Source organism: Anoplopoma fimbria, chromosome 16 (genome assembly GCF_027596085.1).
Source record: "Anoplopoma fimbria isolate UVic2021 breed Golden Eagle Sablefish chromosome 16, Afim_UVic_2022, whole genome shotgun sequence".
NCBI lineage: Eukaryota > Metazoa > Chordata > Actinopteri > Perciformes > Anoplopomatidae > Anoplopoma > Anoplopoma fimbria.
In genome coordinates this window covers 1683394-1755482 of record NC_072464.1, presented here as the reverse complement: position 1 = coordinate 1755482, position 72089 = coordinate 1683394, and the positions used below count along the sequence as shown (strand labels likewise).

The 72089-nt window shown below is 41.8% G+C and overlaps 2 protein-coding genes across 2 annotated transcripts in view; both read right to left on the bottom strand.

The window, feature by feature from the left end:
- Positions 1-17270: 17270 nt before the first annotated feature.
- On the bottom strand, positions 17271-29867 carry tmtc4 (transmembrane O-mannosyltransferase targeting cadherins 4). Its single transcript, XM_054615155.1, is given in 18 exon segments — positions 17271-17543; positions 17688-17757; positions 17906-18018; positions 19493-19607; positions 19805-19946; positions 20058-20165; positions 20278-20357; positions 20464-20595; positions 21592-21766; positions 22074-22276; positions 22599-22760; positions 22949-23041; positions 23320-23420; positions 23562-23649; positions 27019-27235; positions 28780-28895; positions 29312-29470; positions 29472-29867. Coding segments are annotated over 18 exon segments (2247 nt in total). The 5' UTR covers positions 29496-29867; the 3' UTR covers positions 17271-17394.
- A 25082-nt stretch (positions 29868-54949) lies between these two features.
- The window catches only part of nalcn (sodium leak channel, non-selective), a 69716-nt gene continuing 52576 nt past the window's right edge, over positions 54950-72089 (bottom strand). Inside the window, exons 16-44 of the mRNA XM_054615102.1 lie at positions 71633-71769; positions 70840-70981; positions 70491-70564; positions 68878-68979; positions 68701-68770; positions 68429-68520; positions 68167-68289; positions 67860-67916; positions 67259-67379; positions 67046-67177; positions 66631-66798; positions 65703-65807; positions 65006-65112; positions 64797-64917; positions 64580-64678; positions 64345-64438; positions 62431-62537; positions 62165-62239; positions 61935-62054; positions 61779-61847; positions 61528-61676; positions 61334-61427; positions 60824-60956; positions 59719-59834; positions 58346-58503; positions 57796-57946; positions 57280-57426; positions 57038-57155; positions 54950-55766 (exon numbers count right to left, since the gene is read on the bottom strand). Coding sequence (XP_054471077.1) covers positions 55624-55766; positions 57038-57155; positions 57280-57426; positions 57796-57946; positions 58346-58503; positions 59719-59834; positions 60824-60956; positions 61334-61427; positions 61528-61676; positions 61779-61847; positions 61935-62054; positions 62165-62239; positions 62431-62537; positions 64345-64438; positions 64580-64678; positions 64797-64917; positions 65006-65112; positions 65703-65807; positions 66631-66798; positions 67046-67177; positions 67259-67379; positions 67860-67916; positions 68167-68289; positions 68429-68520; positions 68701-68770; positions 68878-68979; positions 70491-70564; positions 70840-70981; positions 71633-71769 — 3324 coding nt within the window. The 3' untranslated portion in view covers positions 54950-55623. The remainder of the gene's footprint in view (positions 55767-57037; positions 57156-57279; positions 57427-57795; positions 57947-58345; positions 58504-59718; positions 59835-60823; positions 60957-61333; positions 61428-61527; positions 61677-61778; positions 61848-61934; positions 62055-62164; positions 62240-62430; positions 62538-64344; positions 64439-64579; positions 64679-64796; positions 64918-65005; positions 65113-65702; positions 65808-66630; positions 66799-67045; positions 67178-67258; positions 67380-67859; positions 67917-68166; positions 68290-68428; positions 68521-68700; positions 68771-68877; positions 68980-70490; positions 70565-70839; positions 70982-71632; positions 71770-72089) is intronic.

The window sequence follows — 72089 nt, the reverse complement described above, 5'->3', positions numbered from 1 at the left end:
AAGTCATGGTATAGTACATGATAAACACGTTCCTTTGTAGTATGTTGTGATATAGTTTCTTACGTAATACAAAGTAATAGTAGAGTATGTTTTAAAAAAGTAATTGTATAGTATGTCACTAAAGTATTCTACAAATGGGACATTATATAGTTTGTCACAAATATTGCATGATAAATTATGTGATACAAAAGTCAGTTTAGTAAGTCTTAAAACATAAAAGTATAGTATCTCCTATAAAGTCATAGTATAGTATGTCACAATAAGTCATAGAATAGTATGTCCTTAAAAAAGTCACTGTTTACCACATCATAAAAAGGTCCCATTATAGTAGGTTGTAAAAAGTCATTGTGTAATATGTTATAAAAAGTCATGGTATAATATGATACAAAATTGTCATAGTATAGTATACTTTTTCAAAAAAAGTCTTAGTGTATAATGTCATAAAAGTCAGAGTATAGTATTTCATTAAAAGTCATATAATAGTAAGCCTTAAAAATAGTCAGAGTATAGTATGTTATAAAAAAATCATATTGAAATATGTTATAAAATGTCATAGTATAATATGTCATAAAAAGCCAAAGATTATGTCATAAAAAGCCAAGAAATATTATGTCGTAAAAACTTATAGTATAGTACATCATAAAAAAGACATAGTATAGTATGTCATAAGAAACAGTATACTTTGTCATAAAAAGTCATAGTGTAATATGTTTATACAAGGTAATAGTATAGTATGTTATAAAAAGTCCTACTATAGTATGTTTTAAAAAGCCATAGTTCATTATGTCATAAAATCACATGTACACAATATAGTACATCATATCATATAAAAGCCCAGCATAGAAAGTTAAAAATGAGTCATACTCTAGTATGTCACAAAAATGTCATAACATATTTAATCATAAAAAGTGATTGTATACTATGTCATAAAAAGTCATACTATAGTACATAATTAAAAAGTTGCCCTATAGTATGTCATAAAACGACATTGTGTACTGGTCATAAAATGTCATAGTATGGTATGTTATAAAAAGTCATATTTGAATAAGCCGTAAAGAGGTCATAGTATAGTTTGTCCTTAAAGAAGGTCACAATCTAATAGTCATGTAATGTTCAGTGTAAACCATTATTAAACCCATTCAATGCCAAGTACTAACTGTACTTGACTCTCTGTGACGATAATACAACCTCACAACTTCTGTCTGAAGGCAGCAGTACATATTACATCGTTATTCACAGGAGAAAATTCATTCATGTATTAAACTCATCTGTTCAAAAGTGCACATGAGCAAGGCACTTACTGTGTCAATCATTCCAGGGCTCTTGTAATGCAATTGAAACTGAACACAATCTTTATGACTCATACAGACATTTAGTGTATGATCGGGATACATACATGTTTTATTCATTCAGCAAGACAAGATCCATATTTATTGTCTGCTGCTAAATATGCAGACAAACCTACCAACATGCTTTGTTTCATTACGCATAAACCTTACATTAGGGCCCGCTATTGGCACCCTACTCATCATCCCATGTGGCGCTGGTGGGCATATAGCACAGACTTTCAAAGCGGTGCCATCTCCATATGTTCACTGCGATAATCTTTTATCCGCCATCCCTGACTCTGGTTCACTCCCTTTCCTCGCCTGTGGCAACAATTTTTTATTTCTGCATCAATTAGCACAGTGATTAATACAACAAGCAAACAGTTTAGAGGTAATGGCACACAATTAACGTCTTTCCCCATCATAAAGGGTATGCTAAACACTCACACCGCCACTTTCTCTGCCTGGGATGGAGACAGAGACGTGTTTGGTCCCTAATTCGTGTGCTCTGGGATGGGAAGTGGAGTGGGCTTGGCTTTGTGCTATGCCATCACCACATTAATCTAATTATAGATAGCTGAAAATGAGTCTTGCAAATCGGGATTGTGTGTGACACCCCCATCCCCCGAAACACACAAAACACACACACGCTCCCCTAAATAGGAGAATGAATGAGAATGCCTTTGCTTTTCAATGCGCCTCCACCACGCGAGTGCCAACCCACTCTTCAAATGCCAACGTCGCCGGTGAAAAGGCACCATTGACTCGCTTTGTGTCCAAAACTCGAGACCGACTTACTTTTACCACCTCCCTCCCCCCCGTCTCTTTCTCTCCCTTTTCCTGTTTTCTAATTACGCACCCGTTGGCACGGGTTGGGCGTGCATGGGTAAATAGAGCTGTAGGGGCCTGTCATGTGTGTAGTCGTGGAGAGAGGTCCTCGCGGCGCTGAGGGATGAGATGATTTGTTGTGATTGACAGCTACCTTGAGACTGGCCTGATGGAGTTGTCAACGCTGTATGCTAACAGCCTGTTTCCTTACCTCTGCAGATGTACTCTGCTCCGCTGTACTGCACACACACACACACACACACACACACACACACACACACACACACACACACACACACACACACACACACACACACACACACACACACACACACACACACACACACACACTCATACATTAGGCACATCATGGGAACTCAAATATTTATTAGGACAATGGTTTATAGATGCAACATGAGAAGAGACTGTCAGATTTTTGCTTTCGGGGTTATTCTAGTATAAACAAGCATTTTGTACTGACAGCTTCACACTGCCACCTCTTCCATATCACGGTCTTTGTTTTTTCTGCAGAGCCAAGACAGAGCGGTTTTCGAGGGTGCCGTCTTGGGCTAACACCGGGTGTGTGAACACAATGGCAATCCTACATCTGGGAACTCAGTGGGAAAACTATCCCATTTCTCACTTGTGCTGTTAGGAGAGGGTGTTCATTTTTACAAGGTGGATAGTGTTACTACGAAATGAAGTTGTGCAAAATTCCCTGTGAAAATCTGGTTATGAGCGCTAGCTACGATTCTGACTGGTACTATTCATCACATGGGTCCGCTGAGAGTCGGCGGAGCGCGTTTGTTTATGGTGGGCTGAATCGCTTCCCACCCTTTGAACAGGAGAGATAGAAGATTGTCATAAAAAAGAATTAGAATAAAAAAAAAAAAACTAATTTGAGGTTCATACGGAATTTAATTTAATGTAGACTTGTTTTTCTTCTTTGAATGTACAGAATGAACAAGTATGTGTTTTCATCACAAGTAAACCGATTTATTTTCAAGTTATATAGTTTACCATAGAAAGTGAGGCCCTTAGCAGGGCTATAGAGTGACCAGTCTCACTCTGCACTTGGTCACTGGATTTCTCCTCTGGCCCCCAAAGTCTGGGGGCCAGACCTTCTTTCTCTCTAGTTTCCCCCCCACGCCTCATTCGCCTTGCAGTTATTCATTTCAGAGGGAACAAAAGCTAAGTGTTTAGCTGTGAGCCAGATCAAGGGCCTGCTTCTTCCTCCCAGGAAAAGGTGGAATAACAAACATGGCCGACGTTGAAATCAGCCATACCTTCTGTTGGCTCCAGACTCCCCACATCTGTGCCGCACCTCTCTCTGTCTCCCACACAGCTGCTGCCGAGGCTGGGGAGGCTTCAGCCCAGTGCCTCCCGGCTCCCGTCGGCTGCAAGTCTCCTGGGAAGCAGCTGACTGGCACCCAGACTGCCAACCAGATGATGGATCCTACCAGGAGAATCAGACATGACAGGGGGAGGTGAGGCTGCAGGACTGGCCACCACTGAACCTGAGGACGAGGGGCAACTGCGGTCAGCTGCCTCAGCTCTATGTGTGTATGTGTGTGTGTGTGTGTGTGTGTGTATAAGCGTGTGTTTGTGTGTGTATGTTCGCAGATATAGTACCGAATGCGTGAATGCATGCATTTGAATGGACATGTCTGTGGGTGGTTATTTTGGCACTTTTCTTTTTTTCCCCCCACTTTGTCACATCCTCCATCTGGACTGGAGCAGTAGGATTTTACATTTAATTTTGAAAGCTGACAAAATATCAGTAGAGTTAAATTTAAAATGTTTGTCATGTTGCTACTGGACCTGTGATAGATGCCAAATGACACATGTTGTGAACAGAAGTGGTGGAAAATTACATTTGCAGACATAATATATCAGATTTCTGACAATAGATCATTAATCTCTTTTTGCATCACTGCTAAGAGGTCAAACGGGTACCAACAGGTGAGTCCCATCATATCTCTGATTTGTAAGTTTCAATTATTAAAACACTCCCAGATAAAATTAAAAAAAAAACATGTTTAAAACCATTTCCTGGGCTCAGCATATTGTTTTGTCATTTCTGGCATGACCAGCTTGATCTTGTGATACCAGCTGGATGAAAGCTTCATTCTTGCCCCGCGGCATCCCGCTGTGCCATTGCCTCAACCAGACACTGTGATGGTAAGTGACTGCTGTAATTGTTCTGCTCCCAGCTCTTACACTTCAGCCAACCAACTGGCTCTTCCCTCCTGGTCGTGCCACATTGCCCTGGTGGGCCGTCTTGGCTACGGACCCACAGCCACAGGGACCGAGTGCAACTGTACAGTTTGACGTTGATGTGGATTTTCTTTCAGACGAATAACCATCAATGAGTGCAGCGCTCAACTCTCATACTGGTCTTTATAAGATTAAAAAGAATGAGATTTTTTTTGAATAAAGAAAAACATTATTTTTCCAGTCTTCCTGCAGTAGCATCTTAGCATGCAAACTACATTAACACTTCTACTTGTGGAGCCATTCAATGGAGGACCATTTTATTAATGAAGCTCGCAATGAAAAGAAAATATGTCTCCAAAAACAATGTTCCATATTTTTTTTTTATGTTTTTTACATAAGACATTGTTTTAGTGAAAGCTGTGGAAATCTACACAGTGGGTCAAATCTGGGGAAAATAAAACCAAACTATGTCTGTATAGAAGAGGAAAATTGCGTGAGTATACTGACTTAAATCTTTTTTTTTTCGTCATCACTGTAAAATAAAAAATAAAATATTCCTACCATGGAAGCAGCCATCGTGTTCAAATCTCTGCATCACTATCTAAGTGTTTACTTAGCAGCCGGCGTGTTTTCTTCATCGTCATCTCTCAGCAAGATTATGCATGCACTCAAATGCTCTCGTTGCCTCATGTAGCCTCACTGACTACACACACACACACACACACACACACACACACACACACACACACACACACACACACACACACACACACACACACACACACGTAAACTAACATCGGAGAGGGGGGAAGAAGAGGAAGATGAGGAGTAGGTTGCTCACTCTACTGTACATCAAATATTAAATTGTTTACCATGGCATATAGACTGATCTCAGCCCAGTCTGTTTGAAGTGATAGTCGTTGCTGGGTGTAGTGGGTAAAGTGGATCAGCCCTCATCGTGTGGTGGGGAGCTATGCTACTGTAACTATGAGACTCATTTACCATTCACTCTGTTGTGTCACTTCTTCACACACTCTTGTTGGAAACGAAAACCCACTCGGCATTAGTCAGGCCTGACACTGATATCTCTGCCTTTTGGGTGTTAATAACGTCGGAACCCTGTAGTGGTCTCTGTTCATTTGCTTATGTAACAAACGTCATACAGTGAAGAAGAAGAGGAGGAGGAGGATGAGGAGGAGGAGAGGAAGGCTGAGGGAAATTAGCAAGAATGGTAAAGAATAGTAAAGTGTTCTGCAGAGCAAAGACTAAATTCTGCTGTTACCACGCAGTCCATCCATCAGCGGTCCATCTCCCTCTACCTACGGGGTCCGAATACAACCAAAGAAACACAAATGTGACTACACACACACGCACACACACACACCCACGTATGTGCAGTGCACCATACTCTCACATCCAACCGTGGAGATTGGCGCGTCCAGCTTTTATCTTGCCTAAACCACCAGCAGTGGAGTCAGGAGCAGAGTGAATAATTCACTACATTTACCTGCTCCTCTCCTCAACGCCTCTAATGTTTGTATTGCAGCACAAGTAAATGAATAAATAAATAAATATATAAATGGAGCACTAGGTGAACATGAATACATGAATAAGTAAAAAGAGCAGCGGAGGCAGGCCGGCGTCTGAGCCAGAGGTATGTTGCCATCTTCTGGTTTCGGAGTCAAACTTCAGGGAAAGATGACAATTTTTTGTCCCTGAGACCTTCAGTGTTCCACCTTTCATATTTGGGACTTCAATGTAAGTAATAAAAAAAAATTCAGCCCTCTTTATGGGCACCCAAATTACAATTTGAGATATCAGTGGCATATTTTTCAATTTCACATGAAATGGACTTACAAACTGGCCACCACTTGTTTGGTTGAGTCAGGCTTAACTTGTGTTTTTGCTACTTTAATGTAAGTTTTTCTAAATATACTCCATATCAAATAATCACATATAAATCATATTAATGATTATGAAATCATCTTGTTATGCAAGACATTTTTGATAGGTGACTCAAGGTTGTACTCTTATAGGTGTTGCCAGAATTTAGATGCCTTTCTTGTTCATCTAATTTGCATGTATGATTATCCACATATGCCCTCCTGTTCCACCACTGCTCCGAAAAATGATCGGTGCTGTGGCAGGGTGTTAATTGGCTTGGCCCTGCAGTGTGTGTGTGTGCACTGGTGTGTGTCTTGCGACACAGAAAATGTTTGCGTATGTATATGTCAGCATGGTTGACAGCGTGAGCAGTGTCGGAGCCTCTCTCCGTGGCTCTGCACCGGTCTGAGTGGCTCTTTACCTCTGTTCCTAACATGCGCTCTGAGCCTCCCCGTCCCCCCGTCCAGCCCCGCTTGGCTGTGTGAGGCCCTGTCCTGCCACAGACAAGGGCCTCACACCCAGGAGCCAGCCAGCGTGCTGTAGCTGAGGAGAGTGTGGTAGATTATGTTGGGTTTACAAGCACAGATGGCACAGATTATAATTTAATGACTTTCAGTAGAATCACTAGTAGTCAGAATAGAATCATGTCATGGTCTTGTTTTCGCAATATTCTTTTCAAGCAAATTGTTATTATAAACTAACAAAGTGAACTGGATTTTTTTTTTTCACTGAACGTCAATTTATAGGGGATTTTTTCAAGCATTTGCATCATCCTAATTATTATATATCATATATGTATATAAAATCAAATTAATACCTCAATATTAAATAAAATCAATTCCCCTACACTAGTTTTGCCCATAAACATCCCTCCAGCTCTTTATTACTGAAGCATTTGCAGATGCTGACACCAACATTTTAAAAACAATTTTTGGAATCAGAATCAGAAATGGTATATAGATTTGCACATGCAAGGAATTTGACTTATAGTAAAAAGGCTTTAAATTTAAAAATAAAAATATTAAAGGTTACAATAGAATATGATTAACAAACAAACGATATAAGAGTATGTCAAAATAAGTCTGGTATTAAAGTGTTTAAAGTGTCTAGTCTTATCTCAGTGGAAATCAATCCAATAGAAAACGACCATTACCGTTCTTTCCCAGACTCTCTCAGCCAAGTCCTGTGGCATTTGTGTTCATCCCATTGTTCAGCACAGGGATGTCTCCTGGGATATTTGCTCGCCCTTCCTTAATGGTTTCCAGCAACCACACCAGCCATGTTTCATCTTGTTGCCGTGCGGCGTCCCGGCCCGGTGGTACCGGTGTTTGAGTGCCTCTGGTGTAACCTGGCAATGTGTTTGTGTGAGAGTGTGTTTCTGCGGGCCACGAGAGAGAGCTGCTGTTTCCCTTCTGTGTCCAAAGCGTTTTGTGTGACTCTACTTTGTGTGTGTCGCTCCACCGTCCGTGTTGTGTAAACTTTTTTGGTGGGGTCGGCGTTGGGGCTGCCGAATACGCGGGATGCCACGCTGAGTGGGCACATGCCCCAGAAAGTGCCAGAGGACAATCAACGGCGCCACCAAACACACAAACACACACACACACACACACACACACACACACACACACACACACACACACACACACACACACACACACACACATGCACCCTCTCTCTCTCTTTCTCCTTTTTCCTGTCTGTATCTTCTCCCACTAACCCTTTCCTTCCGGATTTTTTTGCCTGGGGCAAGACAGCTGTGTCCATCAGGCCGTGAGGCCCGTGACATCGGTCACACACTAAGAACCCACTAAGATCATGGCAGCTCTTCTGGCTGTTTGTGCAGGGAGGATATGTGCAGAGGCTCCCTTGTGATACTCACACAAGCAAGTTTTTTTTTTTTCAGAGAAAGGAAAAAAATCTTTCATTTGTCAAACACTTCACAACTTTCATAGTTTATTTTGTTGTATATATTGATACAACACTTAATGCTTTCCTAAAATATATTTTTTGGGGAAGTTAGATTGTGTGGATTAAAAAAACAGATCCATGACTGAACCCCCTTATTGTGACTGACACTGTGCATAATGTATTAATTTGAAAGGATAAAGATTGGTTAAGAAACGTTTCAGGGATGAAAACGTAAAGCAGCAGTGAACTATAATTATAATTAGACGGATAATTCAGTCAACACAAAGACTGAGGACAGATTTTCAGTTTGCAGGCCTCACTCCGCTCTATTAAATCCTTTCATGTTGTGCTGCCCAGCAATGGAAGTACCAGTGTTTTTTTTGAATGGTTCCACAATAATGAGTGGACCCATCGTAGTAGCCTCTGAATGAGATCCATTATGATTTCATGGCTGGTTGGGCGCTCTTTAAAAGGTGTTGTCAGCTTCACTTAGAGTTCTACCTGTATCTTTTATTTTTATCACACACACTAAAAGAAGCAATTGCAGAAAAGATAAATCACTCCCTTAATGTCACATGCAATAGTTTTTTAAAGATGGGCCAAGATAAAATTATTTTTGACATCACATTGATGGAAGACAAATTGGCTATAGTAGAATTACTACCAGACAAGTTCTTGTAGGTAAACATTACATTTTTTATCATGGCATGTTAATAAATCCAGGTTTCACAAACATAATTAAATGATAAATTGGAATTATTCCACTTTTTTATCATCTAAAACGTATTTTAAAAACAGAATGTATCGTGCTGCTGATTTGGTATTCTACTCTGAATTATCTTAAACAAATTTTTCATTTCAGTCATATTACACTAAGGCAGTAAATAAGTGATCTGATATGCGTAACAAAAAAAAAAAAAAAAAAAAAAAAAAAGAAACCGGTGTAGTATTAACTGTAGGGCTTAAAAACATACTTTTAAAATGAAGGTTGTCACAGAGTTTCTGTAATCAGTGATTTATTAGTGGGCTCCTGAATCCTTAAACAATGCAATAAAAATGGTAGCAATTCATATAACATCATTGTATCTATTAACAAATAATTTATTGTTAAAGGGTGTTCTTATGTCTCTGTGATTTGACACTCTTTTCTTTCTCGAGTAATGCATCTGGATTTTGTTTCTGTTGTTGTGAGAGTGTTTGTGCTTAAAACCACAGTACTCCTGCTGCTGGTAATCCATTACCCACAGCCGCGCTGAGCTGTATTTATAGTAAAAATATTGTCACAAATTGCCACAGCTGCTCCAGTTAACTTAATGTCGGGCTTTGAGGAGCAGCTAGAAGCTTTGCTCCAACAGCTCCGCGTCTTTGATGTCGGGGAACTGGATATCCCCCCAGATCTGGAACACAGTTCCAGAATAAACACTGTGGTCTGGAGGTTAACTTGCAGAGTACTATATAGCCCGAATGCTGAAATCCATACGGCTTCAATGAAGGTTCCTCTCTCTCTCACTCTTCTCCCCCCGCCTCACCCTCCATCCATGCTTCCCTTTCTCTCCCTCGCTCGGCAGCTTTTGTAACTTTATGTGGCAGCATGTGCTCTCTCTCTCTCTCTCTCCCTCCATACCCCTCTTTCTCTTGTCCTCTTTGCCTTGCTGAGGTCCGTTTGAACGGGGGAGCCGTGCTCCCTGTGACCTGTGCTTGTCAGTGTTAATTGTATGGGTTTAATTACAAAAACACATTTAGCACGTTTGAAAGGAGCTTTAAGTTAAACCCTTCCTCTTCGGACCAAAACCTCCAGGACTTAGACGTGGCAGGGCTGTATCAGCTATCCGAGTCAGATTGGATGTTGCCTCTTATCTTACCACAGCCACTCCTTTGGTTCAGCTGTCTGTCTGAGGCTTTGTCGGGCTGCTTAGATGCTCTTAGCAAGGCAGCTTCATTTGTATGATGGTTACCTATCAAATCAACTTTTATGTTGAGAAAGTGTTTTTATTTTTAGAAAAAAGGGGTATCTGCAATTTATTCAAAGTCATTGTAAGATTTTAATTTGGTGCAAACATACCAGCAAAGTAATTTCACAAAATCTAATGCGTTTAGATTAGTTTAAGATCATAAGCCAACTGTTCTTTGAAATGGTACATTTGGAAGAAAAATTCAAACCATTTAAATATTCCAATATCAAATGCTTTTAACTGATAACAATAATAAAGACATTTTTAAATGCTTGACATGAAGATTTTGAAGTTTGATGTACAGTGTAAAATGCCCCCGCTTTGAGGAAACGTCTGAAGAAATAACATGACGACATAATTCTGCGTCCAGACTAAACTCAGTGGATTCCAGTGTATTGTGAAGCAGCCAGCGAAGCCCTGTTTAATCAGGGGGATTTGTCATGTGATTGACGGACTGTTGACAGCAGTATTGGGGCAGTATTTAGCAAGGTCTCAGGACCCCCGTGGCTAAAGTGAATTTTATGGAGACACTGGTGGGCCGCTGGCATAACAAGAACTCAGGCACTTTTTTAAAGCCGATGCAAATGAAGGTATTTCATGTTGACATCTCACCGTCTGGGGTGTGATAGTTGATCATGGTGGGAAAAAAGAAACTACAAAAGTGCATGCAAAAGCCAGCCCTACTGAATAGTCTGTGCAAGTGTGTGTGTGTGGTTGCACCCACCAGAGTCCCTCTGTGGGCCTTGGAGCAGGGAGTATATTAACAGACCTAATTTACGATGTATGGACTCCACAGACTGGAACATTTGGAGTTAGGAGATAGTTAAGCGGTTGGTTAACAATGCTGGGATTGAAAATGGGGCCAATGGCTGGTGGTCATCTTGTGTGTCTCTAATTATGAGTTATTGCTGTGGATATTTTAGAGTCAACAGCGAGGAACGAAATGCCTACATGGCCTTAAGAATTAAATTGTTAGAAAATGATTTAAGGTAAGTAAGTGATGTGTATCTATTAGCCTGCACACAATTTCACAAATAATTTAAATGAATGATAATTTAAAGTGACATAATGTCACATTAATTAGATGGTAACCTCTTTTGAATTCTATATTTATTCATTTGTTTGTAACATTTTAACGTGTTTTATCACTTGAAATGTTTTGAAATTGTTCCTGACAGCACATGCTCTTTTCAATGATTATCATTTTTGAGATGGACTCATTCACTTTGATGCTGTCTTTTTTTTTTTTTTTTTTTTTTTTAAACAGATTCCAGGAAAATAAAAATATTCATATAAACGAGATTTAGATTCTTCTGCTCGATGCAGAAGCACGTGGGATTTCTATAATTAGTTTTTACCAATTACAAGACGGCAAGTGAAACTTTAATTATAAGGTTCCCCTGGATTATGTGTTTTCAAATATATTTACTCAAATAAGGTGTTTAGGAAATCTTTTCTGAAGGGTGATTACACTCTTACATCTCATTGGTTATTATTTTGAAGAAAAAGAAAATGTAACATGTAATGCTGCCATAAGTCAAATAGTCATCTAAATATTACAATCGTCCATATAAGCACATTTTATGATTTTTATCTTAGCTTTTTCATCCTCAGAAATCTGTGATCATGATGAACACATGTATTACACATTTACACCAGGTCTTAAAACTGAACTGCAGTAGTGGCTCATTCACTCCTACACCATGACAGTCAAAACATAAAAATGTTATTTAAGGATCACAAAATTTGAATTCTATGTTTTGATGTTTTTTCCTCCACCAGCTTTTTGACTGGTACATATGTGTATATATTTGAAGGAAAAATAGAAACAATATTCCATAAAGATTAACTTCTTTTTCCACTGCAGTCCTGAGGTCATGGTTTTGTGGGCAGCACTGCCTCTAGATGTCACATTGAGAACTGCAGTCCTGACCATACTTCTATTACAGTTTTTTTTAAAGGTTTAAAGAATTGAAATAAATTACTTGAATTCACACTGGCACCTTTGAGGTCATTTACTGAAGAAGCTTCATTATCTTATAATATGACTATGTTTCCATTTATCTAAATGTGTGATAGGATCCTTTAATCCTACAGCTGGTCCCTCCCGAATAGAAAAAAAAAAAGAAAATCACAAAAAGAAAAGCATAAGTCTTGACTCACATAAGTGATTTCAAATTTGTCTATTTCAGATGAAAGGATAAAAATGAGAATGAATGAATTGCGGCTCTGAGGTTTAATTGCTTTTTCATGATCCAGCAATCCTGCAGGAAAATGCAGCGTAAAAAAAGCCCAATTAGAGTCTTTTCACTTTGTGCTGGAGACAGCAGGGTTCAGGCTGATTGTCTTTCTCTGCTAGTTGCTCTGCTCCAGAAGGTGATACTGGGTTGGACCCCTGTTACCCTCCGAGCCTTCTGTTAAATTTGGCAGAAAAAACGCCGGGGCTTGAGGAAGAACAAAGGCGCGCCGGTTTTCGCCATAGAACCAGAGAAAAAGAATCCCAGAAGAATGGATTAATTTGGTCTAATCGAGGAGACTCCATTCCATGCTTACTCTAGCAATAAGAGCCATTGGAGCAAGCAGGAAGCAGCTCTCCTCCTTATTAAACAGGCCTTAAAAAATGGCTCGGAAGTTCTTTAAGCATGCTCCCTCCATACAGCAGATGCTCTGCATTAATTGGTCTATGAAGGCCTGACCTGGGGTTCTGTGTGCGAGGGGTTTTAAGGAAGCATATTTATTATTTGCTATAACCTGGCGTACATGACGTGTGCACACGAGGGCCGCGTTTCGCCATATTACACACTCCTTAATGCTGTGCGTGCTTCAGGGAGCCAGTGTTTGGGAGGTAATGTTTTAACAGCAGGTAAGTCCTAAACACCATTCATCAGAGGCCTGTTCTCTCCCCTCGTCCGGCCATAGCCATGACTGATGGGCCTGTCTTTTGTATGGATGTTTAGCGCGGCGGAAAGCCATATGCCACTGGCACTGACTGCTGCCCACCGCCTCCGACTGCAGCAGTGGTGGAGAGGAGGAGGAGAGGAAGAAAGTCGGAGACCCTCTCATCAACGGCTAGATGAGAGGGTTCAAAAGCAAGAGGTCAAGCAGGAGAAAGAGGAAACTCTGAAAACACTTTCCTAAACTCACCAACTGAAAGAGCAGCGTCAAATTCTGCAGCACTGTGCTTCCACTGGCAAAACTTTGAAATACAGTTGGTGCCACTCGCATATGACATGAGTGCATACACTCGGCTTGACACAGTAATAGTGGTGGAGATGTATTTCTAATAAGAGAAGCTGTGGTGGGAGGTGAGAGAGGGGAGGTGGTGCCGGGGCCGGTCCATCTGTCCCAAGCAGCCTCTCTCCCAGTGCTGCTGCCGCCCCCTCGTGAGAGAAGCACAGCTGTTACTGGAAAAGCCCTACTGTCCAGAGAAGGGGCTCGCACTCCTCCCCTCTCTACCTCGCATCCTCCGTCCCCTCCGCCCCCGCCCCTGCAAGAGGATGAAACGAACCGGCGAGCCCAGCCACTGTGCAGTCAGCCTGCGCGTCTGCAATTTCAAACCTCTTTAGATCATTTTTCATGCTCGCCAGAAATGAATAATGCACACATTAACTGGTGCCAGTTAATAAATTTCCGTCTCACTGCACTTTATTTTTCAATAAGGGTCTAGCTGCTTCGTTTTGTTTTGCAAAACAGCCTCAGAAGGCTCCTGCTGCAAATGATCCCAGCCGACCCCCCCACCACCCTTTTTTTATTTTTCATCAACAGCCACAGAGCTTTTCCTCGACTTAAGAAATGATAAAAATGATCATAAATCGGCTTAAAATTCCACTGTTGCATGCAAACATCAGCGAATATATTAGCCTTTTTTTTTGTCATATCCAGGAGCATTTAGTGCTTTTCTCAGCTGAACATAATACACCACAACATTTTTCACAAGAGCGCATCCTCAACATTCAGCCCCCAGGGCACGGCTACATAGAAACTGAATCAATCTTGGGGAACTTCCAGGCTTTGTAAGGGAGCCAAATTGGCAGACTATGTCCATTATATCAGCTCAGCAAAGCCCTGGCTAGCATCTGGCCACACTGGACGTTTTATGGCCCATCTCTAACTATTAATCATTGGCCCCGACATCGCAGACTCTCAAGAGGGTGGCTGGATGCTCTGTCGCAGGGAAACGCTGCTGAAAAATGCCAGGGCATGTAGACACAACGGTCCAGAATGCCCGCCGACAGTAGCCCTCCTTAAAATGACAGAGTGCATCCGAGCCAGACGGACAGAGTGGTTGTCAGGGAAGAGCTGTGACAGGCGAGGGGGGGGAACTCTATCCTGGAAATGCCACCGTGCCCTAGCGGCCCACGGTGTGTCGTAAGCGCACTGGTAGTATCCGTTCTGAGGGTCGTGTCATGTAATATGATCTAGATGAAGCGGACAGGGTGGGTCCCTCTCCGGGACGTGGATGGGGTGTCAGACAAGCTGCTCCTCTAATAAGGGCTGCCATTCTAATGATCACTCAGTCAGCCTAACCTCTGACCCCTACTGTTAGTAAGAAACAGAGGGAGGGGCCGGCCGGGGATGGTGGGAAGGACTGCGGGTTCAAATGCGCAGTTATTTACATCAATTAGACAGGCAAGATGGAGGTGCCCATCAGAGCCCATTAGGATTGTTGTGGTTGGGGGTGGGGGGCAGAGGCCCGGCGGACACATCACAGGACTGCCCTTGATCACATCCTGTCACATTGATGAGAGCTCTGTCAGAGCCGCTCTCACAGACGTACAGTGCGGTTGTGCTTCGAGCTGCCATGTCCGCTTCAAGTCCGTTCACCAAAAAAAACCACAAAATAGAATAAAGTGACTAATGTTTGCCGCAACAATACGGCAAAAATGGCAAATCACAGTCACTCAATCTCAGGTCGACCGCCACTCATATCTCCCTTCACCTGCTTTATTTCATGGACGGTTCATTGTATCAGTTTGGTTAAGCCCTGTGTTTCTTTATTTATTTTTGATGTAAGCCCTGTGTTTCTTTATTTATTTTTGATGTGGGGGGGGGTTGGCTGTTGGTGCTCATCAGATGCAAAATAGCACACCTGCTGTTCCAAAACACCCTTGCTGGGTTCAAATTAGTGCTCCCCTGCTTCTTGTTCTTCCGTCGAATGTGCTGCTGCAACAAAGGGATGACAGCGGTTTTTTTTTTTTTTTTTTCATAACGAGTTTTGTTGATTCTAGTATTACAGATTCGGGCTGTGAACAATCAGAATCCATTGATTACTGTGATCAAAAACGCATCAGTGTGATTAATAGAACACAATAAAGGGACCCCTCCACCCCCCTCCTCCTCCTCCTGGGAGTCGATTCCATTGTATCATTGTGACGGAGCATCCAAGCAGGTAAAAGGTGTACAGTGGAAAAAAGGCCCCAAGAACAAGGAGAGGACTTCACAAGGCTGTGCCATCCCATCTTTTATTAATGTCACTCCCTAGGACAGCAGGTTTTTGTCAGTCAGAATGGATAATGAAGATGTTGGTGGGGCCGGGGAATCCATCCCTTTAATACTCACATATTTTATGATAATGAAAGGTATTCAAAGAATGATTATGATAAAAGTGCAGCTCCCCCACTGATGCGCCCGGCACAGCTGTGCAGCTAGACAGCCGGCTGGAAGGGATCACACAGAAAGTAAAGAAGGGGATCCATAAGTACATAAAGCAAATAGCTGGTGGTTTTGCAGCCGGGGCCGTACATCGGCAGCGCCGCGTGTCACGCCGCATGATGAGAAATAATATGAGAAAAAAAAAAAAAAAAAAAAAAAAGCTTTACAGTCTTGAATGTCACTATCCGAAGCTTTTTTTTGATCTTGTTCTGTCCGGATTGGCTCCATAGCATGAAGCCCTTTCACCACACTGACCTTTACACGAGTCTGGTGGAAACGGGGTTTCAAACAATACTTTGAGTGTGCTGTGCATGTAGGCTATTTGTTGTGGTTTCAGACTCTTTACATCAAAGCAGCAGCAGCAGCAAAAAAGAAGAAGAAGAAAAACGAGAGTTGAGAGTTGAGCAGCAAGGAAATCTCATCACGTGATTTTAGTTGCATATTTTGGGAGGTCACACACACAAACACACACACACACGCAGGACAGCGACGGCGTGCATATCGGTAACATCTTCCCCAGCATCAAAGCGTCGACCGCCGTATTGTACTGTATGTGTAAACAAACTTAGCAGGCCCCCCGAAGCAAAGCCATACCAGCCCCGCCGCAGCTTCAAAAGTTCCCCGCGAGCTGCAGGAAGCAGGTGAAAAAATAGAAGTGCGTTGAACTTTGACCTCAGGGTGCACACTTGTTGACTGATGTTTCGCGCCGGGGTCGCCTTTTCCCTTCTGCGGCATTCTTCAAGACGAGCAGGCGTGTGCATGTGTGTGTGTGTGTGTGTGTGTGTGTGCGTGCACGAGTAATCCCCGGGGAGATCATCCCCTTCTTCCCTTTGAAGGCTCTGTGCTATAGAGCTGTTTTCATACAGCACCGGGCCGTGGGTTTCCTGTCACAGCTGACCCCCCCCCTCTCCTCCTGGACACTTCAGAAAAACTTCCCAGCACAAACACCTTTCTCCCATTAACTACAGAGGCCTCAGGAGCGGGGAGGGGTTTCTTTTAACCTCGGAGTGCCATCCCACTCAGGAACAAAGAGACAGGGCGTTCAGAAAACAAAAACGATAACCACATTAGTGTGCCAATGGTCAGAACTAACCAGCCTCAGTGCGGCCGACTGCACTCTCTGTCCAAGCTGTAGCAGATTTCAAGCACAGGGGACATTTGGAACTCCTGAAAGGGGGCCAAATCAAATAAATTCGACAACAGAATTCTCTGGATCCACACATGCACGGCGATCAGCCCAGCTGACACAACACGGGCCGAGAGATGAAAAGAGGACGGGGGTTCATCTGTGGATCAGTTCCACATGGCCTTCGCGTGGAGCAACAGAACGGCACAGCGCAGACGACCACGTAACCGGCACAGGCATCCAGCACACCTGCCACACACACACACACACACACACACACACATTTCACACCCGTAAAATCAAATTAGATACATGATATGTGAGCAGTCTCATACTTGATAAAAGTTGCTAATAAGAGTACAAAAGGAAAACTAACACAGACCATGGTCTTTATTTCCAAATTGTACAAAGCCGGAATTAGTGAGATAAAATAAAATCAAGTGGAACTATGGGAAAAGAAATTGTTTTCATGGCACGCAGAGGTCCCAGTAGGTTCCCTTCAGGGTGTGGGGTGTTTAAGCTGGTCCAGTTTGCGTCGCAGCATGTTGTAGTTGTCTCTGGTCCCGGGAGCCTCGGGGTCCAGCTTTAGAGACAACTCGTAGTGTTTCTTTGCCAGCTCCAGCTTTCCCCAGCGATGATACAGCACAGCTGAGGGGAAATATAGAAATGACTGATCCGGCTGAGAAGCAGCGCCGTCCTAATTCTATGTCTTCTGCTAGCATGCACAATTGTTCTTTTAGCTTTTGATTGTCTAGAGTATCTCGTGCAAACCAAAGTTGCAGTTTAGCTTACCTAAATTGCCATGGCAACTAGCAGAATTTGGGTTGATCCGGAGAGCTTGAAGGAAGAAGCCCTCGGACTCCTGAGGACAAAAAATAACATATCGTATTATCTTCCCCTTTACCATCACTCATCACTTTATAGCAGACACTGTGAGGAATAAAATCATCAATTTGCACCAAAAAAAAAATCGTATTCTGAGTTGATATGTAGATTTGACACTGACTGACCTTATATTTCTGTAATTTCCCTAGGACGTTAGCCAATGAAAACATGATGGTGTGGTCTTTGGGGAGGAGCTTCAGCGCCTCTCGGCCGATCAACTCTGCTTGACCCAAGTTACCTTGAAAAGCAGAACAGAAGAGTACAAAAAATGTCCAGACATTTGTTTTGAGCTATACACACGCAGTTGGATAAACATGCTCATATGTTTTTTAACACGGTAGCAAACATATATGCTACTTAAACACAGTTACCGAAACACATACAGAGATACAATCGTAATAACAGCATGGAGAGAATCTCACTGCTTGCTTTATTTGTCAGCAGAGTCTAGAGCAGAGTTTTTCCCTCTCCACACAGGAGCGGTTTAGTCTCCTAATTAAGGTTGAACACAAGGCCCACTGGTTTATTGATCTCGGTCACAGGACCTGTCTGATGTCTGGCCAGTAATGGAGAGAGAGAGAGAGAGTAATGGAGAGAGAGAGAGAGAGAGAGAGAGAGAGAGAGAGAGAGAGACAAGACAGTCAGAGAGACAGACAGTGAGACAATGACAGTCACGTCCTGAGTCATGGCCTGTGCCCTTCAGACACAGCTTGCCAACATGTGACTACATGTGCGCCTGTGTCTGAGCACCTCTGCCTGAATCTACAACGATTCTGCCTTTTGTTTGTGTAACGATCAAAAACAAAAGAGCGGGGAGTGAATAGGAAAGAGAAAAATATCCCCAATTCTTGGTATTTGAAAATGACACCTATTGTTCCTTCTTTTCTCTCTATCTTCTTTTTGTTTGGTGGGGAGCTGGGGGGAGAGGTAGAATTATTTCTGTCAGATTTTGGGGAACAAATGCGTTGTGCGGAGGGGGGGACGGACTCTGAGGGGGCGCTGTTTCTGGCTGCGCTTTGCCCACGTTTGATCAGGAACATACCGGGGCCCTGATTGGACGGTTCCAGTGCTCTCCCGGGAGACTCCGCCCCCCGCGGGAACGCTTCTGACAAAACGGCTCGAGCGTTTGGAAATCAGAGCATTCTCCACACGGCAGGGAAGAGTGCCTTCAAAACTCACAACACAAAGCTTTAATACATAAATTTCAAGCTTTGCTGATTCCTGCTCTTCCGGTCTAATCTTGTTGGCCATTTAGATTTCCTGCTTTTCCAAAACAACAACGCCGCGATTCTCGGCTGTTTAATGCTGGAACAAGCTGTTCTCCAGAACAGAGAGTTCTATGAAAGTAAAGTGACTCTTAAATTATCATCAATTCACAAATGTGTAAAGCTTATTATAAATATTATAATTTTTTACATTTATTATTGATAAATGGCATGATTTGGTTATAAGTTATAATATTTCTGATGTAAACAAAAGTTTTAATAGCATGAACAACAAGCTTGTTGTTGTGTAGTGTTACTCTGTGTATTGAAAGACATGTCAATCAATATCGGATTGAAAGCAGGTTCCAATGATGAGGTGGGATTTTATTTTTATTAATTCACTATAACTTGATTTTATATGATGTAAGTACAGTTTCTCTGTGTGTGTGTGTGTGTGTGTGTGTGTGTGTGTGTGTGTGTGCGTGTGCGTGTGCGCTTTGTCAATACCAGTGTTGTCCAGTAGTATGACCATGTTGTTCCAAGCCAGGCTGTGTTCAGGTTTGAGCACAGTAGCGTTCCTCCATGCGTTCAGTGCATCTATATGTCTGTTCAGGTCAGCATACTATCATGACAAAAAAAGAACAGGGTTAAAAAAAAAGATATTTTCTCTCTGTACGGCAAAAACTGACCAATATCTATCTAATTTCTAATTTGATTTACATTATTTAGAGTTAAAGTTGTCGAACATCACCATCCAAACCTGACTAGAACCCTCTTTTCTGTTTGTTAAAGCATACCACCACTCTTATGGAGTCTCACCAAGCGTCCTAGGTTATAGTAGCAGTCTGGGTATTTTTTCCGGAAGCGGATGGCATTCCAATAGCTCTGCTCTGCTTCCTCAAACTTCTGCAGGCTGTTCTGAACGATACCCAGATTCATCCAAGCTGCAGCAAAGTCAGGCCTGCACAGATAAAAAATACGAAGCTATCAGAAGGAAGCTTTTCCAAGATATCTAGAGTGAAATAAAATGCTAAAATCTGTTTTTTAGCGAGGTGTGTGTTGGGTGACATACTGAATAGAAACAGCTTTAGACAGCAGCTGCTCGGCCTCGATCAGCTCGTTCCTCTCCTTCAGGATGTTCCCCAGGTTGTTCATGGCGTGGACGTAGGTAGGATGTAGCCTGAGAGCCACAGAGATAGGCAGTTAGAATGACTCAGCTCTTTCTCGCATACATTCTCACAATCAACTAGCAAGTAGCTGACTGGCTTGCTAATGCTCTTAAGGAGCCATACCTGACCGCCTCTCTGTAATATGCGATGGCAGCGCTGGAGTTCCCTCTGTCAGCCAGGTTCTTACCGACGTTATAGTGGACCTGAGGAATAATCAGTCATCGACACATTAGGCATCGGAGAGCGACTTCGATTGACATTTTACTGACATATTTGGTACAAAAGGGGAAAAAAAACTCAGACATGTACCTTGGCATTGAGCGGACAGACGGACAGGGCATTGGTGAAGAGGCTCTGCTCCGACCGCCACTGGTGACTGCGGAGGGCACAGCGAGCTACGTACACACACAACAGCGTGAGCACCGACACACACAGGGGCTTCTGTAATGGGGGAGAGAAAAAAAAAAAGACGTTTTAACAAGCATGTACTGTAAATCCCTATAACACTTAAGCTTTAAAATCAATTACCTGTGACTCAGAGTTAACAGCCTGCAAATATATCTATGCGACACGTGGACGCCACCTGCTGTTATCATCCCCTCATAGGTGAGTCATTAGCCATTTCTCATGTCTGTCAGCTGCTCTGCATCACTGACTTACTGAGTCGTTAAAGCTGCATTAACAGGTGGTGAATATAAGAGTGTAGGACAGTGTGACCTGGTGGCTTATAGAAAGAAAAGGGGCTCTGGGTTGGAATCCTTGCTGGAAACTGAGGCTACATCCACACTACTACGTTTTAAAACGCATACATTTTGCTGCGTTGAAGCCTACCGCCACCCCAGAGTTTTAGAGCCCCTAAAACAGAGACATTTGAAAACGCTGTTTTATTTGAAAAACTCACAAGGTTGAATTTTAGTTTGGTTGAACAGAAACAGAGTCCATTAAAAGCGGTGACGCAGTCGCCCACGCTTGCTTCTTGATTGGGTCTCATTAGTTGAGACGTCTCCGTCCGTGATTCTTCAAGCCACGTGATCCTTTTGCCGGAAAAAGATATGCGTTTTTTAAACGTTCTTGTGTGGATGCAGCATCAGGTTCCACAGCAAGGATTCAAACCCAGCGACCTTTCTCTTTCTATAAGCTGACCTTGGTGTCTATGCGAGCAGCTGCTGTGCAGTTTGATTGCATTTTATAATGCCACTACTGCAGGAGGCAAGCTGTCCTTCGAGTGCTTTGCCACCAACACACCCATGCCCAGTGTACGTGTTGTTCATGTGATATGCGTATTCAGATGTAGTTGTATGGACGGATGTCATTTCTGAAACAGCGCCAAAAACGCCTGACGGAGATGTAGTGGTGTTGATGTGGCGTTGAGTGTTCAACCAGGTGCGGTATCCTTTGTTTCTGTGTGATTTATTTTGGTATGATTTAAACCCCAACCCGGTATTTGGACCAGCGGCAGCAGCAGTGTCCAATGGAGTAGGCCAGCAGTAGGCAGTAGCCAGCTGACGACAAGTAGAGCACTCTCTCTGCAACGACGAAGCCCACCCTGAAAAAAATGTTACAGGCCGGCAGAAAAGGGACCACCAGCAGCACCAGGCCCAGGGTCAGTATCCTGTTGGGGAGAGAAAGAGGTCATGAAGTGCCAAAAAGAAAAAAAAAATGGCTGTCACTGTATGGTGAAGAATTTTAGGCTAAGAAATGGAACATAAACCATTCCAAAAACCCATTCTAAACAAACTTTCCCTTGAACCACAGTCCGTATCTGAACCAAGAGAATTTTTAAAACTCAATCGAGACATGGCGGTCACACTGCAGTGGATACGGCACAATTTTCATAATCAAGTGCGGGTCCGGAGAGGCCCAACATGTGCATCGTCTCGTCTACAGCTAGTGTGTGAGATTGGGCTGTGCTCGCTTACCTCCTTCTCTGGCTGTCCTGCGAGCATAAGGCTTGGCTTATCAAGCCTATCAGGATGCACCAGAGCAGCAGCAGCCACGCCATCCTCCAATCAGTGGCCGACTTAATGAGAGGCACGCAGCCCATGGACCAATCAAAACACAACCACCAGGGACACAGCAGCAGCCAGGCATTCAGAGAGTAGTAGTAATTATAGTTCACTATCTGCCAATCAAAGGGGAGTGGGAAGGGTTGCGGAGTGAGGGAGAGAGAGCGGGGGGGAGAGATGAGAGGAGAAAAAGCATTTCAAATTCAGAATCAAAGTCGATCACTGCGTCTCATGATAAAAAAAAAATACTTGGGGCGAACCCTAATATAAGATGTTTGATTAGACAATTAGAGTCAATTCATTGTTGCACAGATCCCGACACATTTCTAACATTTTAAAAGACAATTCTAAGGATGCAGTCGTGTTTAGCTTTAGTGTGTGTTGCATCTTACTTCAAACAGCTTCAAAAAATAAAAAAATAAAAATAATCATACTCACTCTAAGAAATATGTTTTCTGCAAAAGAGGCAGGGTTGTCTACATCAGTGAATGCCGGTGGTCCAGTTCCCATGATCCTCCAGCGTGCATAGAGCATTGAGAGTCCCCCAAGACCCATGAGGGCCAAACGCGTAGGCAGTCCGGTTCGAAATATCTCACCCACCTGTCAGAAAAATATTACAACAAACACATGATATCAATGTTTGTTAGTTACTCGCCAGTGCTTTTTCATGACTACAATGAAGCAAAATTCATACTGCTTTCTGTAGATAATGTATGTGATGTGACATTAATCATACGAGGGAGTGCATAATTTATGACAGAAGGGGGGGTATATAAACAGTAACTCACATCGAGCGGATTCTTCCTCAGGAGCAGCCTCTGGCTGAGTTCATACACATTAACATTACAGATCAGGAGGACATCAAAGGCTGCATTCACACCCTGAAGTAAAATACATAGAGGAAGAGGGAGGAATGGCATTTAAAAATGTATATAGGTCAGCAACTAAATGGATCTTTGGCTCCAATCGTACATTAGGAGGAACATGACACTTTGAGGTTTTCTCACGTGAGCAGGGAGAACAAAAAAGAGATCACGTTAATTGGCGTGTCTCCATAAAGTGTTAACATGTGAGCGGTTATGGCATGCGAGGTCATGCTTTTGACATTGTTCTTGCTGGATGTAATGAAAGCTCAGAAAAAAAAAAATAGACTTCGTACCAAGACTGTGATGCCTTGTTCTTTGCAGAGCATCGCTGCGGCACACAGCAAGAGGCTGACCACAACCCACCGGACAGAAAACCTCTCATCTCTGTCACTCCCTGGAAAACACAAAGCCGAGACCAAGCCGGTTAGAAAAAAAAAAACACACACACAAAAGAACAAGCTGCTCCGGAAGGTTTGATGCTGCCACTATATACATCACAGTACTGTATTACGGTGAAGATGAAAAGAGTACCTACCTCTGTTGAAAGCTTTGCAGTAGGTGAGGAAAGAGAGCTGGAAGAACAGAGCACACAATAGATCTGCTCGACCCACTACGCCGGCCACCTGGTTGTGATGGAGGAGGAAGAAGAGAGACAGAACAAGAGAATGAAAGATGTGATACGAAGGGCAGGAAAAAAATATAGTTCAACTATCCAGTATAAGTCAAGAAACGGCATTATCACATGCATCCCTTTAAGAACTCCTGCATTTTGTGTGTCCAATCCTTACATCACATTCACCTGGGGCATTAAGTTATGAATGAATGCTTATTAGATTTTATTTTTACATGTAAAAAAAAAAACCAATATATGAATAGGAAAATAAAACAAGAGCAATAAGCAAACATGAATAGCTATATACAACAAAATTAAGTATTTAATTTCCAAAAAAGGTGCAGGAAGAGGCGGATACTTATCAACTATTAACTTTCAGCCCCAGTGTTCCCCACACACACACCTCGATCAAACCAATCATTGAAACGATGAATGAAACGAAATGAGAACATTTCAATCGGAGTGAAACACACAAAACAACTAAAATTGGCTATGATGCCACTTTTGTCATGCCGATCATCCATCTGGTATCCATTTGATTTTCTTTTTTTTTTTTTTTTTTTTTTACTTCTTTTTAAACCCGTTTAATGTTCTACATAGTTCGTAAAGAAATGCTATCAAAAAGGCCAGAAAGTATGATGAAGTTGTTTACAATTCTTATGAAGATTGGATTTGTGTTATACTTATATGTATTCCCCATTTTCAACCCAGAATGTTATATATGGGACTATACAGGAACAGCATAAGGTGTATAAAAACATTTCATTTAGAATACCTTTGACTTTATATAATATTTCAATTGACTTTAATACTTCTTATTTGCCATTTCCAGCATAATTCATGACCCATTATTAACCACTTCTACTTCATTGATCATGAGGTGCTTGTTTGAGTTACTTAAATTATTCTAGATTTTCTTTTTTTATGAAATGAAGTGTTATTTAATTAGAAAAACAAACAACAACTCTTTAGTATATTCAGTTTTTCTTCCCACTGTATCCAAAAGTTGGTCCAAATTCTAACCAGGACAAAACATCAAAATATCTCATTACGAGCATTACCGCCTGTTGGTGTGTGTGCGCGTGTGTGTGTGTGTTGTATACGGTGTGTGGGTACAGTACGGTTGGCATCCTGGGGTTGAATGCTTTGATACATACAGCGGGCCCAAGCCAACAGTCTGCCTGCCCCCCCCCCCCAGGTCTCACCCAGTCCTTGACCTGCATGATTAAAGAGAATGGACAGGGGGAATTGCTGCCTTCCAGCCGGGTTTTGTAGCAAACACACATACGCTGGCGGGTCAATAAGCATCCCGACAGCTAATCATCAAGGCCGAGCTACCGCACGCACCTCGGCCCCGCGCTCCCAGCTGAGACCGGGCTTTTGTTCTTGGCATGGAACCACTGCATGTTTAGTATTAAAGCCTCTGGACTAGTGTGTCAAGATGGCATGTTGTGCTGCTGTAGGGAATCCATGCTGTAAAGAAAGGTTTATTTGTAGCACACAAATCACAACCAGTACAATGTCTCAAGAGGCTGTAACCTGCCTGTTAATGACTCCGCCCAAGTTCAAAACAAGAACGGGAGCTGGAAATAATTGGGGAACAGATCTGGATCGACATATCGATATCAGCAATGCAAAGTAAAAACACTGATTCATATCTTCATCTTTAAGATACGCCTTTATTTTGAAATTCTTATGGCACCTCTATGAGACACCCCCTTCCTACAGTGCCAGTAATGAAATTGTCAAATCATATTTTAGTTGTGAGTTGATATAAATGTAACAAAATGTGTCAAATGGGTTTTGATATCGTCTCATATTGATTGCAAGCCCATGATTTAAATCAAAGTCTTATCGTACTAGACTCTGTGACATCAGTCAATATTCTTTGTCCAAAGAATCTATATAATATCATATTGGGATGAACCTAGTGATTTACACCCCGATGAAACAGTTCATATTTAAGAAAAATAAGTTGATCCAAATATGTCAATTGCCATAATGTGTCAGAAGTTTTAACTAGTGGCGTAACTGACCATTGTCGATCCGTGATCCGTACTGACCCCCCTCGCAGTTCAGGAGGCATGTGAATTAGTTTCACAGTTTAACGTTAACCATCACAGTGTGAAATAAAGTTTTACTGACAATTGTTATCCACTAATATTCAGTAAAATATGCGATCAGGACATCAACATCTGTACCTTTTCTCGACACAGATCTCTGATAATGCTACATAGTAAACAATGCGTGTTTAGATTGACAGAACGGTGGCAGCACAGCTAAGGGGCCGCTTACAGATGCACACTTTTGTTACGGTGTCATATTGGACAATGTGAGGTTTTGTCATACTGAACTACATAAAGAGAAATCATTTCTACCCAAACTATCCAAGTTCTATCTTCCACCCAGGGTTACTTCAGTTTAAGGCAAATTAGATTAACAATTTACTAGACTTTCTTTAATGCCAGTTTTAGACCAACTTTAAAAGAACCAAACCGTCTGTTGGCGGGTTGACTTGGCAGTTTAGTGTTTCTCACTCTGCATGTGGGATTCAATGGCCTTGATTCCCGTAGTGGCAAAAATGTTCCTGCGCAAAATACCGCACCATTTATACACACACATTGAATTTGAACTTCCTCATGTCGTTGCTAGCTAGCAGACAGTGCATCTGCTCTGAGACTTTAATGCAAGAGGCATTTGGTAAATAATGTAAAAAATAGAAAAAAAGGTGTTCGTGAGATATCAAAGAGCAAGGTCAGATGATAAGATTAATTTAGTCTTACTTCTTATTTTTTGCATTTTTAAGACTTTTAAAATATGGATTTAAGGCATTTTAATAACAATTAAGCTATTTTTTTGGGATTAATGAATTCAATACCTTTTAAGACATTTTAAGGATCCATGGGAACCCCGTCCACCATACACACAGAGCGTTTTGTTAATGATCTGATGTACTGGGTTAAAAAACAAGTTTTTTTTTTTTCTTTTTAGACACCATCATTTCTTGATTTTGTGGATTATCTGAGAAGTGTTCATAACATAACACAGTTTGGAGCATGCATTTTTCTGTTGTGCAAAAGAAAAAGAAAAAAAAAGGTGTTTGTGTCCCCCACTCTAAAGGCTGGCACTGTTCTTTCATACAATGCATCCAGACAACAGAAAACAAACCGTAAATGTGAATCCGTATGCACCGCAAAAATAACTATCAAAGTCTCCAGCTCTATGTATGGTTGCAGCATGTTATTTTCTACTGACAGCATTGCACCTACTGTTCTATGTACAAACAATATAGTGCATCCTGTTGCACTGTGGGAGCTGAGCATGATGTACTTTACAGAAATGAAAAAAACCAAAACTTTTGAACTCGAACTCTACTTACACTTTCTGTGTGCACCGGGTGCGCGGCGAAGAGGAGGGCGGCAAGCAGAGAGGTCTTGGGGGCGTGGTTCAGTATCCTGCCCTCCTCGTCATACGACAGTCCGCCAATCAGTACAGCAAACACGTCAATCATAAGGGCAGATATGACAGCGTGGAGGATGATGTTCAGCACATGGAAGCCAACGGGGTGCAGGCCTCCCGCCAAGAGGTAGTTCAGCCTGCAACAGCAAGAGGGGGATAACACCTGATGGTAAACATAAGGCAGACGTAGGAAAGTGCAAAAGTGTGCGAGAGCTATTGTAAACATGATAGCGTTGTGTGGAGTCATTGTTCTATCTGTAAGCATTGTTACATAGGACTGTAACTATGACCACGGTGATTTGCAGCAGATAGGACAGTACTCTCAAAGCGTGGTTAATACTCAAAGACCGGAAGACTTTATACTTTAAAGGTCAATTTATTTTTTAGATGCTTTAGAAACAGAAACATACATTTATATTTTGCCACCCTAGTCAAATTGCTTAAGCATATACCATCTTTGTTTCTTTATAATGCATTAAACACTTTACTTTTTTTTTTTAATAGGGCTTCTATAAAGGCAGTAAACTAGTCCATGAATATGAGATATGAGTTAACAGTTAATCACAATCCCTCCTCGGCATTGTGGAGGTTGGTTTTTGGCATTTTGCCGGTTACGCTTGTTGTCTTTTTGCTTCTTAGCAGTACGTTTTGTTTTAACACCCTCTGGTGTTTCAGAGAATAATGCAACGAAGAGGTGGTTGAGAATAAACACCTTTTTGCGTGCTCCGAGCTTGCGTGCCAGTTTTGACAAAGCTTCACAGTGCTTAATTAAAGCCTGCACATTGTCAAGATTGCATTGAGCTCCAGCAGTAAGAACCATTCTGCAGCCTGAGTTACATGCTGCCCTAACTGGAGCACAGCTGTGTAAGATACATTAAAAGGAGCCAACTCTTGCCATTGTCCTGCGGTCAGATTCCACCACGGTGTTAACGTGGTAAAAATCATGGTTCACTTAAAAAGTATTTGTGGGCACAAGGAGCTGACGGGTCAGCACACTCAGCATATGCAGACTCTCCTGGGAACAGTGCAGACAACCTAACCTGAGGCAGAAAACTAGCGGAGTTTACCGAGCTGCACCAGCAGAGCAAAGCCCCATTATGTCTCCTCTAGCCAGAGACAGATTGGCCTGTTAGGGCCCAAGACGGTGCCCTGGGTCAGGCAAGGGTTTTATTCTGTGGCATCACAGAATAAGACTAGGCAATGCTGAGGGAACGGACCCTCCCTCATCCATCCAATAGTCCTGGATCAGCAACCAAACTGCATAGTTTCTCACCCGTGGCTCACTCAAGCGTCTGTACCTGCCTGAGTCTACATGCAGATATACTGATGTGCAAGTAGCCATCATGGCCAAACTCAGAAGCTAGGGGTTTTATGGAAAGCTTTGGGAGACTCATGATACACTTTGAAATGCATGATTCCTAGTTTTCCTGAGTCACTACAATGGAGGTGGCGAGTGCAAAGTTAGCATGACCCATAGAGCCCCAACGGATACATTTATGGGAAACCCATTAGTGTTAAATTAACCATAATTTCCCTTTAAAATAATGCACCTTAATGGTTTAAGTGTTGACAGGAACTATGTTGTAGTGTCCTGTTAAACAACATTAACACCTGCCAGCCAATCAGTATTACTTTTTGTAACTATGGTCTAAACATCTTAACAGTAGATATTTGCCCTTACCTAAATGTAAGGACAGTGAGAGGTCTGTAGGATTTGTGGCTAGAGTTGCTACTCAGATTGGTTCCCCAGAAGTCATTGCTCCAGATGTTGTTCAGAGGTGTTGCTGGTTTCAAGTCCTAGAACAGAAACACAAAATTAGACTGATACCTACACCACTAAGGTGCAGGAAGCCCACTGTTGACATCGTCTCTGTTGAAGCTACAGAGACGATGTCATAAAAGGGCTTTTTCTTGCGATACATAGGGGGCACATCAATAGTTTTGCGAATACAGTACCAGTCAAAAGTTTGGACACACCTTCTCATTCAACTACTTTGAAGAATCTAAAATCTAAAACATATTCTGGTTTGTTGAGCATTTGTTTGTTTACCACATAATTCCATATGTGTTCCTGTCTTCAATATTAATCTACAATGTAGAAAAAAATAAAATAAAAATAAAGAAAAACCATTGAATGAGAAGGTGTGTCCAAACTTTTGACTGGTACTGTATATGTATATGTGGATATCAAACTAACAGGAAGACAAACATACCTTGTTGTTGACAATTGCTTCGGAATCATCAAACACAAACTCCCCGTCATAACTGTTGATGAAGCACAGGAGTGCCACCAGGGCGACAGTGGCCTTGGCCTGGACTGGAGTGAGCTTTGGAAGGGGTATTTGGTGATCCCAATACACTTCAGATAATGCCATGATGCACCGGGTCTTTGGTCATTCTGTATCATTATCTAGTCCCTGAGGGGGAAACGACGGGTGCAGGCAGACAGAGAAGACCAGGCTTAACAGGGAAACACGGTGTTCACACACTGGGTGGATTCATACCTCACCTTCTGGGAGATACAGTGTGAGAGGTCACCGTGTCTTGTGTCTCTTCCATGGGAGCTTATTTGCCAGCTGGCTAACTAGCACACAGTCGTGCCCGCACACAGACGTGGGTTATTGTCTTTGCACTTTGTAACATAGAGGTTATATTATCACGCTGACACTGACACACGGACGGGGACGTTACCTTGGACGTTATCAGGCTAATAAAGCGTGACTTTAGCATGTCTTGTTAGAGCTCCCGGATGTAAACAAACACACACGCTCAGGCTGCAACACTTCCGGTCTGACGTAGCGGTCACGTGTTTATTTTCAGCCAATAGTTGGACGGTCTTCTTCTTCTTCTTCTTCTTCTGTTTTTTTCAACTTCTTCTTCTTGTGCAAACTTGTACTGGTTCTACTTAGAAACACATACATTAAGTCCGTCAGAGAGCTTTGTTTCTTTAACATTTAATGAAAGAAGTACAAACTGACAGTTACTTAGCTTCCATGGTGATCTGGAGCTGGTTAAACTCCTTCTACAGACTGTATTTAGCAACAGGTTCCAGGAGCAAATAGCTCAGAAAGTCTGTTTCTATGCTGCTGATTTTGAATCCTCATACTCTGGTGACTCTGTATAGTTTCAGAGAAGTTTTTGCTGATCATGCTTTTTTATTAGTTTCTCAATACTTACAGTATGCAGTCTATCCAAGGGGATAGACTGATAGAATGCAATACATTACACATTACACTGTGCAATAATAGTTAAAAATAGTTGAAATAGTTGTTGTTTTTTTTCTCTGTCTGTAAATATAATATTTCAGTTATTGTTGTTTTTTCTACTGTTTTTTTTATTGCTTATTTATAATACTTGTTTTATTTTATTTTTCATTTTTTATTTTTTAGCTTGTCTTCTTCTACTATGTCTCTTGTGTGCACTTTACTCTACGCTGTTGTAAGCCTGCAAATTTCCCCGCTGCGGGACTAATAAAGGATTATCTTATCTTATCTTATCTTATCTTTGCCTTTCCTCTACTGGGATTGTTTTCCATTTTTGTAAAGGTTCAATCATGTAGTTTTTGAAAAGCAACAGTTGCTTTAAAAATTGATCCCTTTCCTCTCTCCATCTCTGACATAATGTTCTCATTCTATCATTGATTGTCCTTTTGCAGAACTGCTGATGCATCAGATCAGAGATCAGGGAAAAATACTGTCAATATGGCTGGCCCTCTATATGTGAACACAAACACGCGCACACACACACTTTGCGTTAGTGCTGCATTTTAGTTTGACATGAACCAAAGTTGATTTACAATGTGTCATTCAATTTTTTCTCTATCATACCAACTTAGAAAACTACCTTAAATATTAGGTACTAGATTGCAAGGTGACGTGAAGAGCCGGCCCAGTGTTTTTTTGAAAAAGGCGAGGGTTTCGTTTTGTTAATGCTTGTTCCTACATTACATCACATTGAAAGGTGTAAACCTGACATTTAGCATTGGCTGTGCTTTCTGTTTCTAGTGTTAAGAAAAATAGGGTAACTTGGTCATGTAAATGATACAGTGCTTTAATTAACTATAGTTGGAGGAACATTCATTTCTGCATTGAATGTAACTGTTTGGTTAAATTGGTTTCATGTTAAGCTAGATTGTATTGTAATAGTTTACAGATGATATTCAGCCCACATAATGCATGTTATGCATGCATCTGAAGTTACTTTAATCTTTACATTCTATTAGTATATGACATTAAGAAGTTATTTTGAAATAAAAAGGTCCAAACATACAGATTCATGTATATCTGAATATGCTGAAATTAGTCTCAATAAAGGCAACAGACAGCAGCTGTCTGATTGAAGAAAGAATATCTTCATCCCTGTGTTTTTTCTCTTTGAATGTTCAAGCTCTTGGAAGTACCAAGTATCATGGTGTATTTCAAATGGTGGATAGAGCAAATAAATCACTTTTAAACTCATTCTCAGTTTTATGATAATCCCTTAAATAAGGAATCTGTTCATAAAGCTTTCCCTTTACTGTCAGGGCATTCAGAAACCCGTAAGCATTCACAATCCTTTATTTTGATACCGGCATGGCCTTTGTGGTAGGGTGGTGCGCCTGCCTTTGCCATTGCATTGGAAGAACAGCATGGTGTATCCTCAATCTGGTAATCTGTTGTCCGTCACAAGATATGTTAGTAGAAAGAAGTGTTAATAGACAGATGATTGTCTGTAAGAATTAGACGTGTTGAGGTTGTGGGGAGGCCCATGGCAGGCTTTGGGATTTTGTGCTCCACTTCACCTGTCATTGCTTAGAGAAGACAAGGAATCTCCCTAATGGCCAGAGCCGGGGGCCCAGGGCGACGAGAGGGTGGTGGTGGGGGGAAATGTTGTCAAGGGGCACATTCGCAGGCCTTTAAAATGGGTCTCAGGGTTGGTTAGAGAAGCAGACACTTATTCAGCAAGAAAGCACACATAATTAAGGCCGCGCTTCAAAAACATCACCCTCGGTATTGGCAAAGTCAAAATGCAATTGTTATGGGTGCTACCAGTTTGGTGAAGCTTCAAGGTTTTTCGAGATTGGTGCCCGCTGGTTCTCTTCTAAAATTGGGTTGAAACGGGTTCAGAGCGCGCACATCATTTACTCAGTTTCTGCACATGGCCTTGATATTACAAGCTTTCAGCAGAATTGCTCCCATCTCACCAGGAACATGGATACTTCAGCAGAAGCATTTAGTACCCTCCGAAATTGCCTAATTACCAACCCATGCAAAATGCATGAAGTATGGATTTCATCTCCTGGTTCTTCACCCATGTCAGTCGGTCGGTATTCACGTTATTAGCATCACTTCCAGTGGGCCGGCCGGGGCGGGGCGGTGGAGATAATGAGGGAGGATGTCCCGGTACACACCAATGGAAGATCCAGTGGCCCAAATGCAGGGAGACAGGGCTGCCAGCGGAGAGCCGTCAGGGAGGGTCCGCTGTTTCTGTGATCGCGAAGAAGGTGACAGACATTGATTGTGTGCAGTCTGACATAGAATCAAAGCAGAAAGGAAAGGTCAGGGTCAAATGGCGTGAAAGTGAAGAAATGGCTTGGTATCACGCAACGTCCCGGAGACGAATGATGCAGGCTGCATGTGTTTTTCATCATTAGCTGTTAATCACAGTCGGAACAGTTTGCTCTCCTCTGATCTCAGCGGGAGACGAGCGTTGATATTCTCCAAAGCATTGTTTATTAAAGAAAATGTCTACTAATGAAGAGCAAAGTTTATATTTGTTTAACATGCTTTGTGGTGAAATATTTTACATGTTTTAAAGATTACAGATCTGGCAAAAATAGATGTACTAGAACAACTTTTGCACCCGGGACAAAGACAATCTCTTGGGCTAATGTGTGTTTATCCCCTTCAGACCTGGAACATGAAATATTTATGGGTTTCAGCCAATGGAGGTGCATTGTTTGGAAATTTGACTTCTGCCTCGAGTCAAACACAAAGAGTGAGAAACTTTAAGTTATGCACTTCTTGACATGCAAACTTGGCTTTCCAAAATTGTAATATTGACATACTTACGATATCCACAGTTACTTTGAAGATCTTCAACGTAAAAAAACATAGAATGTTTTCTAAATTTGTTGTTTATCTCACTGAACATCTGGTCAAGAGTAACATTCAGAAGTCTGATAACAATATTATTCTAATTGTTTACGAGGTAAAGGCAATCATTTAAATCATACAACATACTTTTTTTTTACATTACATAGTCATTTTAGAGTCAATTCCATCATATTTTGACGGAAGTCAGCTGCAGAGATTCTTGGGCCTGCAATAAACATAGAACTTCCATTGGGCAGGCCTAGTGGTGATAATATACATTTTTTTTTGGCATCATTTATTTTAGCTTGAGTCTCATTTACACACTCGAGGAGGGGCAGGAAGTAAAAAGGTCAAAAAGAAAGTGGTAAAACCAGGTGTGATCATGTTATATATTTCCTTAAATGGGAGCTGTTCCCAACCTGCTATATCCCGTTTCCCAGGTGTAGTTTGTTGGAACGTGGCCGTCGTGAGAGTTAAAGACCGTACTCGGGCACTGCAGCAGTCTCATTCTGGCAATTGGGGCTTTCGCGATCTGCCTTCCGCCCGGACACACTGCTGAGATGGAAAAACTGCTGTGATGGCAAAACCACAAATTCAATCACCATTGTCAGAACATAGCCAGACCCTAATTACAGAGAACAACACTCAGGAGGTGCTGCTTTTTGGCAGCAAAAAAAGGCCTCCTTCCTTTCTTTGAAAGTGGTGATGGTGGTGCATATTTGCAATGTGCATAAGTCTGTAACAGCCAAGTTATGAAGGTAAAAAAACATTCCTTACTCTGGTTACTAAAACCTTAGTTGTCTGTTATTTTTTTCTGGAAGAAAGAACCGTTCCTTTTCTCACTGTCTACAACTTCCCCCCTCATTAAAGGCGCTGGACTCCAAAGCGTTCTTGTAAAACATTCCTATTTTTGTCTGGGTGACAGAGGCGGAACCGACATCTACAACAAAGGTGAGTGAGATATAATTGACTGTAAACCAGGTACTGAGTCATCGCTTGTCACGCGCCCCTTCTGAACCTCCTTTAAAAAGTCGCTTTTCACTCATTATTTTTGTTAAATCTGAAAAGCCTCACCTTTTCTGATCAAAAGTTTCCTAATATCACAATCGCCCCCCCAAACTTATCCTTAAAGACAGTATTGTATCGTTACGCGTGTTTCATCTCTAAAGTTCTTGTAAGCGACTATTGATGCGGTGGAGCTGAACCGTCTCCTTTTGAAATGTTCACCTCGAAGGCATTGGATCCAAATCTCTCCGCGCGATTGAGCTGAGCCACAGGGACTTCAGGTGGAAAATCAAACGCCGTTTCAAGCACTTCCAAGCTCTTCATCGGGAGCCGCCGATGTTCAAGGCTCCTACAAAGCTTCCCCTTGCCAACCCACATGTAAGAACTGCTAATTCGCTCACCTTTTGTCATCTCGCTTACACATGCAACGCACGGAACCTGCGCGTGAACACACGGGAGCATGTGCAGCCTGACGCGAGACATAGACATGGATTCATCCACAGAACTTCAAGATCTTTTCCCTCAAGAAACCTATTAATACCCTGTCCTTCCTCTCTTATATCCCTGAGTGTTCATCTCTCAGCTGATGGTACTCGGTTTCTCTTCAGCTCACTCTCATTTCCTTCTGTTCAGCAGCTTGGAAAAAATACAGCATGTTCTGGCAGACAGCGGAAATTCATTTATATAACAAGCCCACTGTAGGATTCGAGAAAAAACACAACTTCTATAGCCGAATCAAAGCTTGCGGAGTCTGGTTAGGCATACATTGGGATATTGGGAATTGGAGAGAATTCTGTATTCAAAATAAATCGCCTTTGAATTCTGAAAGCAGCACAAAGTTTAATTTTTCAAAGTTTCGACCTTTAGAAAATAGAGCTTTTATTTGACACGTGTGTTATCCCATTAAGTCTGAAGATATCAGGTAATGAACATAATGGAATCGCAACCCCGATTTAAACCTTCATGCACAGTAATAATGTTAATGCTGTAATTCCGGCTCTGTGGAGACACAGTCATTAGGGCTATGTATGCACTCCACAGCTGAATGGAAAACAGCTGGACTCCATCTGACGGATGCAGCTGGAGGACGAACCGAGAAGCATCCTCAAAAAGTGCCGTAACCTAAGCGACCATAAGTGTTGCCACTTTCAGTCAAAGCCTCGTCTTGTAAAAGAGTGACATCAATGCAGTCAACTCCTCCGACGGTGATCCATCCGCGCTTTAATTAGGTGCGAGGCGCTAACGGTAATTTCCACCTCGTTCGAGGCCCTCACGAGGAGAGTCCCTTCACAGAGGACGGTGATGGAGAATACCTTGCATTAATGAGGGGAAACACAGCAGGCAGGAGCAAAGAAACTATCACTTGAAGAGCTAAGATGGCCGCTAATATCCATTGCCTAGAGAAGAAGAAGAAAGGAGAAAAAAGCGATGAGATGACACACCATAATAATGATGCATAAGTGCAAAGTAAGCATTTTTACGGGTAAAACAAAGTCAATTTGTTCTTAAATAATATGTGCGAGATACTGGAAGTGAAGTTTTATATTCTGCTGGAAAGCTTGCAGCTTCATTAGGCTGCCAATGTGTCATGGACAACTTCATTCTTTTCAAAGACTGGAGAAAGAATAAAAAATTGTATCGTTTGCAGTTTCTTTTATTCTAAACTATTTCCTTTCAGAGAAGAAAAGAAGATGAATCTTTGTATATTTCATAAGGTCTTAGTAGTGCTGTGAGTTTTGGTTGGAATTTTTTTTGCACGTCATTCAGCCTTGTTTGTAAGAAATGGGAGTGTAACTCTAGTTTAATTTCATTGTGCCGTATGCTGAGGACAGCATAATACCAGATGTATTATTTGAATTAAAAATGCACAAGTTTAGAAAATTGGGGAAGCATCATTCAAGTCTTATTTAATTACTTGTTTAAACTATGCCACTGATAAGTTTTTGCATGCATGAGCGTTTGTTGGTTTTATGAAGTCAAGGGTTAATCTTGATGCAAAGAGGGAACAAATGCAATTCCGGTGTGGATCCAAAGATGTGTGGTACTTTCGGTCTAAAAGATAAGAGAAGAAATGGCCGCACGTGTGGTAACATTAGTCTTAATCTGAGTGAAAACAGATTCAGCTCTCCACACACTGAATTCAACCATTGTGTTGAGTGTGGTTCTTTGCACTTTGTAGATGGCTGGTGGGGAAAGGACTCCTTTGTTCTCTACATGAGGCCGGAGGACAACCAGGTGGGAATGGTGATCCTCTGTGATAAGGGCTTTTTTTTCCTCCTTCATATCAGGATGAGCACCCAGGAGCCCGGGCGTCCATCACGGAGTCACCGTGGAGAACCCTCCGCAGGCAGGCATCTGTTCTTATCGTATTTACATTTTGCTGTGATGGCATAGCCACACATTTGTGCTGACTGCACTCCTGCACAGATTACTTTATGTGGCGTGTTCTCTATCTCTGTATACATGCCACAAATGTCACATCCGTATTGTTTGGGAACAACACATGCTGTCTCCATCAGGCTCTGCCAAGGTAGATGTGCTGGACTTGAAACAGAATTCATGCAGGAGTATTGAAACCTTTGTAAAAACTACAGCATGCATGGCTGTTCTTTTGTCTTTTGTCTCCCAATCTTTGATGGGAGATATAGGAAATATGAACTGGCCACCTCTACAGTCAGACTTATGTTTGTGGCTTTCAGGTTTGTTAGTCCTGTACGCTACTTTAATGCCATGGGTTTAAGAACCATAGAGATTTATACCAGAACTTTGTGGTATGTCTGAGTTTTGCATGTTGCAAAATGTCTACTTTATGTAAAATTGTGTCCCACGAGATTGTGACTATGAATAAAACATGTGTTAGTCTGGTGACAAATTTAAACACATGAATGAATTTGAATGAAACGTGAATTTGAGAAGTTTGTTAAAGCTGCTTCTGCGAAGAAGGAGACTGACGCATTCAGACACGCAGTAGTTCAGTCAGTGGTTCAGTCATGTTTCTGGCCAACTTGTTTTTGCTCTCAATCAACCCTCAACAAATAAATAAGAAGAAGTGGATAACTTTGTCTGTCAGACATTTTTGTGAGTGTTCGATGGGTTTATAATAGCTTTTTGTAATAAATATAAAACAGCCTGTTCTCACCCCCATATGTGTCAAATACCACAGCTTGGTCAGTGCTCGTCAGCATCTGACATCGAAGCAGGGAGGCTTTCTGTAGAGTGTATATGTGACGAACAGAGCTTGCAACTAACTCCAATGGAAAAAACACCGACATCCTTAACAAACACAGCGCATTCATATGTGTGGCAATGTGTTTGTATCTGGCATTGTATTCTATCCTTTGTTCTTTTTATGTCTGCCTTGTAAAGCACTTTGTAATTGTTCCTCGTTTAGAAAAGGGTCATATAAATAACCTTTACCATCATTATTATCAACCACACAAGATATGTTTTACAGATTCAACCTTCAGAGCACAACATGAGACTAGTAGTCTATAATATAGCGTTAAATGTTACAATTACACAGAAAATTGGGATTTTCTACTAAACGTTGTATTGTCGTAACTATGAGCCAATCATCTCTTTGATCAGGCAACAGTCAGGCATTTCTCATCATGCCCCAGGTCTTGCAGTTGGTTGAGAACAAGTTGCCGGAGCAAGTTGGCGATCAAGTCTGACACAAATCATGCATTGTGCGCCATGCCAGTGATCAGTTCTGTGCAAGCCTGGCTCATTCTTCATGAGCCCATTTGTGGCGTCAGTCGTTGGTCACATGACTCACGTGATTTGCTAGTTAATTCCAACCATGCTCCGGGAAATATGCTGTAAAACAAAACAAAAGGCTAACTATTGAATAGTGTGGAAAATGTGTGGAAAAATGTACATGGCAAAGTAAGGTATGCAATTGGTATCAGTACTGAAGCTCTGGTACAGGACAGAATTAGCACCCGTATTGAAATCTTTCAAAATTACATAGCCCCATGTCGCCAAAATGTTTACATACTAATGATCCAACCAGATCTAATGGAAAGGCGAATAGATAGCAAAACATGTTTGCCATTTCAGTGTGTCATTCCTACGCTTTTTATTGTTTTATGCTGTTTTTCATGCAACCCAAGGTTGTTTTTGTGAAACGGTTGTGCTTATCTTTATGCAACAATACCACTCAGTTAGGCTTCCAAACGTCATGGTTGGTCTTTAATTGATTAAGTTAAATACGTTCAGACAACAAACGTGACTAATGTAACACTACAAAAAACACTTTAGGATGCAAGACTCAAACATTGGTCTCCTGGTTGCAAGTCCTGTGGTTGTTTGAATCATCCACCTCCACATCGTCATACAGGCTGAATGACAAATCCATAAACTATAACTAGCCAATTCATAATAGCTAAACTAAAAACATTCCATAACTGCCACACTTCCTCAACACCTGCAGTCATCGACACGCAGACAGAGATTACGTCCTGTCCAGTCCCATCAGCTTTACCCCGTGCCTCCACAGGTGTTTACCGCCCTGCCTCCCAGAGTGACGGAGCCATCATAACACATCACAGCTCAGAGTGGGAGAATGGCAGCACCCAGCCGGCCTACTGTACGAGTGTGGGCCCCTGGGCATGGAGACGGGGATGGACATTCGGATCATTGGCTGGATGCCCGGGACGATTCTTTTAGGGGATTGCAGAACATTTTGTCAGCATGTGACTCCCCGCAGGGTTCTTTCTTACAGGGGTCAGGATTCGGACCAGAAGAATGGATGGATGAATGGCTGGAGGCGGGGGGACTGCAGTAAAAAAGAAGGGATGTGTGAGACCTGCCTAGCGGTTAGGTTTGATTTGCTGTTGCCCCTCTCCATGATTTTGCTCACAAAAGTGTTCCGCCAAAACCCCTCTTGTCGCCATGGCACCCCAGGCCCCGGCTTGATTGACACCTTGTCACATTATCTTATGACAGCGCTCAGTGGAGAGAGATAGTGTGCTGAGGAGTGATACTGAAGTGGCTGGGGACTCACACACAGTCAGACACACACACATATACGCACACGAGCCGGCACGCATATATACAGTAAACACACCCTGAGGAGCTCCAACACACTAGCTGGGTATTGGAAGTGCACTTCAGCGGATGTGTGTGTGTGTGTGTGTGTGTGTGTGTGTGTGCATACTCATGCTCTAGAGGCATAATTCACTAAACACTGGGGAAGGTTGATAGAGGGACGCAGATGTTTTGCACATTGTGTGCATCGTGCTGCACAGACATGCTATTTTAGGCAGCGGGGTGTATGGTACAGTCCGCCAATTCCTTTATGAGATGAACATCAGCTTCTATTACTGGAGCTCTAGCCCCAGGCTTTTATTTATGTCATTCTATACCCAAGAGATGCTTCATTACAGCAATGTAACATCTCTGGCATACATCTAATGCAGTTGTAAATCTGCAAAGAGTCCTAAAAATAGATGAAAGTCAAGCAAAGACAGTTGATCTCATCTTTGTTCCAAAGCTAATATGATGCTCAGAAAAGGCAGTTAAATCAGTATTATTATGCTTTATTGAACAGATTACTGCTTAAGAAGGCACAGTCCACACAAAGGGTTACATTTTGTGTATTATCATGAATATAGCAGCAAACAACTGTTAGCTGAGCAGAGAATGAAGTCACTTGCCCTTTGTCTGAGTTGTAATCCAAGCTTCTATGTGAGTCGGGCCGGTAGCATGTGCCTTTTAGTGCATGTGAGGCTCTTTTTTTGTGCTCCACTGGCTAGTTTATGGCCGGCCGCTCAGCACTGCTCTCATATGGCGGTTACAGCTGATAACGCCATCCCGATCCAGGGCGTCAACTTGAAGGTGTAGCGCCCGCACTCCGGCTACCCCCACATGTTAACACTGTTAGCTCTGCCAGCACTGTACCGATGTTTGCACTGTTAGCGTCGTTATCGCCGTTAGTTGCTCGCTGGAGGCCCAGTCGTCGCCATGTTGACAGCCGAGTGAAGGCAGTAAATAAGCTCCCAATTCTATATTGAGCTCCTTTAATGCTAATTCTGTTGTATTGTCGCACTAATAATAGGAATGTAATTATTATGCCTTTAACAGTAGAGTAATAAGCCACTTGGACAACATGTGCTCTACATCACTGTTGCCCCTTTCCCACTGCAGAAAGTTTTCCACGTACCTTTTTAAGGACTTCCCCTGTATTTTGACAGCAGAAACCTAGTTTTTGTTTTGGTATCAGTAAACCAAGAAGTCTTTGCTCATGAGGAGCTACTTTCTGATAGGAATTTGCATTGCATGTTAAATGAGACTTTGCTGAAAGCCTTAAGAGAGTGTTCACTATTCATTGAGACAACAAACATAGTTGCTGCTTGTATCAATATCAGGACTAATGATGAGAATTTCTTTTAGCTATCCAACAAGTTTAAAAACAATCAAGACAAGAGAGAGGATAAATAGAGCAAGTCAAGACAAATCTTAAAGGGACAGTTCAACCCGTAATCAAAAATGTGATATAATTAGAAGCTAACACTGTTTTGGCAGTGTGAAAGCCTTAGCCCAGCCAAGACTTCTCCACACACCTTGCCACACAGTAGGATATTAAACCCTCAGGCCCAAACTCTGCTGTCCAGACAATCACATGCCAACATCTTGCTCAGCTGTGCTTCTCTTCACTTTCAACAGACAACTTTTGGAAGTATATCTGAACATCTGCCACACATATTTTTCATAAACTGATTGATTTTAACATTTATTTACCATGAAACCTCACAGTGTGACTCTACACCCAAAATAGACTAAAAATACGATATGTTACAGGCTTCATTCTTCATCGGGAGATGTCGAGGACAGGTCGATGTTCTCAGGTCTCTAAGTGGAACAGACAGTGGTAACCATTGCTGTAAATGGGACTTGCGGGGAGCCGTCTCCAACAGTGGGCCACCAATGTTTGTCCACATGGGTGTGACCCCTTTTCGAGGGCCAGGTCAGGGCAGCCATGCCAGTAACAGCTGGGTGAGGATGACGGGTGTCAGACCACAGCACACGTCAAAGCTTTTGACGAGCATCTGACAGCTGGATGAAACTCAACTGGAAGAATTGTTGAGTTCATGTTTGTTATCGGTAAAACGCTTTTTCATAAACCATAATGATATTTTACAGAAATTTAAATTGTATGTTATTTCATTCGTACCCACCACCTGTAAGCTAAACCAGTCATTGGACATACATCCCCCACCCACATCAATTATTTGGCAGGTGTATTGAGCAGAGTCAGGCCAATATAAAGCACTCATTAGCATCTGAGGCCCACTTTAAGGGTGGATATTCATCCACCTCTGCCTCTCACACTGAGAGGTGGAGGCTAATCTCTCAGGGTAACCCCCCCATAAACCCCCCCTATTGCCTGTCTTTCCATTTCCTACCCCTCCCTCCCTCCCCTTTTTTTCCCCCTCTGGAGGCCTGCATTAAACATAAAGACTCTGCATGGATGAGTGAGTCAACAAATTACCACAGCCAATAAATGGGGGAAAATGATCCGCTTCTCTATATGCCACCAGTCTCTTATTTTCCCTTTCTTTCCCCCTTCTCTTCTCTGTACTGCCCCCCCCTTACCTTACTGACCTCCATTAGGGTTATTGTCCCGGGCTTTTAAATAAACATGATCTTAGCCGGAGCTTCTCCTTATTGCATTTAGTTAGAGCATTCCCATCCCTCATGCTTGACTGGTTGCGTCCATCAGCTCAGGGGAGCCTGACTTGCTGCAAAAATCCCAGCAAATGCACACGAAGCCGCTACAGCTGTTGGTCTAACCTTTGAGTGTCTCCTAAGGAGCACAGTGATATTTGCACTTAATAAAATTATGCCTACCAGGAGAATATGCCGCTGACATTTGCCATTTGTCAAGTTGAGGTGGCAGTGAGGCTTTATGAGTCATTAGTGTTCAGGGTACAGTCGAGAGTTCCTCAGCCTGCGGTCGCCCATTACTGTACACGGAAGAAATCTCTGCAAAGATCATATGTAACTGTCACATTGCATGAAAGGAGTATTTTCACGCATATACCTGCTTAACACTAATTCTGTTTTTTTTCATCTGTCGCACAGCATGAAGCCAATCATTCTTTCATTCTAACGCAGTGTTGCATTTACAGTAGTATTAAGTGGCAAACAGACATTGAGCTGAAAAGTGGTGATTCTGTCTTCGGTGGCAGATCTCTTTCGCTCATGTTTCCAGAGCAAACTGGCATCGAGTTGAAGCGGAGGTTAAAGTTATGGATTTAGATGGAAAGTTAATAGTTCAGATAACGGACCAGCAAAGGCAGTGTACCAGTACAGTACAAGTTAGGGAGTGAGTGGAAACAATGTGGGAACTTAAATGGACAGTTCACCCCAAAATCCAAAATACATATTACACCAGTAGTGCTATTTATCAATCTAGATTGTTTTGGTGTGAGTTGCCTAGTTTTGGAGATAGCTCCCGTAGAGATGTCTGCCTTCTCTCCAATATTATGGGACTAAATGACACTCGGCTTATGGTGCTCAAAGCGCCAAATAAATACAGCGGGTAAAATAAGTATTGAACACGTCACCATTTTCTCAGTAAATATATTTCTAAAGGTGCTATTGACATGACATTTTCAGTAATCCATACATACAAAGAAAACAAAATAAATAAGTTCAGAAATGAAGTTATGTGTAATAAAATGGAATGACACAGGGAAAAAGTATTGAACACGCTTACTGAAATTTATTTAATACTTCGTACAAAAGCCTTTGTTGGTAACGACAGCTTCAAGACGCCTCCTGTATGGAGAAACTAGTGGCATGCAATGCTCAGGTGTGATTTTGGCCCATTCTTCCACACAAACAGTCTTCCAATCTTGAAGGTTCCGTGGGCCTCTTCTATGAACTCTGATCTTTAGTTCTTTCCATAGATTTTCTGTTGGATTCAAGTCAGTTGATTGGCTGGGCCATTCTAGCAGCTTTATTTTCTTTCTCTGAAACCAATTGAGAGTTTCCTTGGCTGTGTGTTTGGGATCATTGTCTTTCTGAAATGTCCACCTTCGTTTCATCTTCATCATCCTGGTAGATGGCAGCAGATTTTTATCAAGAATGTCTCGGTGCATTTTTCCATTCATCCTTCCTTCAATTATATGAAGTTTGCCAGTGCCGTATGCTGAAAAACAGCCCCACACCATGATGTTCCCACCTCCAAACTTCACTGTTGGTATGGTGTTTTTGGGGTGATGTGCAGTGCCATTTGACATCCAAACATGGTGTGTATTATGGCATCCAAAGAGTTCAATTTTGGTCTCATCTGACCAGACTATATTCTCCCAGTATTTCACAGGCTTGTCTAAATGTTGTGCAGCAAACTTTAAACGAGCTTCAACATGCTTTTTCTTCAGCAATGGAGTCTTGCGTGGTGAGCGTGCATACAGGCCACGGCGGTTGAGTGCATTACTTATTGTTTTCTTTGAAACAATTGTACCTGCTAATTCCAGGTCTTTCTGAAGAGTACGTACTGATCCAAACACATACTGTGTTTGTATTAGTACGTACTCCACACACTGTGAATTGTGAAGAATTATAATGTACATTGGGGATCATAATCTAAAGCAGAAAGAAAAATTAGGGATGAATGAGGAGCTTAGAAGCTACATTTGTAGCCCATGCCCTTCTCTGGTAAAGTCAAAAAGAGGTCATGCTGCATAGGCTGGGTTTCTTTTGACAGGAGAAAAAAGAACAGAAGAACAAATCTACCCAGCATCATTTACAAATGATGGGTCCTTTCATAAAACAGCCGCTGTTATGATGAGGACGAATGTGGCCTAGATTAAAGATACGGTATACAAGAATCTTTGCTTGTTGGGTATTCTGAGCTTGTTGTTGGTTTTTCAAAAATGTTGATTCTACTGTAGGTATGTAGGTTGTGTTTAAGAGAGCGTCTTCATTCTAAAATTATATTTGAAGTCGTCATTGATCACAACAACAACGAGATGCAGTGGGAATACATCAGAGATATTACAATGAGCACAAAAGAAGAACATGAACAACAGAAGTAATGTACAGTGCCTATAAAAAGTATCCTCTACGCCGTTCCCCCCAGGCTTTTTCATCTTTTATTCCCAGGGAAAAGAAAAAGTATATTCAAGAAGTTCCTGAAAACTTTTATTGTATTCTAGTACTTAGTGTTTGTCTGCAACATGAAATATTCATGAGTAAATAAGCAACAACCAAAGTTAAATATTAGAAAACGACAACATCCTTAGGTATAATTTATAAAGATTTTAACCCTCAAAAATGATTACTGTCATCACATTTTGATTCATCATAATTTTTGTAAAAAACACCTTCCTGTGCTCTAATTGGAAACCACTAAAGTTATAATATGTGTACTAAAATGTGTCATTATTACTTGGAATCTATTACTTGATTAAAAACTGTATTGTAAACTGTTCTTGGTCATATTGGTTTCAACATTCTGCCGTGGGTTTTATAACTTTAGTTTATTTGTTAGTGTTTTAAGTTTTTAGATCTCTCTTTTTTTATGTTTTTAAGCTTTGTGGTTTAGAGAAGCTTTGGGGATGCTCATAATACATGCTTTGATGTAAAAAAAAAAAAATTAATCATCTTGTTTGTTTTCTGAGCGCCTTCCTTTTAGTTGGTGCTTGCATAGAGTTTAAAGTGTGTTCCGACCAATACAGGAATATCCTCAAACTCATCCTAATGAATCCTTAGCTATGTCAGTACTCACAGTGCTTTCCCCACATTAGTTTAGCCATAATGCTTCATTCACAAAGCACAATTGAAAAATTACAACAAAAAAGTATTAGGCTAAATCAAGTTAATGTGGAAATAAAGACGTCGATGTCGCTCAGAAAATCTAATAGCGGTTATAAGTCAGGATTTATGCGAGGGCATGAGGAGTTGCTTGTTTGATTGAAGCCCCCCAGGTCTTTAATCCCTCACTTAAAATGCGACTGAAGTGGTTTCACACTACACACTCTTTTCATTTACCCATGACAGGTAGTTTTTGTACCACACCTGTGCGGTTTGTTCGGGCTTGTCATTAGATCAACATTATGTTAAGCTGAAGAATAGTGATATTTATGCAGCTGGGCAAACAGGTTTTTATAGTAGTGAAGCTTAGCGTGGGAAAAATCAGACGCCAAGTCGATACCTGCTTGGTGACACAATTTTAGACAAGTCCATTTTTTTTCCAGGCATAGGATGTTTTTGGCACACTTGCAGGATGTGTCAGGATTGATGATGACAATATGATGGATGTAACATTTTAATTGTTCTGCATTCCTTGAAATAAAAAACAACAGATTTACAAAATATTCTAACGGTATATAATAATTAAATATTCTAATTATTGATGCAAACTATATCAGTGTTTCCCTCAGGATTTTGTGAGACTATTGTGGGTAAGGCATGCTCCCCTAGAAGAAAGGTAAAATGCATCAATCTGGTGATTTTTGACAGCCGAATTAAGAGGCTAGACCTATAAAGAACTCTGTGCTCTTGTAAACTGTTATGTTCTCTTGTTCTAGCAATGGCTGAATGTAAATAAGTACATTTAGACTACTAAAGTACAATACTTAAATACAATTTTTAGGTACAACTTTATACTTCTAGTTCACTACATTTATTTAACAATTAGTTACTACTGAAGTTAGGCTACTTTGTAGATTCAGATTCTCACTACAAAACATAAATCAACTTAAAAACTATGATGTACTATTAAGTAGTAAATAGCACACATTTTAAGTTTATAAAATAGTTCAAATTGGCTCCACTTTCACCAGCTACAACATTTAATGCATCAATGATTATAATCCAATGATATTGGCCTACCGTAAGTATATTATTTGAAATGGGCCATTCTGCATAATAAGTATGCTAACTATATTCCACTGTTAATACCTTTGTAACTTTTACTTCAGTAACATTTTGAAATCAGGACTTTTACTGTAACATTTCTGTCGTTTCTGTCGTAAAAAAAGAATCACGTACACGATGGTTTTATAAATATGAATGGTGATAACTCTGCAAATAGTCTCAAAGCACAGTAAAAGGGTCTTTGTTTCAAGAGAAGTCAGGTAGGTTGCACATATTGCCTCAGACCTGGTTAACAGTCGCACCGGGAACAGGAACATGGGGCTCCAACATCCCTGCAGGAAGAGAGGGCTCAGTGAGCACTAAGTTCATAACCCCCGGAAACGGCACAGTCCGGGTGGAGGATGCTGTAAAGCTGACACGTACGGAGATGCGAGCCACTTGCACTTCACGACCCAAACTAGAACTGTTGAGAAGTGTCAAATATTTTTAGTTCACTTTGAAACTGTGGCGCTGCAAAATGGAGTTTGGCGGGCTGCCCATTCGGTAATTAACAGAAAACACTGGATATACTCTAATGACTAATTCGTACAACGCATTCTAACAGTACATTCTTAAATATAACAATAAAAACAATTTTAATGATCTATATACTAAGGATATATTCTAACAATGCATTCTCAAATACATTCTAATATATATAGCGAAATATTCTAACGATAGATTCTAACAATACATTCTTATAATATATTCTAACGATAGATTCTAACAATATATAACGATGAATTCTAACGATATACTCTATGAAACTATGACCAATAACAATACATTCTAACAATAAATTCTGCTGATAGATTATAGTTATAAAGATAGATATAAAGTTGGATTCTTACAATATATTCTAACTATACAATTTAATGATTGATCGGAACGATACATAACGATACATTCTTAGGCTGGACTCTAAGGATATATTCAAACGATTCTCATGTGACATAAGTGTCAACAGTCACCACCACATACTGCATGTTTTGTGTGGGCACAGTGACCTTTGACCACCAAAAACTAAACAGATCATCCTTGAGTCTAAACCGACGTTAGAGCCAGATTTGTGCGATAAGGTGTTCCTGAGATATCACAGTCACAGAATGGAGCGGACAGACGGACGTATGCCTGTCCTCGGTATAGAGACATAGAGACATAGAGACAACAGCTCTCCATCTAAAGAAGTGCCTCCTGCCTTTACTCTTCAAATGCTGGAATATGGAAAGGCTGAACACGTTAACGAGTTATTGTAAAATACTTTTAATTTAACGCCGTTGTTAATTTGTGTATTTCCTGTTTTAACAACTCTAGTATTTGATGTAACATATCAGCCTAACTTAACACTCAACAATTAACAAATTAATAAATATCGCTAGACTTTGTATTTGAGCCAGAAAATCTAATTTTTACTAATCTTGATTAAACATTTTGTAATATTGCTGCTATATGTCAAACCTGCCATGAGTTGTGAAACCCCTCTGACTGATAATCATCTGCTAATTTCTATGTTTTGCCCCACTTCCTCTTTTCATTGGTCATGTGTGTGTCATTGCGTGGTCAGGAAAGGCAGCATAATCCTGTGGGGATACTTCTCTCTGTCCCTCTTGAGTCCACTATTGAGTTTTCCTTTGTCTTTATAATACTTAACGGTAAACTGACTCACCAGCTGCTGGAGAGTCCAGAAGCAGATGTGTTTGACCTAGAATCCCTCATAAAGAATTTTCATTTCACTCAGCTGATCTCCAGAGATTTTTAAAAAGAATTGGCTGATCAAAAACAGTAATGATTTAGGTGCACTATGAAGGGAGTATATACTTTTTGTATAATTTGAATTTATGTTTATTTTTATTTGACATTAAAGAGTTTGTTCCTACTTAATAATTCTTCAGTGATGCAAAGTTGTGAAACCATAAAACATGAAAAAATCCCAGAGGTGGAGCTAATTCTATTGGCTTCACTAACAATTCCTTATTCTCAACTCTGAGTACATAATCAGAGATAATCATATGCAACTGCCTGCTCAGTGTACTGCACTGCTCCTCATTATAAAACCTCTGGAAGATCCAAACTTGGAGGCGAGTGTAAGATGCTGCGCCTGTGTGTATCTGCAAGCACTCAGAGGGGACGGAAACCAAGGCAGCCTGAACTCCAGGATGCTTCCCCTTCTTTCACCCAGAGACCCGGCACAACAAAAGCCTGCGTCTGCGCTCCAGTGAGTCTGGATCCCTTTGGCCTCCATTACCCTCTTTCACCACTGTCTTCTGTACAGTGTGTACTAAGTACAGCAAAACTTACACAAACATTGCGGCGATCCTACAATAGTGGTACAGTCTGCGTATTTGTGAGCCCGTAGAGACGGACTCCCTGTAGAGCCACATCAGTAATAATGAAATGTGTGGAGACTGGAGAGGCCCGTTTCTGGCAGGGTTGAAGACTATACTGCAACTTCATCCTCATGGAGCGGGTAAAAGCTCAACTAACCATTTGATGGTACACTTACAGACTCGCTTGTTTGGTTTCCTCGCTGTCTCTTGAACAAACACGTAGAGTCTGTTAAGCAGGAGTTTAAACTGCTGGATAATTAGAAGACTGCAGCTATCATGTAGATAAAGAGATTAGGTTTCCTTTGGATAAAAATTTTTTGGTTACAAACACACACTATATTATTTATTCCAATAATATAGTGGCCAGACACGTAGGTGATCACTGTCCCCAGTGTAAAATGAATTGCTGTGAAGTTGTCATGCCAAATATCAATATCTTTTCTTTGTTTTTTTTTTGTTTTTTTAATCAGATCTACACTGTCTTAAAAAAGCAGAACAGTGGCAAGCCAAGCAGAAGATAATCAGTAACATCACACAACCCATGAAGGACACTGATTTTCACTTTGATCCTGTTTGATGTTGTTTGATTTTGTTTGCTTTTTGCTTTTGTGCCCACGTGCGAGCACGCCCCGCATACCAGTTAGAATTTTTTTGGAATCCGAAAAATTGAGAGTGCGACTGCAGAGCAGGCAAAGGTTACGTTTGGAAAACAAACAAAATGACAACGGCGGTCTCTTTTCATATCCTGATTGGCAATCTTCAAATACAGCCCAACAAAGAAGAACAAAATGAGAAAACCAAAAAAAACAAAGGCGAGCCAAAATTGAAGTTGTCAGTTTGTACCTGAGTTGTCCCAAACCATCCCATTCTGCAGCCAGTGGGGGTTTTCTGTCAGTCGACAGCAGACTTCTATACTTCTTCCCTCTGTCACCGCCGCTACATATCTCTCTGTCTGGGGCTTTTATACATCTCTGGGTCAGGGGCTTCAAATGACTAGGTTGGACACAGATGACAAATACATATATTAAAATGATTCACAATTTCCAGAGGAAAGGGGAGGGGGGACGGGTGGGCAGGTGTGGACCGAACTGAAAAAAAATTAAAGGCGGTCTTTGATCTCTGTAGAATAAGAAAGTACGTATGGATGCTTATTGAGCTGAGGAGGAAGCACGTTGTTCTTTTGTGCGAGTGCACAATGTTCCGGCGCACACAATGATGGAGTCAGGGAGCCATTCTTCTTCAGCTTGACCTGACTGCAGCACGTGATGCTGGTTTCTATTTGTTTGTTTGCTTTGAGGACTTTCATGGCCGGGTACAAAAAATTCCCCAGAATGCCTTGGAATGATATTGGAGGCGGCCGATGCATTTTGTTCAGAGTTGGGAGATTTACAAAGCCACAGAGGGATTGGTTTGAACTCTAAGTGCAGACGGGCCTCTCTTTCAGGACCACGATGTAAAATCTTTCCCTCACACAATGCTGCTTCTTTTTAACATTGTTAGGGCATTACAGTCGACTTTCCCGATTCACACTGCAGCGCGAATGCTCCGTTTCTTCATAATGTCATATCCATTTTCTGCTCCCTTGCTCGCAAACACCATGTTCATGCACAATTTGACATAATGGCAGAGTTAAAAACATGAAATTATAAGGAAATGTCTCACCGAGGGCTATAATCACATTAAAAAAATGCTTTCCCAGTGATCTGTAAGATTGCTCGCTGCAGTGAAATTTAATAGTTGGAGCATAGCACCCCCTGCAGGCAGGCCTTATTCCTGGCTAATAATACCCTCAATTCTCAGACTGAAGTAGAGGCTCATTGTTACCCTTTCACTGCAATTACAGGCCTTTCTACTTTGATTGGTGGGTAATTGAATTGGTTCGAGCCTGTATGATTTCCTTCCGAATTCGCCACTCATATTCCAATCTTGGCTCCAGATCAGACAAAGCCTGTCTCCCAGTAATTAAAGACGCCAAAGCCAGGTGTAGAGCTGGGGAACTAGGGAACCATAGCCAGATGAATGGGACTGATTAGGTGTTTAGTGAAAATGAGATTTTCTGGCTCAAAGACAAAGTACAGTCTCTCACTTGGTGCGCGGCGGTCGGTGGGGTGGCAATCGACTGCTGCTGATGAGGTACATGAGGTAAAGGCCCTGAAAAATGACTTCCTGCATTCATCGCGTCTACAAAGGAGCCGGCGGCGTCCAAAGTCCAAGTGGAAATCTTCTGAGAGATGCGTTTCGAGCATGAAACTGGTTTTTCTATTGAACGTGTATGGAAAAATAGAAGACGTTTTGTTCTAATTAGACAGAAAAAGAGCCGGTCCCAGATCAGTTTTGGAGATTACGAAACTCAGAGAAACAAGAGAGTTTAGTTAAACATCATTGAACAATTGTTCTTCAAGTTCACATATGTGGGGGAAAAAAAGCCATTTAAAGGGTTCAGCTCACCCTAAAATAAAAATATATATATTTTTCCTCTTACCTGTAGTTATAATTATCAATCTAGATTGTTTTGGTGTGAGTTGCCGAGTTTTGGAGATATCACCTCTAGAGATGTCCCCCTTCTCTAATGGGACACTATCGGAAAAAAAATTCATTCGAAAAAATTAACAGCAATGTTTCTTTCCAGAAATCCTGACCTAGTTAATCAAGATAATCTACAGAGCTTGTTGTAAACAGTTTCATGTAGGAACTATGTTTAAAACTAAATTGTTCTAATGTTAAAGTGCTCACAACAGGTTTTTCAAATGTGATTTTTTGACACTTCCAGCAGAACAACTTTACTTCAATTTATTAATGTAACCAATGCATGAGTAAAGCCATTGGGACTTTTTTTCCCTGCATATTCAGAGGCAAGTGAATGAAGTCAAAGCATGATACATTGGTCCTGAGTGGACGACAGCTGTGGTCAGGTCAAGGTCAGCGTACTTTTGGGCGGTGGGTTTACGCCAACTGACTGAGTGGGAAATTAGACTTTTTTCTCCCTTCATTGAGACTGGAATGGATTTTAATCAACACATTATGCCAGTTGTTAATTGCTTTTGCCGCCCGCTGCTAAAATAATTTGCTACTTTTTTTTTTTATTGTAGTAGTAGCCATCTGTTTCAAAACACAGGGACGGTAGAGGCCTAGACCTGGGGTGGATGTTGACATGAGATACAGGCAGCTAATTTGCACTGTCACCACCTTATTTATGAGGCTACGAATGTGTGGAGAGATTCACAACAAGGGTCTTAAAATGGAACAAGCTACATTGAAATGAGAAATATTGATCATCAGAAAAAACACACAACAAAAGGGGCTGTCATACAAAAATCACACTCCCTTATGTCGTCATGTATCAAAATGACAAATGACTAGTTGCTTCGGTATAAATGTACACGCCAGATAATACTGTGCTTCCTCTGAAAGAGACGTAATTTTGGCCTTGAGGAACAATGGCCTCCTTATGAGGCTCACCCAGCTTTAACCCGTCCGTGTCCCTTAATTGCTCAAGGCTGCAGACGGGCAATCTCAATAGTGTCTAGGAGGGACAATAGCCACAAGACGCTCAGCGAGGGAAAGCTTTTACCCCGCTTCACCTCATATTTACTCTAATCAGTCTTACTGTTGAGGCACACATCACTGGTTGCATGCACTGAGTGCACAACGCCTTCTGCTCTTCTCTTTGGTCTGCTCTCAGGTCTTTGCTCAATGTGTTTGATCGTTTAAAGGGAAGTTTGTGTTCAGGTGAAGGAGTGAGAGTATGATCTTGTGTTTGAGTGGTGCATGGATTACTTATTTTTGTAGTCCAACAGGCAGTTAGTATCACACTGGTTCCCTCGACAAAAAGACTGGGATTTTTCCATTATATTTCGGATAATTGCAGAAAACGAGTATCATACTAAAATGTATGATACTTACATGTTTCGTTCAGCAAGATAATCAGCACAAATGAGCTCCACTTTTATGATTTTTGAAGATCAAATGCAATTGGCACAGGTAAAGTTCATTTCAGGCATCTAACTAAAAATAACATTTTGAGACAATGTATCCTAAAATGCAAAAAATGCTGACTCATTTATTGGTTTTATGACTCATTCCTGCAGCATTTTATATAAAATGTGTTTAATCAAAGGGGACATGCAATGAGAATCCAAGTAAACACGAGATGGACAGCAGCTGCATCCAAGCTTGAAAGTGAACCAAGCATCGAGTTTCCTCTTTTGCTCTGGGGAAAAGGTTTTGAAAATTGACCGGCCAATAACAAATCAGATGAGGGAATCCAACCACTTACATCGCTGCCGTTCGCAACAGCAAGTTTACACATTCAAGGGCAATCACACTTCATTTCTGCTTAATAATCAGATAACATGATACATTGTCTCTGTGTGAAGTCTCAGAGGAACAAATTCAGAACTTCCGGGGAAGGGTGACAAGTGTGCTCTAAATGATATCTACTCTGCAACACTGCAGAACTAGTTTTTAATTAGCTGTGTGGAGAGCCCATTAATGACTACAGGGCACGTACAGTATGTGAAGTATATGTCTTTTATATAAGAACTTCTCTTCTATGGCTCTGTCTGTCCTCCACACAGCATTTGAAGCATCCATGTGTGTGTGTGGAGGTGTTTTACTGCAGAATCGTCGGAGAGGGCATCCTTTAGTCTATACATAGTCTACATCTCAACGGGAGGGGGCCGAGCCATCAAAGCTAACATGTACTTTAATTACAGGTAATCTCGACTCAGAGACACTCTTCCACTCCCCCTGCTCTTAAGAACTTCCTCCTCAATTACCAAAGTGCCTCAATTAGGCCCTAAATAAGCAACGGACGCGCACGAGGGAGAGATGGGCAAATTGCAATAGAGAGGGTAAAAACAACGGGCCCCGTAAGAGCCGGTGTGATGCAGAGGCAATTAAAAGACAAAAAAAGTGTTCCACCACGCGGGGCGAAAATGAAGGAAAAAAAAGAGAGAAAAAGCCCTTTGATGAGCTAAGTGGAGCTTAAGAGGCGATGGTCGAGGAGAAAGAAAGAGGGAGAAAAGAGAAATTAAAGACAGATGATTGGCAAGAGGGCTGATGTCACACTGTTTCCCTACAGGACCATATGTCCAGAGACTGGAATGTGTGAGTAAGTCATGATTTCTATAGCGCAAGTAGGCGTCCCACAGGCAGCTGATTCTCTACACTCTCTCTCTCTCTCTCTCTCTGCTTTTCACCCCCTCAAGTTCATTATCCAGCCCATACACACTCCATCAACTGTGAAACTTACTATGGGCCTTTTTGAGTGGACAAATGAAGACCCTGTCTCTCTAAATGGGCTTATTCTGCGACTAACAAGGGCCCTTGTTAAGAGAAAAAAAGATGCTTTAGCTGCAGCCAGCAGTTGAGTGCATTAGTCAATTAGCTCGAGTCTAACCCCGAGTGATTGTCCGATGAATTAACGAGAGAGAAATACATCATCACGGAACACAAGGAGTAAAACGAGAGGGTAATTGACACACGCACACACACACACACACAAACAAACAAACCTCTGTTTATGTTGTTTGTTTGTGTGAGTCGGTGTGTGTACTCACAGTGCCGTTCTGTGGACGGCAGATTCACGCTGACCCGGGAGGCCGGTTGGAAACGGAGCTCATCTAGGCCCACAGCAAGCATAGCTCATAGCAGACTGGATGGTCATCACCGGTCATCGCTGTGAACTGGAGAAAAGGTGCTGGGCGCCCAGGATGAGCAAAGATATAGAGTGTGTTAAGAAGGAGGGGAAAAAAAGTGGACGATATAATTTAGATGAAAAGAAACAGCCCTGCACCCCAGCTTCAAGATTGAGTGGATTCTCCTTTGGCCACTTTGACATTTCATGTGAAGTTGGGACTGTATGATGAGAAAAAAGAAGAAGCTCAACAGCTTATCAGGGCAGCTCAGCGTGTAACCAGGAGAGGGCAGTGTTATCCAGAGGAGGCGTGGGGAGTGCAGTCAGTGTCTGATCTGAGCAGATGTGTGCGAGGAGAATCATTAAACAGCATCTGTCCACTCAATTACCCCCTTCGTTAGTCTAATCCCATGTTTGCTTTCTTTGTAGAGGGGTAATTAAACTCCCCATAAATTGAATCATGGTGTAAAACAGTTTGCGGTGAAAGGGGGCAACAGGCCTTCTAAAGGAATCATGGGATGTCCAAAAACGAGAAAGAGGAAAACATAAAGGATTAGAGGTTAAGGTAACACAGGCTGCACACCATGCAGTCTGTTATCAGCACGTAAACGCATACAGGGAGCTTAAGATGGGATAATTAGTTTTGTTTTATTTTGGAACCAAAGTTCCAACAGGAAAAGTGTTTGAACAATTGATTTAGTTTATTGGAAAATCAAATTTCAAACAGGACCTGTTGAAATTTAGAATCGACCATCTCTAGAAGGCAGTGTGGATGTAGCCTCTGGTAAAAGTATGTGATGTGATGTGAAGGAAATTAAATCTGACAATAATTTTGCTTATATATGCCCGCGAAGGCCTTTATTATAATAATTGAATATTTGATAAAGTTTGGCATTTATAATAATTTACAAAATATGTCATTATTTCATCCCCACACAAATACATAAGATAGATTTTTTACTTTTAATTACATTCACAGTCATAAATCTAAAAGTTGCTTTAATTAGCTTGTTCTACCGACAAGAACAAGAGGCCTGGTTTAAGTATAAAGTGACTAGAAGAAAATCAATATTCATACGATTAATACTGAAGATCAGCAGAGACATTATCACAAACGTGGACTAACACAGGAGAACAGGGGCGAGGCGTTGACATGAAAGGACGTCACAAGTTATTGTAGCTGCGACAAACATAAATACGAGTTTCAAAAGTTGACGTGAAACAGCAGTGTGAAAAAACAAAGAACAGCAGCGTCTCGGTTTGTTTCATGAATGCAACATTTCTTTTACACCACATGTGCCTGCATAGAAAAAACTCAGCAATCCTAATGAGTGGAGATCACAGAGGAAAAGTAAAACCTGTCCCAGAGGTACGAAATTGCCACTGCAATGTCAAAATGGCTGCTCAAAGAATGTCTCATTGATAACCAGCGCGCACAGACTACGGCACTTTCTGAACAGTTGTGAACCTGGATAAAAAGAGATTTTAAAAAAAGCACTGTTTTCATCGATTTGGGCAGAGCTAGAGGAGAAATAGAACGACTCGAGTCAGCCAGCAAGCTCCCACCGTCTCATCTGTAAAAAAACGCAGGATGCGCTGAGACTCGTTCTCTAGATGTCGATGAGGTCGTCGCCGCTCTCGTCGCTCTCCACGGTCAGCTGACGGGTCCACCACTTCTTCACCTCCGACCCTGAGGAGGCCTCGTCGTTGACGGGGTTTATCTTGCACACTATGGACTTCACACTTGTGCGACCTGACAGGAACAGACACAAAGAACAGAGCATTCACGACCTGGTTTCCTGTTGAGTCAACCTGCACTTCTTTTGTCTTTGCTCCTGCCAAGCCACTATTATTAATAAGAGTTTGTGTTTTACTTATTTCCATGAACAGATTCTGCCATTTCCTGTAGACATATTTGTTTACCAATCACTTTCAAGCAATCTTCGGTTGAATGCAGGGAAACAGTCCGTGTGGACAGCAAACAGAGGCGGAACACATTGGCTGTAATGTAATCTGGTAACCCACCGGAGATCATCTGGTGCTAAGGCAACTGTGGGGCATTACATGCTGCAGCGGGCATAGCTCCAATGAATTTTGCCACTTTTTTTGTCTTTATTTGTTGTTATTTCCTCTTTATTACTGGAGCACTTGAGGCAAATGACAGAATACACTCATCAACATCGGAGAAGGAATCGTGCGGATTGGATTCATTTGTTGGGAGCGGGCCTTGAGACGATCACCGCCCTCTGCCAAACCCCACTGAAAGCAGAGATTTGAAGCTATGCTAACCTAGCTAGGACCTAGGGCTCTTTAACAACCCACTCTGCTCCTGACTTTTGTCCCGTTAAAGAAAAAATCAGGCTAACCAAGCAACGGGAGGTCGGTGACTGTTAAGACCACATCTTTACAGAGACGTGGCTCCAAACGTGGCGTCCCTGATCAAACTGCATTTGATAAGCAGACCACGGGAGAGAGCGCAGGACGAGACGAGGTGGACTCTGTGCTTTAGACAATGTTGGATGGTGCTCAAACATAGTCAAATGTCACGGACAGTGTTTCCCCAATGTTAAGATGTCGGCCATGTTGCTCAGAGAATTGTTGTGTTGCTGGTGTTTGCATTTTTTCCTGATGGAAGTTTTTAAAAAAAATGCAGAGGAAAATACATCCTGTACTTGTTTGTCATGTTTTTTTTGTGTATAGCGAATGGGCTACAACTGCATTTTGTTGTGCAACCCTGTGCTACATAATGACAATACATTTTCCTGCAATCATTGAGTTATCGGTTAAAAATGAGCTTGTTAACTGGCTAACTCAGCGCACAGAAAAGGAAGTCTTGGCCCCAGACGTCCACTGGCTACGCCAAAACCTCCAAAAAAAGATTGTTTTGTAACTGACCTGTTGGTATAAATAAATCACTCTTTCCGTGGCAAAGAGACACACTTCTGTAAAGAAACTCACTTTAACAGAGCCTCCTCTACAGAACCATGACACTTAGCAACACACAGTACACAGATCTGTACGCACCTGCAGGCAGCCTCCACTGTCCCAGCTTCCTCTGCGGTTTCCCCAGGTCTGAAGAGTCCTGCCTGTAGCCTCCTCTGTCTGACAACGTGGGGCTCAGCAGCTGCTGGAGACCGCTCATCTAAACAAAGAGAACACATACTTTTGTTTCCCCACTGCAAGCGCACACCTGCAGATTATGTGATGGGTTTGCTATATATCACGCTGAGAACGTGTGTGTGTGTGTGTGGGATGCGGGGCCTCACCTCAGGCTGCGACGGGTTGTCTGGGTTGTTAGTGTTGTGGTCTTCACTCGGCAAGGTGGTCTCTATGCTGGGGGGGTTGAGGAAGCGGCTCAGCTCCTGCTGCTGGCTCTCTCTCAGGCTGTGGATGAGGCTGTGATGTTGCTGCTTCTGCGAGAGGACACACGGACATAATGGCGTCATTGTGTGATACCTCCGTGTTCACTGTACATACACAGTACCAGTCAAAAATTTGGACACACCTTCTCATTCAATGGTTTTTCTTTATTTTTAAAAAAAAAAAAAAATTCTACATTGTAGATTAATATTGAAGACATCCAAACTATGAAGGAACACATATGGAATTATGTGGTAAACAAACAAATGCTCAACAAACCAGAATATGTTTTATATTTTGGATTCTTCAAAGTAGTTGAATGAGAAGGTGTGTCCAAACTTTTGACTGGTACTGTATGTGTTTGTGTAATTCCCCCTTGGAACGAGTGTTTTCATGAGGCGTGTTTGTGTTGGAAGACTGACCGCTCGGATGCGTTTGAGGCATTTCTTGAGCCACATGCGTATGGTTTGTTTGGCAACCTCTTCTTCAATGGTGTACTCCAACTGTTCCCTGGCCAACAGCTCCTCCAGCTGGAGAGACTTCCTAATGTCCACTGAGCGATATGACAGCATGCTGTATGACACACACACACACACACACACACACACACACACACACACACACACACACACACACACACACACACAAAAAACAAACCCCACACACAGAGACGATCAGCCAAAAGATTGACATACTTAGTGGAATATAATTATGCTTCTGTCAAAGGGAAGATCACTGGGGCTTTAAAGCAAAAAAAATACACTTTAAGTAAAGCTGCACAAGTTAACATTGCACCAAACCATCAAGAACTGAAGTAATAAGACTTTTAAACCTTGAAACTATAATATGATATATAACTCTAAACTTGCAGGACCCCTAATTATTTGTTTTCAATCAGGGGCTGTCAAGTTGTACACTGTACTCAGTGTACTCATACACTGTATGAAGTGTATGTGGTTTTTCCATGGTCACCTGAGCACGTCATGGAAGGTCACATCCCCTCCACTGTGCAGTCGCTCCATCTCGTAGCACATGTGCTTAAACAGCAACTTGTCTTTGTCCAGGTCCACCTCCAGCCTGCCTCTGAGCAGACGAAGCAGGAACTTCACCCTGGACGTGGGGATCACACCCTGGGGAGACAGTCATAGAAGACAAAGGGTTAATCACACTGATTCAAGAGCATGATGCTGAGACTTAGACCTGAAATGTAAATATAGGAGTGTCCAGCGATTAAGCCTGAGAGTGAGAACCCTTAATGACATTTTGTTTTGTTTTGGAAGTAGTTTGGTGAGAGAGCCTAAGGTTTGTCAGACCACAGTTACAGCTTGTGACTGGCAAAGGTGAATAGAGTTGGGTTGGGACCAAATATAAACATTTTGGAAAGGCTTATGCTCAGATATACATGTTGTTCTGTAATGCTATTCTAATGCTACGACCACTCAAAGCGCTTTTAGACTGCATATTATTCGCCCATTCATACACTGATGGCAGGGGCTACAATGCAAGTTGCTCCTGCACATCAGGACTCTAACTAATCCAGATGACCAATAGACTGTATATTAAAAGTAGAAGTAGTCACCTGGACGTCACCAATTTTTTGACTGCCTTTCTGAAGCCTCCAGTTTGGTATTTTGACATCTTGTTTTTTTGGGGGCTTTTTACAACCAGAAGTGACACGAGAGGGTGAAGCTAAATGTTACAATTAACTTTCATCAAGTGAAAACACACTGTGAAATGGTTAACGTTTTAAGACCAAAAACACAAATGACTCCCAAACCGGACAACGGCGTGGTACCGACCTGTCAATAGTAAGGTAGCCCCGCACTAAAGCCTACCCCGCTTTATTGACTATTTTACTCTAAATGGGACCATAAATCTTGTAAATATTCATCATGATGTAAAGAAGAAGACCTGAAAGTAGCAATAGAGACCATAAACTCATGTTTACAATATTTAGTGAGGGAATAAATACAGTGAGAAGTAGGGTCATTTTCTAGACAATCAGACTCCTTTTTACAATCAGAGGAGTCGCCCCCGGATGGCCAGTATAAAGAATAGAAGTTTAGGGTACTTGAGCATCGACTTCACTTTTCAGAAGCCGAGGTTGCTGCCTTGGATGACATCATGGATAAGTGGGAGGCGGGCGTACATTTTTAATCCGGCACACACTGTTCTAATAACTTCAACTTAATTACTCAATGCCGTACTTCATTCCCTTCAGGCCTTCTCATTAGCTCTCACTCTGCTTTTATCTTCTCTATATTCTGCCTCGCTCATAGCCACATGATCATCACCCTCTCCACTCTGCTGTGTCCTCGTCCTCTCTCCTATTGCTAATGTCTCACCTCCCGTTTGTCATCCACCATGTTCCAGATGATCTGGAAGTGCCTCAGGTCATTATAGCTCAGCAGCTGGTCCTCCTCGGTGGAGTAGAACAGAGAGAAGTTCTCCACGATGATGGCTGCAGCGATAGCAAGAGATATTAATAATCAGGGATGATAATATTCTATAAGGGTGAGTTTTCATTTTAAAAGGCATCAATTGCCTGTATTTGTATCACAGTAAATGCAGGTTGTTATGTTTGCCTTTATAGCTCTAAATAGCTATTTATTTTATGATGTAATGAGTCAACTGCACAGGCTTCTAAGAGACAAAATGAATCATAGTACTATCATGAGTTGACTATAACCCATTCTGTTAGAATAATGAATTCCATAACACAGGCTTGAGCAAAAGGACAATCCTTTTGACTTCATGTTTCCACTCTATTCTCTAGTTTACTTGTTGTTCTTCCTTTTTTCGTGCATTGTTTCTTGTGTGTGTGATCTTAAGCTACTTTTCTCATAAAGTGTGTTCTTGTCAAAAGCTCAGTGGTGGCTCTCATATCACAATAAGTATTTATGCCTCACTATCTGTCTTTCCAGACAAGAATACAACCCATGTGAAAGATATACTGTCCACTAAACCATAAAATACACATTGTAAATAACATTCAAAAAGATGGTCTAGTTCTATCTTAAAACTCTTGCTCATTTTGATTCTACTCGTGCCCTGCTGTGCAACCCCTTTCCTTTTTTCCGACATGTCAATCTGCCTCCCTCCCTCTTCTTATACGGCGGTGAACAAGATATAATTTCAGCATGAAGGGGTTTGATCATTCTGCTGATGATAAGCCGCAATAAACTAATCTCTTGTCACTTGAGGAACTCTTTGTCCACTCTTTGGTGAGATGACAAACCCACAGGAAAGTGTGCCTCATGAGCACTGCAGTCTTGCGTTACATAAAGCAGCATGAAATAGAGCCCTTGCTGTTGCTAAATCAAATCAAATAAAGTTTATGATCCTTTTGAACGGCTTCTTATGCACGCACACAGTTGTGTCCCCCAAACTGTGTGAAAAAGACATGGTCCCCACAATGTCATCAATACAAGAAGACCTGCACACACTGACCTACGAGTAGATTGAGCATGATGTAGGCTATGATGACATAGAAAGAGCAGAAGTATATGAGCGCTCCGGCGTAGTTGCCACAGTCAGTCTCCCAGTAGCGATGTTTATCCGGAGTACAGAATGGGGCCTGCACCTGGGGACAGAAAAAAACAACATATGGGGCATTAAAACTGCACAAATGGTCCCTGAAATGTTACGCTAAAGGATCGCTTTGACCAAATTACAAAGTTAAACATATGTGTGATATATAGCCATCGATACTCATTAGGGCCATATTTTTTATTTTGCTAGACAGTGGTCATAGTAAAAACTGCTGACAGTGATGCCTGTGGACTACACAACATTATATGAAATATGAGTGAATCCAGTCGCCTCCATTGTATTGGGATAGCGGCGAAAAATGTAAGTGAAATTGCGACACAAAATATAATGTTTACAATACACTGTGTTTTTCCGTGTTGGGAATAGATGGTGTTCTTTTGTCAGGACTTGCAGCTTATCTTATCTTACCATGCAGTCGTGCATGATTTTATTCCAATCCTCCCCTGTGACAATACGGAACAGAACGGTGATAGCCTTGCCAGCTGTGGAGAAGTTGGCATGCCTGTGACAAGGGGAGACGGACAGCTCTGTAAAGATGACTTCTACTGCACACAGAGTGCAGTGCTCATTCACAGGAGGAAAAAAAAAGGCAGCATCCTCACCGGTTGATGTTCTCTCCGTACTTGACGGTTCCAAAGAGAACAACGCCTGCAAATGCGTAGCAGAGGAGGAGGAGGAACATGCCCACGATGATGAAGAAGCTCTTGTACATGCTGACCACCACGGTCAACAGCAGCATCTTCAAAGTCACCTATTTCATCACACACATTCACAAGCATATTTAGTTAAGATACAAATAAATCTTATTTTTTGGGCAAAAGACATTAAATTGAGCATGTTGTTGTATACTCACGTGCTTCCCACATATTGTGAAGAATCTGAAGACAATCACACATGTGCCCATCATGTAGGTATATGCATTCTAGAGGGGGGGGATATAGATATATGTAACATCGACTCCATAATACTTTCTCAAATGTTCCCTTTGTGTGAGAGGAATTTGTCGAACCAGTAAGGAGAAGTGCAGGACGATCCAGATGACACCCAACGACGTGACCAGCAGGTCGTAGCGATTCCGTCTGCTCTGCCAGTAGCCCGCGGGAGACATGGCTATGAGCTTCATGGTCACCTGGGAAAAACACAACACCAACAAGTAACATCACAAACACACACACACACGTCTATGCCAAGTGCAGGCAATCAAACCTTTAAAGGGACGGAGGAGGGTAACAGACTCACCTCAAGTACAAATATAAAGGTGAAGACTACTGACATGGTGGCGAGAGGGAACGTCACTTGATCGTCCACGTCCCACTGGAGAAGAGCAGATTCACATGCATGTCATGTTGTTAGTCAGTTCACATCATATCAATGTAGCGCATTGGAACATCTTAATTGTTCTTTACATGCAAAATAAATACAAGCTCATAGTGGATAAAAAAAATAAATACATGAGAAACGTATAAAAATGATAATACATGATGTATTTCCCCATAAGGCTTTACCTTGACTGACAGCAGCACAGACTGTGCCAGCACCAGCACAGCAATGCCTCGTTTAAAGAAGGGATGTTGAGTGATGTCGTACATCTTGGCCCGGAAACCCCCGTTTTCTGTCAGGCAGATAGATAGATAGATAGATAGATAGATAGATAGATAGATAGATAGATAGATAGATAGATAGATAGATATTCCTTTATTGATCCCCATGGGGGAAATTCGGGTGTCGCAGCAGCTCAAGTACAGAGTAAACAGATTAAAATAATAAATAAAAGATATTATACAATAAAATAAAATAAAAATAAAATAGAAGAAGATCACATCTCTGTGGGGATAATTTACTTCAACATGTTCATACAGTCCAGGGGGTGACACTCTCTGGTTGAGTCAGTGATTCAGATTAGAATGTCTCAACTGGCTGTAGCAGTAGTCTTTGAAAAAAGGCAGCTGGTGCTTGAATCCGTGGTGGTGTCCCTTCCTGTCCAGCAGATGGCACTCATGGACTGCTTGGCTGTTGTTATCAGAGTGACAAAGCTTGAATTGTGCTGCAGAGTTTCACATACATTTGAATATGTCAATTACCTTGATTGACACTTGAAATCCCCTGAAAGCCTCAACTGCTACATTTTGGGACTAATCGGACCACCTTTTGCACAAATTTGATCCAGTTCCTGTCACGAGAACCTGGATTAAAACCGGACATCGTCTCTCCTCTCTTTGGCTACCACCAGGACGGCAACGAGAAGAGGCTGAGCCGAGGTGTGTGTGTCAGGTTCGAGTGTGCGCTGCTGTTGCAGAGCGTGGTTGTTGTGTGGTTGAGTGAGTGGCCTTATTGTTAAAGTTATAAGCATTAGTGATTTGTGCTAAGTGTGTACAGCCTAGTTGTCTTTGCTTGTATCCTTTGAAATCTTGTATATTGAGTATTGAGTATCGGACGGGACAGCCCAATCGCCCAATATTTGGCACCCTGCACAGAAGGAATATAACTGCACTTCGGGTTTTCTAGGATGCATTACCCCATTCACATGCATACTTTCAAGTTCATGCTTGTTTCATGTGTCATCGTCTAGCTTTCAATTTAGAGAGCGTTGTAGCATTTTATCCTATACAAATCCTTGTTAGAATAGATTCAAGTTACAACTGTCCGCAGTGTCCTCTTTAAATCAGGGAGTTTATTTTCTACAGAACATGAAATTGAAATTAAACGTTACATCCAGAAGCAGCCTCTTGGATAGCATATGACTGCTGGACATAGAGACAATTTTTTACAAGCACTTTTGAGTCGGACCATGTGAGTTTGGGCCAGCTTGGCTATGCAATGATCTGCCAGTAATGAGTGAGTGGCGCCGGTGCAGAGCGGCCTATGGATGCGGATCGGAGTCAGGTTTATACTGCCGGGGTCAGCAGCGGCACTGCTGACTAAAACTGAACCATTGATTTCCTGTTAGTTCTCGGCCTCGGCTGTACTAACGGGCCATTTCCCACACCGCCTCCGAGGCACTCTTCAACTATTCTCACGACTCTTAATCACAGAAGGAAGAGGGACGGTGTGAATGTTCCGTATTATCGCGTTGAAATGTAATTGATAGCAATGTTGTTTGAGTGTGTGTGTAAAAATTGAAGCAAACTCAACATTTATCCGGTTACTGCTAGTCCATAAATGTGATTTTAGTGTGGATGAGGCTGATAGTTCACTTTAACATGGGGAATTTGATACACTCTGTGAATTTCCTGTAGAAGGCTGTGACATGCACTTTATCTGTCCTCATATTTGAATTTTTTACAACAATGAAAATGAAAAACAAGGACTATTAAATGCGGATTACTTTGGGGCACACACACCACATGGACAATCAATTCATAATGCTGTGATTTAGGAAACTGCTTTGTGTTAGGTGTTTAACTTTGGAGAGTGAGCACCTGGGCGAGGGGGCAGGTGCAGAGGTTGGGCTATTTTCAGTCGACTCTTCAGATCCTCCCATCTCCTCTGGTCCACAGTGAGCAGAGCGGTGCCCTGGTGGCAGGAGACACAAAACACATTTAAATCCTGGAGGCATTGTTTTTTTGCTATCTTGGTTGCAGCATCAGTTACATGGTTTGAAAACACGCCGCCAATAATAAGCTTAAAATAAACATGATGCTGCATCTCTCTTACTTTGTTCTCGTTGAAGTTTGCGATGACGACGCCCACAAACAGAGTGAGTCCAATCATGCATCCCAGGAACACAAAGACGTGGATATAGATGCCATGAATCTGCCGGCACAGAGGTAATTAAACTGTCACATTGTTCTTATGATATAGACGCCAGCTGTGAAAAGAAAAGACTTTGATGGAAGTGAGTGGAAAGGTAACGTAAGGTAAGGTGAGGTACCGGTCCAACGCGGTGAATGATGACGTCTCGGACCTCCACCCAGCCTTTCAGGGACAGCACTTCAAACAGAGCCAGCATGGCATTCCCCACATTGTCAAAGTTGAAATTACGAGGGTTGGCCCTGAGGAAGGACGGAATTGATACATCAATCACCTGAAGAAAAACAATCCTCAATCAATAAATAATAAGAAGAAGAAATACAGCTATACCAGACTCTCGGTACCCAGAAACCAGGTTTCTTCTCTCCAGGTTTCAGCTTCAAGTTGAGGTTTTTGGAAACGCTGACATTTATTCTGAATATACCGTGACACTCGTCCTGCAACCAACAACACAGTTCACAGCAAAACACAGAATGAGGCAACAATTAGAAAACAGCTGTTAGTGAAGTGGTTAAGTATGTATGTTGTATGAAATAACAAGTCAAACATTTCATTGCTGAATCAATAAACAGACTAAGAAAAGTTGTACTTGTTTTTGCATAATGCACTAAGCCTGTATATTAAAGAATTTAAAAATCACAGTTTGAAAACAACATGTTTCTCCTCATGGCTACGCAAATTAACGGATCATATTATTGCACAATAATCATCGCATTCCCAGTTTTTGTCAGTTGACTTGTTGAGAAAAACTATAATATTATTATTAAGATCCATTGCCAAATTCACAAGACTTGTTTGAGCGTTAAGCTTTAAAATCACTTAAAAAGGGATTTCTTTAAAATAGAACATCCGCATTGGCGCGAGCTGAAAGAAGTATAATGACTGTTGTTAAGAAAGTGAGATCAAAGTAATCACTGGATTATTGATTTGACTGGGAAACCCCTTGTACTTGCTCAGCTTGCAGTTCTCTGCAGGGAGTGTGGAATGGGAGGGGGGTTTAGTGAGAAGATTAGGTTTCTTGCTGTACCCGTTTGAGGATATGGGGGTCGTTGCACTTGGCGAGCTTTCCGGCGAACAGCTGAACCCCGAAGCTTGCGAACACCAGCATTAGTGTGAGGAGCAGAATGGAAACCTGCAGGAGAATCAATCAAGAGTTTAAGGTCAACGTAATCCACGAGTGTGAGATTAGAGAGCAAGCTGAGGATGTCAAACAGCTGCCAATGTGGAGACCTGAGCTGGGAAAGTCCAAGTCGGACTCAGAGAGAATCTGTAACTTTTGCAAGCTTCTGATTATATATTTTAAACCCTTGGCAGGCGAAGCAAAAGGTAAGCAAACACCAGAAATGGGATGAAATGCGATAACAACAAGAGCACAATGCAATAAAGGTGAATAGGATGCATTAATGTATTAATCCTGGTGGTATTTTTGAATGTATCTGCTATAAATCATGAACACTTAACCGTCAACCGTTTTTCCAAAGCATATCATAGTTCTTCACACATCTAAAAGCCTTTTCACGACCATCTGTACAGTTTAACAGTGTTGCATTGGAGCCTCATCGTTGCAAGTTTCAAGTAAATTAAGTTTAATGTTACACTGCACTGAAGTGTCAATAAATAACTTCCTGCTAGATCAGGAAAACACAGGTAATGTTTTAATTTATGGTCACTTAGGTTTCAAAGCATTGCCCAGAGCTTTCACCTGATTAAGTTTTCGGAAGTAAGCTGAAGAGGGAGAGGAGTGAGTTGTGTTTATGCACATTTACATCAATGGGGACTAACATTTATTATATTTTGATTAACATAAATCTCTGTTTCTGCTTCTGAGTAATTGTTATGTGTAAAAAAAAAAAAGAAAAAAAAGAAAAAAATGTAAATACTGAAAAGAAAGTAGATTGTGAAAAGAGTTGCACTATTCTAGCGCACACAAGTGGAAATCGTGGGAAAGAACTAACCAGGAAAATCTCCTTGAACCCTTTGAGAACCTCCCGCACCACCTTCCTCATCTGGGGTACCAGCTTGAAGATTCTGAGCGGACGCAGACTGCGCAGCATCATCAGCAGCTGAGCCCCAGACTCAGGAGGGACGTCAGGAGGCAGCCAGCACAGGAAGATCAGACTCACCTACGAAGAATAGAGATCAACAGAAGGACAGCGACAAACAGTTAGGGCGAAAAAGAAAGGCATTGTTGAAGTTGCAATGTGATCACATCACCAGGTTCATCATACGATTTACATCAGCAATTTTGTAGATATGTTCTAGACTAAATCCGTATTTTGCATAATCTTTGACCATTAGATGCACATTAATTATTATTTCAGAAGGCCAATTTCAACATGAAATGAACTAAGCTAGGTTAAGATTTCTCACAAGATAGATGAAGATGTCCATGACTCCTCCAAAGTCTCTGATGACGGCGGTGGGGGTGAAGAACAGGCCGTCGGCCATGATCTTCAGATTGAGCTCGATGCTCATGAAGATCACAAACACATACTCCCCGATCTGTAAAGAGAGGAGCACGGTTGTAACGACAGTGTCCAACCCTGCATCCGCCTGCTCACTTGCTCATGCAGCGTTTCATACCTGCAGTGTGGGGACATGCATGACCCTGGTGAAGGGCGATTCAAACATCATAGAGATGCAGGAGCAGATGGTCACCACGATCATAACCCAGTCCAGATAGGTGACGAGGCCCAGAAGATCGCTGCGGGGAAAGATGCATATTAGCATAAGAGGTTTTTTAGAATTTACACAGAGAAATAGGATATTCAGCGAAAGTGGGCCAAGTGCTATTTGGTTTGCAAACCAGCAAAGACTCAGGGATAACTCAAGAGGAAGAGAGGGGGCAGACAAAGGGAGAGGGAGGATGTATGAGGAGAGAAATCAGAAAGTGAGAGTGTATAAATCTTTTCTGCAGGAGGATGTCATTAAAAAAAATCACCCCCAGCACCAACAGTATCTGACACAAAGGACTAGCTCTCATTTTAATAATCAGACCGTGTGCTCTGCATGAATAACGATCAGGTTGCATAATGGGTCCTCACTTCACAATTTCTATTCCTTACTGTTATATTTTTGGGCAAGCACAACAGGCAGGTAATAATAATTAATAAGTACTCCACTGTTGTAGAGCGGACGGATCAATAGTGAGAGAGTGAAGGGATCAATAATTCATTACACTTACTACAGCTGGTGGTATTTGGTGTTCTTCACCGCTCCGGTTATTGGGTCAGTTTTGGATCTAGATATCAATTCATACAAAATGTAATTAATTGTTGACATTTTGATAGATTAAAAAAAACCTCACACAAGGTGCAGATTAAACTGTTACAATTGGTACAACATTGGTATAAAGAAATCAAAGACAGGTGGGTAAACCTTAATGTTTTTTGTGTATTAAATGAATGCTGAAGTTTAACTTTGCACCATTATGAGGAAGCTGCCTAGAGAAACCTTTTTCAGACCATATGCAGATATAGGACCGATCTTACGCATTGAAGCGAGCCCGAACAATCATCCTGCAGAAGTTCCTGAAGCGGTGCTCCCGGCCCACAATGAAGAGAGGCTTGTCAAAGTACGGATGGTTTTCTCTCAATTCCTCCTCCTGGACTTTTCTACAAGCACAGAGATGGGACAAAGGACATTTACTGCGAAGTATAGACATTAAACTGCAAGGACTGAACAGAAATGTTTTTATGTCCGATACTTACTTTACAGAGGTCAATGCGTGTGTATGAGTGTGTCTGTAAATACCTTTTCATCTCTGCTTGTTCTTTCTTCTCTTGGATCATCTTGATCTCACTGTCCTCCCTCTGCGCGTTACGGTAACGTACGGTACTGGAATGCTGGGGGAAGAGAAGAGATGATTAGGTTATATAAAACACACTATTTTTGTATTTCTTTTTGTTTTTAGGAATACTGGTGGAATGCCCAAACAACAAAAGCCTTGTTTGAGAACAGCTATTGTGAGAACACTCCAGCTTGCTGTGCAGTTTGTCAGTATTTGTGCATGTCTGTGCGCTCACATCCTGGGTGAGCGTCTCAAGCGACTTCCCCCGGCTGATCCTCTGACTGGTGGACCCATGTCTCAGAGATCTGCAGGTGCAAAGAGCAGACACATGTGTGACAAAGGTGCATGTACGTAAGATTGCACTTTGTGTATGCGTGTGTGTGTGTGTGTGTGTGTGTTTGCACGGTCAGACCTGCGCTCCTGCCGGATGTGATGCTGCACACTGAGTATGGAGCGTTCTTTGGCTGGCTGGCCCTCAAAGGATCCGCTTAGCATACGCTGTCTGGTGCAAGCCCTGCGAAACACAAACATGTTTTCTTCTCTCTCTCCTCGTGATCAATATAATGAAGATTTATTTATTTATTTAAATATCAGTGTGTGAGGTCACCAGCTCTTCCTGCCTAAAGAGCTGTCCTCGACCTTAGTAATTCGCGGCCGGTGGCAGTGGCCATCCAGACTGTTATTTTGTAACAGGTTCCAATCATTCAATTAGTCGGTGTGTGTGTGTATGTGTGCATCCCGTCCTGTCTGTTCCGGCTAACAGCAGAGTCATGTACCAGAACAGGGCTAATGACGCCGTGGGCACTGACTGCTTGTGTACTTTAATCATTCACGGAGACTCTGAGAGATTACTTTATTTATTGGCAGTGAGTATGCGCCCATGTCGTAGGACTCAGAGCGACTAATTGTGCGTTTGTGTGGATGATGGCGGTTCGGACAGAACGTGTTATGACTACTGATATGCTGCCTGTCTTCCAGATTGACTAAATAAGGGTTGGGGGGGGGCAGATTGGACACGGTGCCGGCGAGCTAATCTACATTTAGTGCCAGCTCTGCCATGCTGAACAGCAAATTATCCATTTACTTCATGGTGACAATGAATGAGTCTGAAGTGAGTCTGTGTGTGCGTCTCAGCATGTGTGTGTGAGACAGTGAGAGAGAAAGGCATTAACAATACCGCAGCAGAGCTACATCTAATGTGCACACTTGGACGAGGACGTATTTCATGACTGCGGATGGCGCAAACTGAAGGCGTCGAGTGGGGTCTCCAAGGATGGTGTCAGTGCAGCATGTTATGATCTTCTGATTAAAGCTCGGGTTAGGAGTTGTCTTCAAAAATATTTTTGTTATATTTGTTGGAATCCTCATCACATCCAACCATTATTCGATTAATGAAATAATCTGGAGGAAAAAAAAATAAAAAATCTGATAACTGTGGCTGTAGAATAAGCCTGTCAAATCATTTCATAAAATGATTGGACGAGCTACTTGCCTGTCTTTCTACTTGAGTTTATTTAGCCCCTAGTGGTTTTGTACGGAGGCCTGAAGGAACGGGCTGTCAGTGTTGACAACTTTCTCGCTAGATTGAGCGACTTTTGGAGCTAGCGCTGCCAGCTACCTTTATTGGAAAAAAAGTTGGAAAAAGTTTTTTCTGTTGGATAATTTTTCAATTCTAGCGCACTCCCGCTGGTTTACCAATCCTAGCTTTTATAAAAAAAACAAAAAAACACAAACAGCTAAAAGTCAAAGCCGGGAGCTCTTTAAAGTTGCAGGTCAAAAGACGTCTACACATGTGGGTTAAAATTAGGCCTGATCTGGTTAAAAAGTGAAACTCTTTATAGCCATCTGGGTGACATACAACTGAAAAGTCATTAAAATGCTGCCTTAACACACATTGAAATACAGTCACTGAAATGTTTAAAAAACTGTAACATTCATCACAATCAGCTAATTTACAACCTTAATCCCTATGGATCTGCAAATTATCAAAAAGATGCTTATTGTGGAGGTGCAGAAGTGTCTTACCGCAGGATTTTATTGATAGTGTTCTCTTTTTCCAGGAGGTTACGAGCTCGGATGCTAAATATTGACCTGCGGAGCTAAGAGAACACAAAGTGAGAGTCCATCAGTTTGTTAAATGTATAATGTAGCATCCAAAAACACACCAATGACAATTTCTACTGCTACTGTTTGTTTTTACTTCTTATTGGTGTATCTTCTGTTTAAATACAGCCACTACAACGGAGTTATCCCTTTCATATCCACTATGTGTGTGTGTGTATGTGTGTGTGTGTGTGTGTGTGTGTGTGTGTGTGTGTGTGTGTGTGTGTGTGTGTGTGTGTGTGTGTGTAAGTAAGAGAGTGTATGAAAGTACCTTCTGGTCGATATACTTGTTGTCCTCAATGGCTGAGCGTTTGGAGTGGTCACAGGAGGAGGACGATGCGGAGGGGAGACGCCGGAACAGACAACTGGTGTCCTGCTGCTGACGATCAATGAACTGCTTCATGAAACTCTCCCTAAGGTACACAACAAACAGCACACACACACAAACACAACGCAAAGAAGTGTAATGAATGGTTCCCTACTGAAGAACTCCATATGCTTAAAGAAAGTAATCACATTTGTATTATAACGCCAAACCACATTGGTGCAAATTCAGCTACAATATAGAGTCAGTGGAACTCCTGCTGCAGCAGCCCGGCAGATGGGCTGCAGAGGGGGACTTCTGGGGAGCAAAGGACCCAGCTGTGCACTAATCAGCAACTAAACGATAAAATTGATTACAGGGTCCACTGTGTTGGACACAGTTCAACTTTCCTGCTAAAAACTGCATACAGAAAGACACAAATGGACTTCTAGCAGGATATCTTCTCGGAGCAAATATGAAATATTGGTTACTGGTTCTTTCCTCACAGCATGTCAGTACTCAATAACAATGTATGAAAAATGGTGGCAACAATAAAAAGTAATTTAAATCACAGTGTTTTCCTCCTCTTTAGGCCAACAAAAATTATATATAAAATGAACATAAAATATAAATTGGTTCCCTTTGTTTGTGCCAAAGATTTTTTGGGACGAGATGCCTGTCTGTTTCTAGAAGAGCAATATAACTGCAGCCAAACACACATTTAGGATATACATAACTATATATATATGTGACTGGGTACCTGATCCTGGGCACGGTGAAATCGGACGGGAGCTTGGAGATCTTCACCATCTGAGGTCTGTTGGGAAACTTCTCAAAGATCCTGAGTCGCAGAGGGAGCTTCTCTTTGGTGTCAGCGTTGGCTTCGCTTTGCTTTAGCTAGAGGGGAGGGAGAGAAACCAATTAAGGCACAGAACAGAGCGACGAGACAAGATACATTAAAAGAGGGAAAGTCAGCCACTTGATGGGAATGAATTAGAGAGAGATCAAAATCAGATACACTGGGGAAGAAGGACACTGTTACTGTGGTGTGGAAAGTTTAGGGATTTTTGAGAACTGCATGAGCTGGTATTCATTGAGAAAACTGTAAAATACGGAAGTTTTTTTTTTAATAAAGTATTAAAAGTGCAGCTTTATATTTCTGCCTGATGATGGCAGCAACACACTTACCCTACAACACACACACCACATACACCACA